Here is a 72089-nt window from a genome sequence, read left to right on the forward strand (position 1 = left end):
TTTGCCTTGTTTTTCGTTTTTACCGGATGCAGAGAATACCATTTTAAGGCAACTTACTGATCAATTCTCAAATCTTGAGGAAGCAGATTGGATCTTTATCAACACTTTCGACAAGCTGGAAAATGAGGTAACAAACATTAATCAAATACCATAATCAGGCTTCCTTTGATTTCTTACAAGCGTTGGTTGCCATGTTCGTTTCAGGTACTTAACTGGATGACAAGCCGGTGGCCGTTTAAGACTGTTGGACCGACTTTTTCATTAACATACCCGGGAAAGGAAATTGCCAACGAAAAAACTCATAAGATTAATCTATTTGAACAAAATTATGAAGAAAGCATGAAATGGCTAGATTCAAGAGAAACTGGTTCTGTTGTGTATGTCTCATTTGGAAGTGTCGCAAGCCTCAAAGAAGAACAAATGGAAGAACTATCACATGGCCTTATGATGAGCAACTGCTATTTCTTATGGGTAGTTCGAGCTTCAGAGGAGAATAAACTTCCAAAAAACTTCACTTCAATGGTATCCGAAAAAGGTCTAGTAGTGAATTGGTGTCCCCAAACAGAAGTCTTGTCTCATCGGGCCATAGCGTGCTTTATGACACACTGTGGATGGAATTCTACACTCGAGGCATTGACTTCTGGGGTTCCTTTTATAGCCATGGGACAGTGGGTTGATCAAACGACTAATGCGAAACTTATTGAGGACGAATTTAAAGTAGGGATACGCGTTAAACCCGATGAAAATGGGTTGGTTAGTAGAGAAGAAATTGAAATGTGTATAAAAGAAGTTATTCGAGGAGAACAAGGAAAGAAGCTCAAAGAAAGTGCCGACAAGTGGAAGGAATTGGCCAAAGAGGCCGTCGATAAAGGTGGGAGTTCTGCTACGAACGTTGAAGATTTTGTTTCGAAACTTTTCACTTGTTGAAGATTTTGTTTCGTAACTTTTTGACTTTGTTACTTATGCTTTTCAGATTACAGCTAGGATGGAAAATGATTTCAGAATTTAACGGTAAAATTGGAAATAAAGTGTTTTTGTCCCTCTTGACTTGTTAAAGTCAAATTTGCTGATGCCAACACAGGTCATTCATGACGTAATCTGTGGCACAGTTGGGAAGAAATCAGTCTATTTAACTTTGTAATCATCCATTAATTGATAAAACGTTACATTATATGTCTCTCTCTTGATATCTAATGGCTGTATTTATGTAATATTCCATTCCTACCGCAACCAATTATTTTCTTGGTTAAAATATTAAAGAAAGAGATCTAATGCTCTCACCAAGACTTTTCAATGTTCTAGAAATCAAATAAGACACGTGGTTCGATCAGAGAAATTGGCATCCAACTCAAGTCAGTAACGTTATCTAGAATTAGTGGTGTTTAACTCCAATCTAAACGATAACACTTATAATTGAATTTGAAAATTTAATTAATTACAATGATTTATGGCATATTTAATGGAATCTATGATTTATTTATTTATTATTATTATTTTTTTTTGTGACAGGGGAACTCGCAGCCACTATCCTTCGAGTGCGCACTGAGTAAACCCTCGTACTGACGCAATAGCCTGCAAACCACGTCGGCCAGATAAACCACATTAAACAAGCCTTTTGTGATTGGCTCGACCGAAAAAGTATTGGTAGAAGGAATTAAATTCGTGACCAAAGACCCAAATCTATAATATGTTGATACATTGACGGGTGTTTAACATTATTGGTGGTATATAGCATTAATCATAATAAATTCCATCAATAAAAATCAGGACCAAACAGCTCCAACCCAGAAACCGTCCAATTGAATTCTCCTATTTATTGTCAGGATTGACTTTCAAAACTATGTTAATTTTGAAGTACTGTAAATCTTGTAATCTCCCCATCCCTTATTGCCACCCTTCCTGTGTCATCATACCTGCACCCATTCAGTATATGTCGATTCTTAATATTAATAATAATTATTAATAATAATAATTATCCAAAGCTATGATATTTGGATTTGGGTACATGCACAGGTATTGTGTACGGATATGTATCTAAGTGTCGAATTTTTATTTTCTTAAATATAGGATACGGGAATATAACTAACAAGAGTCCAAATTTCGGACATAGGTATGTAGATATGTCGTTGAAACTTCAATTTTTTGCTTAGATAAATAATTAAGAGGCAAATTATTAAAAGACAAAACATGTTACTTAAAACCAACTAGAAATTTATATTAAAAGTCTAAAACACCAAAAAGGGCGTAACATGAAGCAACAAATTAAAATAAAAGTTAGAAATGACATAATTAATTACAATAGCAGAAACTGGTCCTTAAAATCCATTTAATCAACCAATTCCCCTCCAAATAAACTCATCATCATCATGAATAAACGTCTCTAGTTGTGGCTCATCAAGAGAAAAGTTCCGCCAGTTTAATGGTTGTTTGTTCATCCAAATTAGTATTATCTCCACCTACAAAATGAGAAAAGCATAAACAATTAATGCAAAAAACTAATCCATAACATTTCTTTAATTAAACCAGAATAAAGATGTTAAGCTTATGAAAAACGTATATAGATCCTAATATTTTGTCGGTTCTTCTTTTCACGCCTCTTCATTTTGAAACGTCAAACGAAGATTGACATAGACTGGACAAGATCTTCAGCCCTACTTCTTGTCAATTTATTTCTCTTGATGCTCTGAATGAATGAATAGGTATTCCAAATTCTCTCGCAACAAGATGAAGATGTCGATTGTGAAAGCAATTTAAAGGCCAGAGATTGCAACAGAGGTGTGGAGGTACCATGATTAGCCCACCATGAAATTGATTCTTCAAAAACTTTTGCCTCAATTACATACGGCTGATTAAAATAATTTGATCCACTACAAAACGTCAATTACATAGGGCTAATAAAATAATTTGATCCACTACAAAACATTTGAATTTGGAGACAACCTCTTGAAGCATTTGCTTCTATTCATGGAAACTTCTTGATCCTCATGTAGTGTAATTCTCGGCATTCCATTAGTTCCGTCTTTCAACCAAGCTTCACAATAAAATTTAGGAACTAAAGAATGTGCTGCAATGTGAGATAATGTTTTCTTATTCCATCTATTCTCAAATCTAGACCCCTTCATGCTTAGATGTGATTTTTTTTTTTTCACGTTTTCAATCATCATATCCTAAATATTATATATTGAACGAAAAACAAGAGAATCTATATTAGCAACTCGTAAAATATTAAGAATAGGCTCAGTAAAAGACAAAATCATCCAAATCATCCCACTGTATCAGTCACAATGCATTTTTTCACTTCTTGTACCTTACCATTGATGTTTGCATCCCTATAAACTTTCCGGTCTAAATTCATCACCATTTCTTCTAGTGTCAGCCTAACTTCCCTCAAGCGTTTAGTCATAAGTATCATCCACCCTCAACAAACTCAACTTAGAGTATTTACTGTCTATTACCAATGTCATACCATGATTGACAATAAAATTACTAATAATTTGGACATCACTACCAAATCAACAATCCAATTCCAATTCGCATATTGAGGTGAATTTTAAAATAGACCACAAATAAATTTCAAAGCCAAATTCTATCTATGTATGACAAAAGGAGTCCTGAAGATATGACGATACCTAGATAATGCTTAACTTAGCTGCTTTGCAGTTGCCTGCATTGTCTGTGAAGATTTGAACAATATTTTCTTCTTCAATTTCCTTGATTTAATTTAGAAACAATGTTGCAACATAATCACCATCTTTTATATTTCTACTTGTATCAATTAATTGAATAAACATTATTTCTCTAGCAGAAGCAGCCATAATATTTATGATAAGTCTCTTCTGCCTATCTGACCATCCATAGGAAACGATTGATACCCCTCTTTTCCTTCATGAGTCTCTAATGGAATGAAGTTTTCTGCTAATATTCTCCTTCTCTTGCTCAGGCAACGTAGTACGCAGTATGTTATATGAAGGAAGAGTGTAACTTGCCACGATGCTATTGGCCAATGTTTAGTACTATGCGAAGTAGGGAGATTTTTCAAAGTTGAATGGTAAAGTACTTGCATAAAACATACAGGCAACCTCTTTATCAACTACATCCCTTTGTGCCATGTCGAATGACTTTTCTAAAGGTCCATCTCCTCCCCATTTTTTAATTTCCTCTCTAACAAATTTGAACCATCGAGTAGTGAAATATATTCAGCCGTTTTTCCTTTCATTGTACTCATGTGATTTTTTTTTCTCTCAGCTTGCTTGTGTTCCCTCGTGATCTCTCGCAGTATGTCATTAGTCACAAGCTTACAGCATTGAACCCTACGATTGGAATGTTTTAGCAAATAAGCCTTCACTTTAGAACAGGACCAGATGACTTTCTTGCTGCAGTAGTTGCAATTTCAGGTGCCAATTTCCTCCTCCACCTACTTTCATACAGTGGCAAATCTAGGATTTTGAGTCAGCACGGGCGGTCGTTGATTGTTGACTGTCAGCCACAATAAAGTATTAAGAGTCCGTTTTTTTCAACAAAAAATACATTTTGAAATAATGATTTCATGGAGAAAGTGAGATCAAAAATAAGAAAAAAGTTTTGAATTTGCGTGTAATATTATTTTATTGAAGAATGTATGGTTAAAAATAAGATAGATAAAAATATATTTTGAAAAAAAAATGAAAATAAAACAAGGCCTTTTAAATATAACAATTATTTTGTTCATATTGAACATATATAATTATGTTATAAGAATAAATCATATATTTACCAAATGACATTGTTGCCAATATCGTCTAATTTAAAGGAAGAGCATGATTTTGAATCTTTATAATTTTATTAAACCTAATAAGCAATAGGTGTCACAGTGGTCGGGCTTTCAATGATTATAATGGATGTTCAAGGTTCGAATCTCATCGTACTCCTTTCTATTGCATTAATTTTGGTAATTGTTGTAAACTAAAAAAATTGCACAATGAATTGTTTGTGAAGAGAATCGAAACCGGGACCTGCAAAATGTGAAAACAAGCTCTAACCACTTCAACTACAAGGAGAATTTGGAAGAAAAAGAATTATCAGAAATATAACCTAAAATCTGAATCTATTGTCAACCAAAAAAAAAATGGCTTCCGGCGGATCCAGCTAGGGCGGCCGCCTAGCTCGCCACTAGCTAGGTCCACCACTGCTTTCGTACCCAGAATCTTGACATATTTCCACAATGGCTTATCATCAAAAAAATTTTTACGAATAGATGGTCTTACAAGTTTTTTTTTTTTTTTTTTGTGTTTCTAGATTCTCTTGCAAAGAGCTGGATGGTTTATTTTGAATGCTAAAATAGTCTAATGGAAGAAAACAATAATGGTGGAACCGTTGGAGTGAAGCTTGAAGAGGGAAATGGAGTTAGATTGTTTCTTCTTCCAATAAGATCAATTGATTCGGTGGCCCAGTTTATAAATGGTCCAACGAGATGATGGTTAAATTAAAATTAGTAATTATATAGTTCGAACTTAGAACGTCGATCACCATAGATATCTGCAAATATTATACCCTAAAATAAAATTAATATTTATATAGTATGTCCAACTTATGAATGTCAATCACCATAGACATCTACAAAATTATACACAGTAGACCATTCTTTTTGTTTGGAGACTAATTGAGTTCAATAGTGATTATCACCATAGATATCAGCAAATATTATACCCTAAAATAAAATTAATATTTATATAGTATGTCCAACTTACGAATGTCAATCACCATAGACATCTACAAAATTATACACAATAGACCATTCTTTTCGTTTGGAGACTAATTGAGTTCAATCGTGATATAGTGAGATCGAATCTCTTATAAGATCAACTACTACTGCAGATAGACAAGATGAATCGATGAATGAGCAGTCTTGTCGTCTGGAGTCTAGTTGAGTTCAATCGTGCTAACGTATGATCACATTTCAAATCATATAAGATCAACCATTATCGTAGATAGATCAAATTTGTTAATGTTTTCACGATCCTAAAAAGAAGTTCAAAATCGTTAATTTTTTTTTTTTTTTTTTTTTTGGTTGAAGCAAATTACACAAACCTCCCTCAGAGATTTATGACAATTTTGGCGACATTCCCTCTCGATACAAAAATTTCAGAAGCCTGTCCCCTTAACATAAATTCCACATTCTCTCTATGCTATACGACATATTTTGTTGACAAATCTAATCAAGTGATTATGCACTCTAGCACCACTTGTTAAAGAATAACGAGTTATATGATAAAATATGAATCACAATACAAGAAGAAAACAAAAAAAAATTGACAATGGAATGGATAATTTATTATAAATGAGAAAGAATTACAAAGATTGTAATGAAGTCTAACTTGTTCTAACTATAAAGAAGAGCCAACTATATATGGGGGTACATGTCAAACGCTAATAAAAGTCCTAAAAATGAAAATAACATCAAAAAAAGTGTCAAAATGCAAATGGATCAAGGGCAAGAATAGTGCAGCGTTTGAGCACTAGACTCGCTATAAACTAGTGGCAGGTGAGCCGTTCGAGCTCCAAGTGGGTGGTAGCTCTTTACTTACTATCCCGTCGCTCTAGCAGTAATGCGGCGTCTTTTCCTCCTGAGTCTGACCTTTTCAAAGCCCAATTCAATAAATTCACAAATACCCAATGGAATTTGGGTCAAATTTCAATAGATCTCCACCATGAGCCAAATTTTAATGCAATGAACAAATTTCAAAGCTCTCGACTTGGAGATAGATTTCCCTGCAAAGTAAAATACTAAACTCTTTAACAAGAACATTGGCTGAACTCTCTAACAAACAAAATTCTCCACATCTTCTACAAAATCCAACTAGGATAAATGAATACAAACACTGCTAAGCAGAATTAAATCAGGTGTCCAACAATCACCAAACATGGCAAAATCACACCCTGAAACAGAATCGACGCCACAAAATGCTTTCGTAGAAGGTTTTTCGCTCAACTCAACACCTTCAACTATACTTAAAATTTGCACAACTAAATCAGCTTCCAAGTACCTATGTGGAGGCCTAAATTTCTTCTGGGTCCATTTCTAACAATTGAATACGATGGCATCGCTAGTGGTAGTAGCAAAGTCGTATTATCTATAACCTCTAAACTCTGTTGAGATGTATTCCTCAACACGAACCTCAAACCAAACTCCAACAGTAATATACCAAATTGAATATCCATCAGAGTACTAAGTCTCTACTGATTGATCTTCAAATGTTCTACACAAATTTGCAAGACATACAATTGAGACCTTCACTGCCCCTCCAACACAACATGGGCATCTTTACAAACCTTCAAAACTCCAAATTCATCAATGAACTTGTACCCTTTCAAATTAAGAGTAGTCAATAAGATAAGATTTCTCTTCAAATGTGGAAAGTATCTTACTACATCAAGTGTTCTAACCATCCCATCCAAAATTAAGTCTGACCATTCCAACCCCAGCTAACTTTATAGGAAACATTGTTGCCCATAACTGCAACACCTTTTAAAACTTTTCTATATGCTGAAAATAAATCCCGACTAGGACACATAAGAAAAGCACAAGTTGTATCTAGAATCCAATTCTCCTTAGGTTTGGAGTCGCCATTAGAAATAACCAAAAGTTCTCCATCATTGTTCGATTAATTACCCGCAAGTGAACGGGATCATGAACCAGTAATATAATAGTGTGTAGATTGACTAAACAATATTAAATCTAGCAAAAATCTAGTAACTAAATTGAAAGCAGCGTAAAAATTTATCAAATTCATGAGAAGTATTGCTAAGATGTCGAATCCCTCCTACTACTCAGTTTTTAATTCAACAATTTAAATTGACAATTTGAAATCATGCTTGTTGGTCAACGTTCCTGTTTTATTTAAAAGCTTCTCTCGATAACAATTAAATATAATCCTACACGTGATTTTCCTATATCTCTATGAAAAATACGAATGTGTAAAAAAGTATTAACGAGCTAGAACATATTTAACAACCATGTGAAGCATAGAGGTATATCTCTATCCTCTATCGACTCTCACAATGTTTATTATTACGAGCTAACAATCTTATTTTCTCTCTCGATGACAATAATATCCACAAACTATTCAATTATTGGCCAAGTAATTGAAAAGCAAGTTAAACCATAATAAAAATCCAAGAATTCAAACAAATTTAACGTCAATTTAATTATTCAAACCAAAAATTTTATAATAATGGTTCATCACATCCTAGCCATGCATGATGTCAAAATGAAACGAATGAAAGTGGAAAGATATCACCCAAAAAAATCGACGAAACATGTTGAATTCCACGATGTTGTTGGCTGCCGATTTGTTTGCTGTGGTTTGTTCTATGAAATCAGTAAACTCTGCAATTGTCCCTCAATTCAGCCCTTTTATCTGCCTCTTACCGTGTATATATGTACAGATATCCAGCAATCTCCCTTTTAATTTCCAGCAGGCAGCTCGTTTGATTTCCAGCAGGCAGCTCATTTGCTCTTAGTCTTCAACTTTCTACAGCAACTCCTTGCTTTTTTGTTTCAAAAGTGCTTTAATAAATTTATAACTCACCTGCGACTTTTTACATGACATATATATATATATATATTAAAAGGGAGATGAATAAATCTCTTTCAAACAGCAGCATTCAACAACAGCAAGCCACACAATTGTGTCTGTATGTATTCAATTCCAACACCCAAGCGGCTTCCTCTTTTCTCCTGTGCGTGTTAAAATATAGTATTGCAGACTCCGACTAGAATTTTTGTCCCCCAAAGCTACCGACTATTTTCTCTCTATTTTCCGCACGGCCGCCGACTTCTCGAGAATGTACCCCCCCCCCCCCCCCCCCCCAAAAAAAAAAAAAAAAACTGCCGTCTTCTGTGTGTGTGTATATATTCATATTCCAATTTGGTAGCCCTATAATTTGATTCCAACTAAAAGTGTAATTAATGATTTAATTTGATTTCACTTAAAAGTCTAATTGAGCCCCAATTCATTTACTATCTTCTTCAAGTCATCCAATCTTCCAAGTTAATGCAATGTAGTCCTTAAACTCATCACTTGTGTAGACTTTGATCCCCAAAATTGCCGATTTCATTCAATTTAATCATTCTTACTTTTCAATTGCTTTAAACAAGTCCATCACTGAAACAAACAAAATTAACTCAAATTAAGTGTAAAATTCACTAATTTTTACGACATACAAGCTTAGTAACGTGACGTAATAAGTGCACAAAGTGCACTTATCAATCATTCAAACAATTCTCTACAACAATGGCTTCGCCTGAAATTTTTGATTGCCTTTCCTGTTTTGTTGCCAACTTTTCTTTATTCTTCAACTTGTAGCAATCCTTCTTAATATGATATTTCTTCTTGCTATGGTTTCAAATTAGACTACTGAAGTCAGACTTCGATCTACCTCTCTTATAAACACCATGAATAATAAAGCCTTCTCCTTGAGCCTCAATCCAACGAATGATTCATATTGTCCTTTGGAAGCAAAGCATCATATATTTCTTAGCTATGAAAGTATCATGACTATATAATATCGTGTCTCAAAATGATATACATGAAACGGGCAATGAACGTAATAAAATCAAACTCCTCTTCATCATACTTAACCTTCAAAGTTCCCAAATCAACGACAAATCCTTAAAGACAGCAATGTGATTTCCTAATGATGTATCTTCTGTCATATGATGAGAATACAAATATTGCTTCGTCCAAATCCATCTAAATGAGCACTCCTCGCATCTTCACCTACCATAATGGGAATCTAGGGCTCAAGCAAATCAAACCATAAGTTTTGAAACCAAATGTGGACAAATCTAACCAAATAGCTACATGCACTAACATCACTTACTAGAGAATAATGAAATATATGACAAAATATGAGTAGCAGTCACAACACAAGAAATTTGGTAGGGAAATGGAAAATTTATTATAAAAGGAGAAAGAATTATAAAGATTGTGTGTTCATCACAATTCTAATGAAATCTAACTTGTTTAAACTATGAAGAAGTGACAACTATATATAGGGGTACTTGTCAAATCCTAATAAGAGTCCTAAAATGAAAATAATATCAAAATATACGTCAAAATGTGAAAAGAATCACATGCCAAAAAATAGCGTGACGCTCAAGTGCTAGGCTAGCGGTAAGCAAGCAGAAAGTATATTGCTCGAGCGCTAAACTGACGGCAGCTCTCTGCTAAAAAATTCATCCCACCACTCGAGCGATAAACTAGCGGCAATGCGACATCTTTTCCCCTTGAGTTCATATTTTGATCTCTTCAAAGTCCAATTCAACAAATTCACACATATCCAATGGAATATGGATCAGACTTTAACATATTAGTTATCTTCTTTTTTTTCCTAAATTATAATTTAGAACAAAGGTAAACTGTTTTAGAATATATTAAAAAATCTTTTTTCTTTCAGCTTTTCGCATAAAAATTTTAAAAAAATGAAGAAACTAAAATTAATCGAAAATATTTAATATGAAAATGAACTAGAAAAGAAATCTAAGCTATAAGCTTTTGATGCCAACATTTTTGCATTTTTGTTGTTATGGTATTATTTGTTTAATTTTCAAAATGTCATGCAGTATAAATGTAATGAGTTTGAAAAAAATAAAAATTCCAAAAAATGCTATTAAAATAAAAAATTGTCATGTCCGTCCCATATCTCATAACCGTACCCGTGTTGTGCCGACAAGGGTATGCCGGCCAAAAAGAAGAGTCCGAGCATCAAAGATCATAAGCACATGTTCGGAAGAAATTATGCAATCTTGCTCAGTGAAAGACTATTTTAGCAGAAATACATGCAAGCAGAGTCCATTCATAGTGCCACCAGTCAAGGCAAGCATTCGGGCTTTTACGAGCCCTTCTTCAAACAGCTAAAATTATCATCTTTGATTTTTCCTAATATCTATTAAATATACAAATCTATTTACATAACAAGATCAGAAGTTAAAAAACAATCTAACAAATTCTCTAGTTTTGACATCTAAGGATCTTACATCTACAAGTATACGATTTTCCGATTTGATGGGCAATAAATGGCATCTGAATAGAACATTGCATGACAAAGTTCAATCAAATGATGCTACTAAAACCAGTACCAGATGCTGATTGGCGGAGCCTTCAGTTGGGGAGCCAAAATCTTATCCTCAGTACTTCGCTTAAGCTACAATGTCTCAATTTCAGAAGAATTTAGTAAGCACAATTACATATAGATGCATAAATGCGTGCACCAACTAAAATCATTTCGTTTCTGGTAAACTGATTCCCTGCCTATCATACTTGTCTACAAACAGGGAAAGAGAATAGAACTGATTGTAGTGCAGGTATATAAAGAAGATAGATAGGAGATTACTTCAATAGAGATTCTTGAATTCTCAGGTTTAAAATTACAGCATGTCTCGCAGACTCGCAAAAACTGCATCCTCATTGGCCTATAACAGAAAATATAAATTGCCTCCAAAGTTCATGATATAGAAATTCATATAATTACCAATTTTTGCAACACATACTCAACTAAATACATTCGTCATTCGGTATTACTTTGGATTTAGAAGTGCTTCAGCTTTTGACATAGATGCATGTATTCTTGTACATCTGGTTATGCACTTTTCCCCAGCATAAAAAATATCAGAAATGCATATTAAAGACGAAAGAACATCAAATTTATTGAGAAAAATCTAACCAAATATTGTATAGTTACATAATAGCATATGCATCATTGTTGAAAACATTAAACCAAGGCAGAAAACAAGCGAATATTATAGCATACATGAAACAAAGTAGAAAGAAATGTCAACGTTCTTCCAAATCCAAGAATGATAGATACACCCATCAGTAATGAGCACCTGGATTGAGATTATGTCATCACAAGAGAAAAGACTGGCATCACGTTCAAAAGAAATAATAAAAACTAGGAAACCTTAAATTGTTTAAGCGGTATAATAAGAAAAAATAGTACACGGGATCTGCTCAAATGATGCTACTAAAACCAGTACCAGATGCTGATTGGCGGAGCCTTCAGTTGGGGAGCCAAAATCTTATCCTCAGTACTTCGCTTAAGCTACAATGTCTCAATTTCAGAAGAATTTAGTAAGCACAATTACATATAGATGCATAAATGCGTGCACCAACTAAAATCATTTCGTTTCTGGTAAACTGATTCCCTGCCTATCATACTTGTCTACAAACAGGGAAAGAGAATAGAACTGATTGTAGTGCAGGTATATAAAGAAGATAGATAGGAGATTACTTCAATAGAGATTCTTGAATTCTCAGGTTTAAAATTACAGCATGTCTCGCAGACTCGCAAAAACTGCATCCTCATTGGCCTATAACAGAAAATATAAATTGCCTCCAAAGTTCATGATATAGAAATTCATATAATTACCAATTTTTGCAACACATACTCAACTAAATACATTCGTCATTCGGTATTACTTTGGATTTAGAAGTACTTCAGCTTTTGACATAGATGCATGTATTCTTGTACATCTGGTCATGCACTTTTCCCCAGCATAAAAAATATCAGAAATGCATATTAAAGACGAAAGAACATCAAATTTATTGAGAAAAATCTAACCAAATATTGTATAGTTACATAATAGCATATGCATCATTGTTGAAAACATTAAACCAAGGCAGAAAACAAGCGAATATTATAGCATACATGAAACAAAGTAGAAAGAAATGTCAACGTTCTTCCAAATCCAAGAATGATAGATACACCCATCAGTAATGAGCACCTGGATTGAGATTATGTCATCACAAGAGAAAAGACTGGCATCACGTTCAAAAGAAATAACAAAAACTAGGAAACCTTAAATTGTTTAAGCGGTATAATAAGAAAAAATAGTACACGGGATCTGCTTTAACTGATAATATCTGCAAAATTCTAGCAAATTCAACCTCAAAGCACATGAACATTATTTTTTTCCCAGTATATTCACTCAGAAATGAAGTGCGTACTAGTAACAACACAAACTAAAAGAATTTACTTCCTTCTCTTTAGTGGGCCAGTTTTCAACCACCCTTAGTAGGCTTCCCCCAGGGGGTAAGTGAGCCACGACTGTGACTCCCACTACTCTTACTCCTTCCTTCACAACCACCATGTGGATGATCAACGGGGTTCATAACCACACCTCTCACCACCGGTCTCCGCCCCAACCATCAGCTCTGTCCTGCTTTCTCAACTTCTTTTTCCCATGCTCCGGGCTCGATACCATCCAGCCCTACATCTCGTGTCTATAAGTTTCTTGGCTCCCGATGGTAGCTTTATCTCACAGTACCTAAACAAAATCAAATTTGTCAACTAAATAAATGAAAGCACCAATCAGTAGAAACACAATAATGAGAGGCATAATTGCAGAACGAATGTAGTATGCACATGGAACTTGAATGTTTTTCTCAATAGGATGCACCTCGTGATGCCCAATCAAATGAGAAAAACACTGATATTGCAACCTACAAACCAAAATTTTATTTCTCATCATCATCATAATTCCGAAAGGACATTAAAAAATGCACCTGTTCGACTTACCGCATTGTAAATTTTGCTTCATAAATTAAATCTCTGACGCACAAGGTGCATCGTCTCTTGTTCTACATTGCATTTCATTTCCCTGAGTATGCTACAATACGGGCATATCAAAGCCCATATTTAACTTCCTCAAGCGAGCCAAAATCATTGAAGCATTACATATAGCATCCATACTTCACATATATAACAGTTTTCATGTATTATCCATGCTACTTCTGAATTTGTAACACACTCTAATGCTTAGCATAGCCTATAAGAGACCTTGTTATTATTCTTCATTGCAAAAAAATCATCACAAAAGCCCGGACACACATTTCCTACAGCATTTCATTACTATTCACAAGCCTTGAATCATAATGCAAACTTTTATTACTCACTAGTTTTCAAAAGTTGTACCTTTACAAACCTTCCAGATTCCACCTTCACAAATGAACTTGTACTCTTTCGAATCAAGAGTAGTCAAGAAGATAAGATTTCTCTTCAAATTTGGAAAGTGTCTCACTATGTCAAGTGTTCTGACCCTTCCATCCAAAATTTTAAGTCTGACCAGTCCAATACTAGCTATCTTACAGGGAACATTGTTGCCCATAACTATAGTACCTTTCGAAACTTTTCTGTATGTTGAAAACAAATCCCGATTCGGACATATATGAAAAGTGCAAGTTGTATTTAGAAGCAATTCTCACCAAGTTTGGAGTCACCATTAGAAATAACCAAAAGTTCTCCATCACTCAAACAGTTCTCCGTAACATTGGCTTCGCTTGAAATTTTTGATTGCCTTCCCTTCTGATTTGCAACCAACTTTTCTTTATTCTTCAAGTTGTAGCAATCCTTCTTAATGTGATATTTCTTCTTGCAATAGTTTCAAATTTGATCACTAAAGTTAGACTTTGATCTAATTCTCTCATATCCACCATGAACAACAAAGCCTTCTTCTTGAGCCTCAGATCCAACGAGATGATTCATATTCTCATTTAAAAACAAAGCATCATATACTTCTTCAACTATGAGAATATCACGACTATATAATATCATGTCTCTAAACGATATATATGAAGCGGGCAACAAAAATAGTAAAATCAAACTCCTCTTCATCATACTTAACTTTAAAAGTTCCCAAATCAGCGACCAAGGTGATTTTCTAAGGATGTACCTTCTGTCATAAGATGAAAATATAAATATTCGTTCATGTGCAATTTGCTAGTTAGACTCTTAGTCATGCACAATTGCTCCAACTTCAATTATAACGCCGTTACAATTTTCTCCTTCAAAACATCTTGAAAAATATTATTCGAAAAATGAAAATGAAACTATGATACAGCCTTTTGATCCTTACGTTATTTATCTTCCATCGACCAATTTGAGGGCATCTTGTCAAATCCCAACAAGCATCGTCAAAATCCATCTAAGCGAGCACTGCCCGCATCTTCCCCTACCATATCGGGAATTAGGGCTCAAAAAAATTAAACCTTTAGGTTTGGAATAACTTGTTGACCAATCTAACCAAATAGCTATATACGCTAACATCACTTTGAGAATAATAAAGTATATGACAAAATTCGAGTTGCAATCACAACACATGAAATTTGGTAAAGAAATGGAGAATTTATTATAAACGAGAAAGAATTATGAAGATTATATCACAATTCTAATGAAGTCTTAACTTGTTTAAACTATGAAGAAGAGCCAACTATATACAAGGGTACTTGACAAATCCTAATAAGAGTCTTAAAGATGGAAATAATATCAAAAATACGTCAAAACGCGAAAATAATTATGGGCCGAAATAGCGCGGCACTCAGTGATAGGCTAATGATAAGCAAGCAGCAAGTGTACAGCCCAAGCGCTAAGCTGACAGCAGCTCTCTGCGAAAAATTTCATCCACCATTCGAGGGATAAACTAGTGGCAATGCGACATCTTTTCCTCTTATGTTCATATTTTGATCTCTTCAAAGCCCAATTCAACAAATTTACACATATCCAATAGAATTTGGATCAGACTTTAACATATTCGTTATATTTTTTTTCCCTAAATTATAATTCAGAACAAAAAAAAAACTATTTTACTAAAAATCTTTTTTCTTTTAGCTTTTCGTACAAAAATTTGAAAAAATGAAGAAGCTAAAATTAATCGAAAATATTTAATATGAAAAATGAACTTTAAAAGAAATCTATGCTATAAACTTTTGATGCCAACATTTTTTCTGCATTTTTGTTGTTATGATATTATTAGATGCATTTGATTGTCAATATTTTTCATGAAAAATGTGTTTTTTCCACTCAAATTCCTACTTTGTGTTGTTTGATAGCCATTTTTTCCTATGAAAAATATTTTCCTACTTTTGGTCACGTGACCATATTTTCCTCAAAATCAAGAAAAATATTTTATTTAAGAAGAGTAGGATTTTATTTTCCAGTGAATCCACTATCTCTTTCTCTATCTCATCTATCCACCAATAAAAAATAGACAGTTATAATATTTTTTAAGTTGAAAATTAAATCAATCAAACACATTTAATTGATAATTTTTATGCAAATAAATTCTAAACAATTGAATTACCTAAAATTTATTTTCTTTCCATGTAAATTCCATGTTTGTAATCAAATATACCCTTAGTTTAATTTTCAAAAATTTCATGTAGTATAAATGTAATGAGTTTGAAAAAATAAAAATTCCAAAAAATGCTATTAAATCAAGCAATAAAAAAATGCTATTATTTAATTACTTACTTCTACTTTTCAAGTTTTGAAAAAATATTAATTTCAGAAAATGCTATTAAATTGTTTTAAAACATTTATTTATGTTGATTTTAGTACAGTTATCAGTCAATCATTTCGACCCAAAAAAAAAAATCACATTAAAAATTTTCTTTAAAATTTTTGTAACAATATTTACCATGGTATTTTTTTATTTTTTTATTTTTTAACTAAAAGGAAAAGGCATGAGGCTGAAGAGCTAGTCATATTCACAGTACTTGTTTTGATACACACGGACCACTGATATTTGGAGGGGTATAAGGAAGCGGGTAAATTAGGCCCAATACCCTCTTAAACTAACTAAATTGAATAATACCCTTATAAACTAATTAAACCATTCGACTAGTAATTAATACGTTCAATCCAAACTTCATTCAATAAAAAACGCTCTCCTTCTCCCCAAAATCACTTTCTTTTTTCTTTCTTTTTCTTTTGAGGCCCATTTCGTTTTCTCTCTCAACAATTCCTAATTAATTTTCAAACCCCAGAAAGTATTTATCCCTTTTGATTGAGTAAAATCACAATCATTTAAAAAATGGAGAACCAGAGGTTGAAGCAGTAGCAACAAGCGTTGATTGAACAGGCTCCCCTTCAACAGCGATCTCTTTATCATCTGGCCTTTTAACTCCTGCTCGCCATGTTTAACTTTTTCTTTTTTCTTTTTTTTTATTTGAATATTTATCATTTTTTGTTAACTGCGTTTGCTGAGGTTCTCCACATATTACGAACTTTCAATAGTGATTTAAGAAAATAGAATTGTTTTGAAGCGATCAATTCTTGTGTTCTCGTGACTATCAATTATTTTATTGTGTTTTTGTTCTTTGCAATTGCAACATGTCTATGAATTTGAGATTGATGATTGTTAGTTGCTCTGCTGGGATTTCCCTTTTGTTTATCTTAATTTTGCATCAACTTCCTTTTTAAAAGCAACTTTTGTTTTCAAAATCTGCATTTTTTTATAGTTGAAATCGTTGTCTAATGGTCGGGCACAAAATTTTCGAATTCTTTTTTGAATTTATAGCTTGTGTTATAATTTTTTGAGAATATGTAGTTCAACTCCCATGTTGGTCCTTTTTCTGGGTTTTTCTTATGCCAATGTCTGTCTGGACATAGTAACGTTCTTTGTAATCTGTGACTTCAACCATTCATACACTTTCTTTATATTTTCCATACTTTGATATTCATTTTCATCTTGAATCTTGTAATGATATGTATTTATCTTTGACCCAACAAGCTTAATGTGTTTTTGGATTATCTTGTTATGTAGGTAAAATTTAGTTCTCACCAATATTAGTATATTTCCACCTAGCCAGACATTACGTAAACAATGGTTGATTATCAATCTGGTGAGAAATTAGAATTAGGAGTCATTGTGGACAGAATTCATGTATAGAAGCATAAGCATGGGAGTTCAAATAGCAGCTTGGCCAGTGCATTTAGATCAGCCTAGAAATGTCGTGCTAATAACAAAAGTACAGAAAATCACTGTGGAAGTCCAGGATTGGGTGCGTAGAGAAGTTTTGGTGTCACCAGTTGTGGTAGAGAAGGCTATAAAAAGATAGATGGATTCAACAGGAGAAGAAGAGATGCAAAAGATGGCAGCAGAATTAAGAGATGCAGTAAAGCAATTTGTGATGGAAGGTGTAGCTACTCGCAAGGAGATGGATTCCTTTATTGCTCATATAACTGGACCAGGGACGGATCTAGCAACTTGAGTGAGCTAGGGCGGAGCGTCGACCGGCCATTGAGCAATCGTCCAATATAGTAAGATTGTTTATTAATATTTAATTAATTTATATTAAAAGAATCTTCAATCAATATATAATGCACTAAAATATAAAAAATTATATACATGTGAAAATATAATCTATACAACCCAAAATAATAAGAAATAAAAATACATTTTTTGAATCATATACGTATGATCAAGTTTCAAATTTTATGAACTTAAGTGAGACAAGATGAAGTTTATATGTAAAGAGTGATCAAATGATAAATACAAGCTTTGAGTTTAGGTGAAACCTATCCAAAAATTTTAAAACAGTGAATTTTAGATATATTTTTTACCTCCAAAAAAGAAAAGTGTTTTTCTAACACTTCAAAAAATAAAGATTAGTATTTAAAATTGTTCAAATTTGAATTTTAAATTGATAAAATCTAACAATAAAAATATATTATAAAGCAATAATTTAAATCAATAAATTTTCAAAACAGTAATTTTTAGAGATATATTTTACCCCCAAAAAGAAAAATATTTTTCGAACTCTTAATAGAATAAAAATCAGTACTTAAATTGTCCAAATTTGAATTTTACAAAATAATTTGATAAAAAAATGACCTAATAAAATATATATTATGAAATAAAAATTTGAGTTGACAAATTTCATATAGAAATTATTTTAGAAAGAAAAACTAATAATATAGAATTATTTAGTTATCATTTATTGGATTAAAAATCAATAGAAGAAGTGGAGGTTAAGGGAATTGAGCATTTGAGCTCCATACCTCTCAAATACAAAGCTAACAATTTACCATATGAGCTATAGCATTTTTGTCCTGCATAGTAAACACTAATTTTATATAGTTATTTAATTATGTAAAAAATTTGAAAGATGAAAGGGGGTGAGAGGATTCGAACTCCATGCCTCTCATTTGCAAAACAAGGGGCTGCCATTTAAGACACAACCATTTTGCTATAAATGGAGTAAAGTTAAGCATATTTATTTTTTACACTTAATTTATATGTAAAATTTTCTTTTATCGCCGGAGCCAGCACAGGCGGCCGCGTTGGCTCGCCAGGTGTTGGCTACGTCCCTGAACTGGACACCCTCTTTCATCTGAAATCTAGAGATCTTTGATTATCATTGTTGCAAGGCATAATCTATCATTTTCAAGAATATTAAGTTATTTAAGAATTTTCCTTTTGTCGTTCTAAGTTACTTGAACTCCTTGCAAATTTTAGAATGTATACATTGCAATATTGTTAGTTCTTTTTAGATGATGCTATTTTGGTGTTTGTCATTTTTTTTTTTAAATTTTGTCACTTTTTGAGTGTTTGTGTCACTTTTTTATTTTAAAAAAAAATGTCACTTTTTTTTGTATGACTTTTTTTTAAAAAAGTGACAATTTATATAAGAAAGTAATACTGTGTAACTCTTTAATTTTACACATTATTTTTTTACTTTCAAAAAACTTTTTTGAGTTTGTAACCTTTTAAATTTTTGTCACTTTTTTTAATATTTGACAATTTTTTGTCTTCTTGCAAAAGTGACATGATATGTGATATTTGTCTAACATAATCAGCATGTGGATTATGTTAAGATCTGACATTACGCTCACGTGGATTGTCCTTAAGATGCTAAATATGTTAAGAACATGATTATCGGTGCTATACAAATGAATTGTGCTATTTTGGTACTTGTCACTTTTTTTAATTTATGTTACTTTTTTTGAATTTTATCAATTTTTGAGTGTTTGTCTCACTTTTTTTTAGTTTTGTCACTTTTTGAGTTTTGGTGTGACTTTTTTTTTTTATCACTTTTTTTAGTTTATGTTACTTTTCTTGAATTGTGAAAAAAGTGACACAATTTTTATAAAAAAATTGACATCATGTCACTTTTTAATTTTAAATAGTATTTTTTACTTAAAAAAAACTTTTCAAATGATTTTTCTCAATACTCCTAGTTTTAAGAGTATTTTTGTAAGTTGATAATTATTTTTTTTTTTAAAAGCCCAAAACCAAAGGACCAATTATTATTATTATTATTATTATTATTATTATTATTATTATTATTATTATTATATATTTATTAATTTATTTAAAAGGCCCAATCCAACGCTTCCCCCTCCCCCAACCCTTCAAGCTTGGCAACTTTCTTCACTCTACAACAATGGCGACAGCCAAGCTCCAACAAGTTCCACCCCTAGCCGTGTTTGGTTAAAATTGTCGTGTCCGTCCCATATCTCGTAACCGTACCCATGTTGTGTCAACAAGGGTATGCCAGCCAAAACGAAGAGTCCGAGCATCATAGATCATAAGCACAACGTGTTCGGAAGAAATGATGCAATCTGAAAGACTTTTTTAGCACAAATACATGCAAGCAGAGTCCATTCATAGTGCCACCAGTCAAGGCTAGCATACAAGCCCTTCTTTGAACAGCTAAAATTATCATCTTTGCTTTTTCCTAATATCTATTAAATACACAAATCTATTTACATAACAAGATCAAAGGAGGGCCAAAAAAAAAAATTAATATTAATAATAATAATAATCATCATCATCATCATCTAACCAATTCTCTAGTTTTGACATCTAAGGATCTTGCATCTACAAGTATACGATTTTCTGTTTTGATGGGCAATAAATGGGAGGAAATGGTGGCAGATAGCTGCCTGACTTTGCCATTTTTCCAAAATGACATTTGACCCAAAAAATATCATTAAAAAAAAAACAAACAAACAAACCAAAAAAAAACTGAAAATGTAAACAATACCCAGAGTTTGAAAATACCCTCAAATAAAGAGAAGAGGAGAAAGAAAGAGAAAACTAAGAAAAGAGAATTACCAATGCCACCTACGGACCGCTCAGACCGGACCCATTTTGACCATTTGTCGGAGATCGCCATTTTTCAAAGATTAGATTTGTTTCTTTGTAATTTACTCACTATTGATGTCTAACATATGTGGGAATTTGAATGTTCGAGTTTAATACATAAAAATTTGAATGTTCAATATTTGAATATGTTAAATTATGAGTTTAATACAAATTTTTATAGTTAAAACAGAAGGAAAAGTCGAATTTGAGTTTGAATTGTTAACAAAAGTGAAAAAAAATGAGATAGAGCTCGTAAAAAATGGAGCTTTCAGACGATTCAGGCGGCAACGACGTCACCATCTGGATTCAGACGACCGAGACGATTGGGCCATTTGGATCCTGACGACTTGAAATTAATTGTTCATAAATTATGTAAATTGTTTATTTAAGTAAAAATAATTAATTGTTTTTATTTCATTTTATTTAAAATATAAATAATTTAAGTAATGAAATAAATATAATAAACAATTGAATATTCAATAAACAATTAAAATAGATAAGAAATTAATATAAATAAATATGAAATAAACAATTAAATAGAGTAATTAAATATTAAACAAACAATATACATAACCAATTAAAATAATTAATGAAATATTTAAATAAAAATTAAATTAAATATTAAATAAATAATTTAATAAATCAATATTTAATTTAATTGTTTATTTAAATTTTTAAGTATACTTTAATCATTTATGTATATTATTTTTTAATATATAATTATTTATTTTATACTTTATTTGTTTATTTAAATATTTCATGAATTATGTTAATTATTTATGTATTTTTTTATTTAAGTAAATAATAAATAACTAATTGAAATAAATTCAATAAAGAAGTAAATTAAATACTAATTAAGCAATAAAAAGAATTACTTAACATAAATAACAAATAAATATAAGTTATAAAAAAATAAGTAATTTAAATAAGTAATTAAATATTAAATACACAATTGAAATAAATAATTAGCATTTAAATATTAAATAAATAATTTAAATGAACAATAAATATAAACAATAAAAAATAAGGAATTTAAAAAAGTAATTAAACAATTTCAATAAATAATTGACATAAATAATTAACATTTAAATAATAAAGAAACAATTTAAATGAACCATAAATATAAATAATAAAAATAAGTAATTAAATATTAAATAAACAATTGAAATAAATAATTAACAATTAAACATTCAATTAACAATTAAAATAAATATTAAATAAACAACTAAACAATTAAAATAAATAATTTTAATGAACAATTTAAATAAATAATTAACAATTAAATATTAGATAAACAATTTAATTAAGTAAGTAACAATGACACAGTTAGGAGGCATGTTTAGGGAATGCGACGATATGTTTGACAAGTCGAAGTTGGGAATGATGTTTATACTGTAGAGAGCATACTGGGGTGTCATCATAAGAAAACGTCAATCGATGTATTACATTTGGGGGTTGTTGATGACATTGATACATTCAACAACTATCCATGGGGACAGAGCTGACAGTTATCAGCCCTACTCGACGATCCTGATATACGTATATTCATTTGTGATTTTATGTTTACGTCATTTCGAAAACTCGATGTATGGGCATTAACTCAGTAAAATGTTAATATGTCCACTTAAAGTGCTCACTAAGCTGACATCGTTGATCGAGGGGGAGGGTCAGAGTCATATTCGAGGAGATACAATCGGCAAGCAATGGGGGTCCCAGACAGTGACAGAGAGGATGGCGGAAATGGTGACTGGAAGGGTAGCGGTGAAGGGGTGAGAATGTACTCAAATGTTTCATTAGAATCGTTATGGATGTCAGTAGGGATGAGAGAGGTGTTGGTGGAGGAGACGAAATAACTGTAATAACTATATTAATGAAATAATTATATATATTTTTTATTTATGAAATAGTTGTATATATTGTAAAATTTATTTAAATGAAGTAATGAAATATTACATACATAATATACACAACCAATTAAGATAATTTATAAATAAAATATTTAAATAAGAAATTAAATTAAATATTAATTTTTTATTTAATTAAGTGATTAAATAAATAATTAAACAAAGTAACTAAATATTAAATAAATAATATACACAACTATGCCGGAAATGACCCACAACTTGACGGATAATATCGTGAGTTTGGATAATGTGACAATTATGCCAGAGAAGACAATGGAAGTGACATCCTGTAAGAAATATATTATTGACGTGCTAAAGCAAATGGTTAGCAAGAGGACTAGATTGCTGTCACAACACAATGTTTCTCCGTACACAATCGATGCCCAACCTCTTCCATGAATTCGACCCGGGGCGATTGTGGAATCTTCGCATTGAAGTTAGGACTATAAATGGATCAGATATATGGACCGGATCTGCTCAATCTGATTCGATCCGTTAAGAATAATTATCCTATTCGATTCAATCCAATAATTCGACGGGTATTTGAATGTTAAATTCATATTCGATTAACTATGTTATCGGATATCCGATCCGATAATCCGATCCGAAATTGAAAAAATTAGAAAAATAAAGATTTTATTTATTTTTCATTGAAAATCATAGCCTCAACAAGATTTTAATTATTTATTTATTTTAAAAAATATTTGAACTATCTTGATGGTCTCACTTATTATATTAGAAGGCCCAAATCCTTTTTTTTTTTTTTTTTTTTTTTTTTTTTATCTAAGTGATTCTCCGTTAACTCGTTTCTAAAATAGACTCCTTTTGGAATGTTTTAGTGATAACGAATCGGATCGACCTATATCCATATTTGATTCATTTAGTTAACGAATTATTGGAATCGAATCTCGATCGGATTATCGGATTAAGACCCTAAATTCATCTCCCATTAATTTCGTCGGATTTGGATCGGATTCGAATCAAATTAAAGTATATTGAATTTAGCATCAGACGTGGTGTGGCGTAGAGCTGATAAACCAAACACACATTAAAATGTAAGCCTTCCTTTATGTACATTATGATCCGTAGTTGTAATAATTTAAAATGTAAGCATTTTTTTAAAACGTTTATAATCCTTTAGTTTTATGTAATTATATAATAAATAACTGATTACTCTTAATTACATATATAGCACACTATAAATAAAGAAAATTGAGGAATTCGGTGACATATTATAAATAGAGAGTACATACAATTTAAGTAGATATTACATATTCGTCGGGTCAATTTTCATGTAATCAATAACATACTGTAAATAGAGAAAATTGAGAAAATCAATAACAAACTATAAATAGAGAGTACATATGATTTAAATAAATATTAAACATCCGTTGGGTAGAGAGTAATATACTATAATCAAGAACTTCCTACTTGACTTCATTTGATAGAGGAAATATAGTTTCGACATTTTTAAATAATGTTCGATGTCTTGAAAATGTGACGTGTCTAATGTTTTTCGACATCTCTGTTAGATATTCTCATGCATCGTGTGATTTATGTTCTAATTAAATATTAAATAAATAATATACGTAACCAATTAAGATAATTAATTAATGAGATATTTAAAGAATAAATTAAATTAAGTATTAATTTTGTATTCGAATAAGTGATTAAATAAATAATTAAATAAAGTAATGAAATATTAAATAAACAATATAAATAACCAATTAAGATAATTAATTAATGAAATATTTAAAGAAGAAATTAAATTAAATATTAATTTTTTATTTGAATAAGTTTTGAAATACATAACCAATTAAGATAATTAATAAAGAAATATTTAAACGAGAAATCAAATTAAATATTGAAAATTCTACATGTACTAATTCATAAGGATGTCCATAATGTACATGTGAAATTTCATGAGTGAAGGATCGAAAAAACTGTTTTTCAACTCTCCAATAATATTACGCCACTTGTACATTAAGGTATAATGTTTTTATTTAAATAATCAATTAAAATAAATTAATTGAACATTAATGATAATAATATACATAACCAATTAAGTTAATTAATTATTGAAATATTTAAATAATTAATTAATATTTAAGAATTAATTTTTTATTCAAATAAATGATTAAAATAATAATTAAATAAGGTAATGGAATATTAAATATATAATATACACAACCAATTCAGACAATTTATAGATGAAATATCTAAATAAGAAATTAAATTAAATATTAATTTTTACTTAATTGATTGATTAAGTAAATAAATAAACAAAGTAATTAAATATTAAATAAAGAATATACATAATTAACTAAGATAATTAATTAATGAAATATTTAAATAAGAAATTAAAATAAATATTAATTCTTTTATTTAAATAAGTGATTAAATAAATAATTAAATAAAGTAATTAAATTTTAAATGCATAAAATACATAACCAATTAAGATAATTAATTAATGGAATATCTAAATAAGAAATTAAATTTAATATTAATTTTTTATTTAATTAAGTGATTAAATAAATAATTAAACAAAGTAATTAAAAATAAATAAATAACATGCATAACTAATTAAGACAATTAATTAAATAAATATTTAAATAAGAAATTAAAATAAATATTAATTTTTTATTTAAATAAGTGATTATTTAAATAAAGTAATTAAATATTAAATAAACCATATACATAACCAATTAAGGTAATTAATAGAGAAATATATAAATGAGAAACCAAATTAAATATTAATTTTTTTATTTGAGTAGGTGTTTAAAATAAATAATTAAATAAGGGCCAATTAAGATAATTAATTAATGAAATATTTAAAAGAGAAACCAAATTAAATATTAATTTTTTTATTTGAATAAGTGTTTAAAATAAATAATTAATTAATTAATTAATTAATTAATTATACATAATCAATTAAGATAATTAATTAATGAAATATTTAAATGAGAAATCAAATTAAATATTAATTTTTAATTTAAACAAGTGATTAAATAAATAATTAAATAAAGTAATTAAATATTAAATTAATAATATACATAACCGATTAAGATAATTAATTAATTATTTATTTAAATAAGAAAGTAAATTAAATATTAATTTTTTATTTGAGTAATTGTTTAAAATAAATAATTAAATATAAAGTGAAAAGTGTTTGGTTTTTTAATTTGTACTTAAAGGTAATTTTGCCTTTTAAAACAAAATTCTATCTTTATAATTGTATAAACTATTTAAGGTCATTTTTATCTTTTACTTAATAAAAGGCCATTTTGTTGATTGGCAAATTTAAAATTGCTACTTGACTTGCCCAAACTCAAAAGTAAATGGCATCTGAATAGAACATTGCATGACAAAGTTCAATCAAATGATGCTACTAAAACCAGTACCAGATACTGATTGGCGGAGCCTTCGGCTAGGGATCCAAAATCTTATCCTCTCTACTTCACTTAAGCCATAATGTCTCAATTTCAGAAGAAATTAATAAGCACAATTACATATAGATGCATAAATGCGTGCACCCACTAAAAGTTTTTCCTTCCTGGTAAACTGATTCCCTGCCTATCATACTTGTCTATAAACAGGGGAAGAGAATATATAACTGATTGTAGTGCAGGTATATAAAGAAGTTAGATAGGAGCTTACTTCAATAGAGATTCTTGAATTCTCAGGTTTAAAATTACTGCATGTCTGGCACTAACTGCATCCTCCTTGGCCTATAACAGAAAATATAAAAATTAAAATTAAAATGCCTCCAAAGTTCAAGATCTAGAAATTCATATAATTACAATTTTTTGCACACATACTTAACTAATACATTCGTCATTCGATATTAATTCGGATCTAGAAGTTATTCGGCTTTTGATATAGATGCATGTATTCTTGTACCAGGTTATGCACTTTTCCCCAGCATAAAAATGATCAAAAATGCATATTAAAGACAAAAGAACATCAAATTCAATCACCTATTGAGAAAAATCTAACCAAATATTGTATGGTTACATAATAACGTATGGATCATTGTTGACAACATTAAACCAAGGCAGAAAACAAGCGAATGTTATAGCATACATGATACAAAGTAGAAAGAAATGTCAACGTTCTTCCAAATCCAAGAATGATCGATACAGCCATCATTAATGAGCACCTGGATTCAGATTATGTTATGACATAAGAAAAGACCGGCATCACGTTCAAAAGAAACAACTAAACTAAGAAACCTCAAAATGTATAATAAGAAAAAATAGTACACGGGATCTTCTTTAACTGAAAATGTCTGCAAAATTCTAGCAACTTCAACCCCAAAGCACATGTACATTATTTTGTTCCAGTACATTCACTCAGAAGTGAAGTACGTTCTAGTTAACACCACAAACTAAAAGAAGTTTGTAAAAGCAATCCCTCCTCATTAGATAGTGTCTTTACTTGCGTGTCTTAAATGGGCCAGTTTTGTAACCACCCTTAGCAGGCTTCCCCCAGGGGGTACATGAGCCACGACCTTGACTATCACTACTCTTACTCCTTCCTCAACCACCACCATGTGGATGATCAACGGGGTTCATACTTCCACAGCCATACCACTCACCGCCGATCTCCGTCCCAACCATCGGCTCTGTCCTGCCTTTCTCAACTTCTTTTTTCTATGCTCCGGGGTTCGATAATATTTCTACTGTTGCCTTGCATCTCGTGTCTATAAGTTTCTTGGCTCCCGATGGCAGTTTTATCTCACAGTGCCTAAACAAAATCAAATTCGTCGACTAAATAAATGAAAGCACCAATCAGTAGAAACACAATAATAAGAGGCATAATTACAGAAGGAATGTAGTATGCACATGAAACTTGAATGTTTTTCTCAATAGGCCGCACCTTGTTATGCCCAATCAAACGAGAAAAACACTGATATTGCAACCTGTGAACCAAAATTTTAATTCTCATCATCATCATAATTCCAAAAGGACATCCTTGCAAAGAGCAAGGTTAAAAAATGCACCTTTTCCACTTACTGCATTGTAAATTTCGCTTCACAAGTCAAATCTCTGATGCGCAAGATGCATCATCTCCTGTTCTACATCGCATTTCATTTTCTTGAGTATGTTACAATATGGGCATAATTTAACTTCCTCAAACGAGCCAAAATCGTTGAAGCATTACATACAGCATCCAGACTGATAAGGAAGAATTACCAACAGATTAATTCTATCCTTGACTGTAACTAATCCTATTGTTGTCAATACTGTTATTTCATCTTTATTCATTCCTGTTTTATAGGTTCACAAGGTTGTACATATTGTATGTATAATGAGAATTATTCCCCTCAATGATTATTAAGGATTGATTCATCTATCATTATATATGGCATGAACAAAGATAAAGTGACAGGCGCATATTAAACTGAATTGATTCATCATTAAAGTACACCAATAACCGGGGAGCAAGCCCCGAGAGGTCATCTGCCCCTAATAGCCATATCTTTGTTTCTTAAACCTGTTTATGGTATCAGAGCTCCAGAAGGCTCTTTTATTTTTTTTTTATTTTTTTTTATTTTTTTGATCCTATGGTTGCTATGTCTTCCTCATCAACACTCCGCTTAACACCATGGTGCACGTGCTCACCATTAAATTGACCTCCAACAATTATTTGCTCTGGAGAAATGAGTTTGTGTCTCTCTTAACCAGTTTAGACCTGTTTGGCTATCTGGACGGCAGCATTGTTGCTCCCTCTCCCATGGTCGACTTCTGATGGCACCAAGAGCCCCAATGCTGAATACACTTCCTGGTAACGCACCGATCAGATGCTACTGAGTTTGATCTACTCATCTCTCACTGAGGAATCTATGAGTGAAGTTCTTGGTACGGATCACTCTCATGAAGCCTGGGTTGTCCTTGAAGCTTCATTCTCTCACTGATCCAAGACTCAGGAACTTCAACTCAAGGATGAGCTCCAGCTTATGCAGCATGAATCTCAAACTGTTGCTAAATTTTCTCAAAAGTTCAAGGGTCTTTGTGACCAGCTGGCTGCCATTGGTCGTACTCTTGACGTCATGGATAAAGTTCATTGGTTTTTAAGAGCGTTGGGTCCCGACTTCAAGATCTTTTCTACCACTATGCTCTCACAGCTTCCGTTACCTTTCTTTGCAGATTTAGTTCAAAAAGCCTTGAGTCATGAGATATTTGAAAGGTCGGTTTCTCCCCAATCCTTGAACTTTGCCTTTTATGTGCAGAACTCTTCCAAATCAAAGGCACACAGGAAGACCAAGCCTAAACCTTCCTCTTCTACTGCTTCTAAGTCCTCCTCATCTCCAGTTGTTTGTCAAATATGCGACATGGAAGGGCATTTGGCCAAACGTTGCTGGACATTTTTGAATCTGAAAAAGAAGCAATCGGTCAGTCTTGCTAAAGCCTTCACTGCTTGTTCAATTCAGGACTCCACTGACTCTGAATAGTTTCCTGGTTCCGACGCTACTTCTCATATGACAAGTGATGTCGACGGTGTGGATATGCCTGTTGCCTACTCTAGTAATGATTGGGTTATGGTTGGAAATGGTCAGTCATTATCAATCACGGATACTGGTTTTGTTAAATCTCTTCTCCCCAATTGTCCTCTTATTTTGCCCAATGTCTTGGTCGTTCCCGGAACTAAGAAAAATCTTCTTTCTATCAGTCAACTCACCAAAGATAATAATTGACATGACCCGTCCCGATCACCCTAATGGATCCGACACGTGTCGTGCGCCGATAGTAGATACCAACGAAGAGCCGGACCTACCACCAAGGCAAACTTGACATGCTTTGACTGTTGTAATTTTATAAAAAAAATTTAGAGTTCCCTCTGAAAAATTGACTAAAACCACCTGAAAATAAAATCAAATATCTCAAACCTGTACATAGAGTTTGAAATAGGGTACACCGACCCCTCAAAATATCAATTATTCAAATACAACACTGGCAATTCGACTTTTGCAAAATTTCTAAGCCACAGTATCCAAAATGCATAATATATATACAAAACATAGCAAGCCTAACACATGGAACTAATTTATGACCAAAGGAGGTGTCTATCCCAAAATATGAACTATTAAACTGAAAAGATAATTCATACAATGCTTGACAATCTATGGCTCAACTTGATAGATCAACTAGCCCAATAGTGCTCAACTCAGCTACTATTGGATAAGAGAAATAATGATAAAAATGTGAGCCTATAACTCAGTGAGTGGTTATTAGTAAAAATAGAAATTTCCATTCAAAAAATCTTTCTGAAAACCGACATATAGCATAAAATTTCTTTTCACAGACATATAAACTAAAATATATATTCTTTAAATTGAATAAACTGAACTCTGTAGTTTAAAATCTGATGATACTATCAAAACTAAAATATACTAGAATCATAAACATCTTTATTCTGTATACTACATTTTTAAAATTTGATAAGTTATGTAATACTGAAACATCACATCAAAAATGTACCCGAAATAACCATACTCGTGAACCGATTAATCTCGATATACATAGCAAGGTTATTCAATTCTGAAATTCTGTAATTCTGGTCGTACGCGCGCAGAGCTATAAAATGGTCATACACTATGGAAACACATTCACAATAGTGCAGAGCGGGTAAAATCACTATACTGATCATACGTTGTGGAAACAAATTCACACCAGCGCAGATTGGGTAAAATAACCACATGAAGTCATACACTGTGGAAACACATTCACACCAGTGCAGACGAGGGTAAAATCACTTGGGGTACTTTCTGGTGGTTTTAAAATAACTTTGAATATACTGAAATATTTAATACTAAAATAACATGCTAACAAAATGATTTACTAAATTGAATTTAACTTTTAAAAACAATTGATTATAAATCAACTTTATTTTGAAAATCGTATTGTCAAATCAACTGTATGAATTAATAAATTTTCTGAGTTAATATGAATCAAATAATACTAATTTTTGAAAAATAAGCTTATTCACTCACATAATACAAGCTGAACCTAAGATAGTCGATAATATATAACAAGATGACTAATCAACCACTATTAAATTAAGAAACTTTAAGAACTACTTGTATAATACTTAACTAAAATTGGTCGATGCTCGAATGAATTTCCCAAATATTCTTTTGATCAATTGGAGCTAATCCCACTTTCTAATCCATTTTCTAATAATTAATTCATCAATAAAACCTTCTTCCCAAGTTTAAAACTAATTTTAGTCTCCAATCTAGTGAAACTAGTAACCACAATTCCACCCATTTAATATACATTTGTTCCATAAAATCAACTCCCAAGTGAAATATTCCATTTATATAATCATTTCCACAATTAATTAATCAAAAATCCCAAAATCGAATTCTAGGGTTTCCCCCAAAAAAATTGACATCTCCTTACCTTAATGTAGATAAAAATTCAAGAATCAATAACTTGAGCTCCAAGTAGCATTCATCTCAAAAAAATTTGAAAATTTCGAGCCAAAATAAAACCCTAGAATTTTAACATAATTCATACTTTATCACTTGAAACAAATGGAAAAATTCAACCCAAGCTTGAAAAAATTAGCCTTACCTCTTTTCTTATTCTTCCCATTTCTTCTTTCCTTCCTTCTTTCCCTTTTTTCTTCCCTTTTCCCCCCTAATTGTTTTCTCACTTTTTCGGTTCAGCTTGTTGCCCGTTTCTCATTGTGTGTGTGTGTGTGTGTGTGATTTTGAGTGAAAAATTGGTCAAATGTTGAATATAAATTCCACTTACTCAAAAATTGCAAGGAAAGTCCTCCAACTCCATTTTTATATCACATTTAATCCTAAACTTCCAAAAATATATAAGTAAATTCCAAACTTTGAAATATATCCAATTTAACCTTCATATTTTGTCAATTGCAAAATAAACCCAAATAAAATAATTTGGTCAATTAAGTCCCAATAAAAATGATTTATTTCATACAAGTCCTCATTTGACTTGATTTTGAAAATTCCACTATTGACTTTGACTAGATAAAATGTGGGTTGTAACAATAACTGTTGTGTTAACATTTCTTCTTCTGGTTTTATCATACAGGATCGAGTCACCAAGGCAACATTGGGAGTCGAAAGATGTGAACATGGCCTGTATGTGTTAGGTCGAGTTTACCGTACTTTCTTCTCGGTCGTTTCTTCTAATAAACCACGTGCTTCAACTCAGCTATGGCATGCTCGTCTTGGTCACCCTAACTTTCGTATTGTTTCTTCTCTTTCCAGATTAGGATCTATTTCTTGTAGTAATAAATTGGAAGACATTGATTCCAAATTATATATTGGCTGCAACCTTGGCAAAAGTCATCGTTTACCATTTTCTCTTAATGACAATTGTTGTGATTTACCTTTTGAACGCTTGCATTGTGATTTATGGGGTCCCTCGCCTATCCCTTCAACTACTGGATATAGATATTATGTTGTGTTTATTGATGATTGCACTCGATTTGGTTGGATTTTTCTTTTAAAGTACAAATCTGATTTTTTCCAAACATTAATCAATTTTCAGTGCTACATTGAAACCCAATTTTCTGTTAAGATAAAGTCTTTTCAATGTGATGGAGGTACTGAATTTACCAACAATCGATTCCATACACATCTCGCTTCTAGTGGTATTCTTCTTCGTCTTTCGTGCCCTTATACTCCTAATCAGAACAGTATTGCTAAACGGAAACACTGACATGTGACTGAAACTGGTCTCGCCCTTATGTTTCATGCGCATGTGCCTGTGTCTTTCGATTGAGGCGTTCTCTACTGCCATGTTTCTCAACTGACTACCATCGCCAAATCTTGGTGGCAAGACTCCTTATGAGCTTCTCTTTGGTAAGCAACCTGTTTACTCTATGCTCCGTACAGTTGGTTATCTTTGCTTTCCTTATTTTCGTGATTATGCCCCCACATAAATTATCCCCTAAATATACTCCATTTGTCTTCCTAGGTTATAGCACCCTTCACAAAGGTTTTCATTGTTTAGATCGAAAGACACATCGAGTTTATATTTCTCGTCATGTGTGATTTCATGAAACCTGTTTTCCTTATGTTGGTGCTAATAGATAATGCACTCCTAACTCAGATTCTTGTACTCAATTTTGTGATAGTCCAGATTGTGGCTCTCCTTTGTCTAGCTGTTTTTCAGATTTGTTATCGTCTCCTTCTACTTCGGACCTTATCTAAGCCTTCTCCATCTCATCAGACGGAGATAGACATTTCTGCACCTGATCCGGTGCCCATTGATTGCCCTCCTCTTCCGTCCATTCTTTCTCTCTCAATACCGGTACCTATTCCAACTGGACACTCGATGCTTACAAGAGGAAAAGTAGGTATTTTCAAATCTAAGGCATACATGCTCAAACACTTGGGCCTTCCTCTCGATTTTTTCAGGCTCTCCTTATCGTTCATGAGCCTCAAGGTTTCAAGTCTGCTATAAAATATCCTGAATGGCTCTAGGCAATGGATGATGAAATACAAGCTTTAAAGATAAATGACACTTGGGATATTGTTCCTCATCCTGCTAATCACAAAGTTGTTGGGTGTAAATGGATTTTTAAAACCAAACTTCATGCTGATGGGCCCATTGAACGACATAAGGCTCGCCTTGTTGCTCAAGGATTTTCTCAGGTACATGGACTTGATTTTGAAGACACCTTTAGTCCCATAGTACATCCTGCTACGGTTCGAATTATTCTCATCCTTGCAACTTTTTCTAGATGGTGTCTTCACCAATTAGATGTGAAAAATGTCTTTCTTCATGGACATCTCTCTGAAGAGGTCTACATAGAACAAACCCTAGCTATATTGATTCACAACTTCCTTGGCATGTTTGTCGTTTGAAGCGAGCTTTGTATGGTCTGAAACAAGCCCCACGTGCTTGGTTTCAGTGTTTCAGCTCCTTTTTGTTACAGCTTGGTTTTCATCTGAGTCAGGCGAACTCATCTTTGTTCATATATCAATCTTCGACTGCCATAATTTATTTATTACTATATGTTGATGATATGGTCATCACTGGCAATAATCCCTCTTTGGTACAGTCCCTCATTACACGATTTTCTCAAGAATTCTCCATGAAAGATTTAGGCACCCTTCACTATTTTCTTGGAGTTGAAGTTCTATCCAATGATCAGGGTATGTTTCTCGGTCAAACAAAATATGCACTTGTTCTTCTACAGCGGGTAGACATGGCTGATGCTAAGCCTATCTCCACTCCATTTGTGGTTGGTCAACATTTGTCTACTGAAGGGAAGCTATTCTCAAATCTAACCCCTTTTCACTCACTTGCCGTGCTCTTCAATATTTGACTATAACTTACCCGATCTATCATTTTCTATGAATTTTATTTGCCAATTCATGCATGCTCTAACTAAAGATCATTTTCGAGCTCTCAAACATATTTTACATTAAGGGCACGATTCACTATGGACTTCAATTAGAACGCAGCCCCTCTCCCGCGTTGCTTGGTTATTTAGATGCGAATTGGGTAGGTGCCCAGACAACCAGTTATGTCATATTTTTTGGATCCAACATAATCTCATGGTGTTCCAAGAAACAAGTCACTGTGTCCCGTTCTAGTGCCGAGGCAAAATATTGAACCCTAGTCATAGCTGCTGTCGAAGTTTCTTGGATTGTTCAGCTACTTCGAGATCTTTGGGTCCAATTGCCTTCAAAACCAAAGATTCTCTGTGACAATCAAAGTGCCATTTTTATGGCTCTCAGTCCGGTTACTCGGCCTCGTTCCAAACATATTGATATTGTTTATCATTTTGTTCGAGAATTAGTTGCAAATGGCAAATTGGATCTTGGTTTCATTCCCTCCGACCTTTAACTGGCGGATTCTCTCACCAAAGGTGTCTCCAAAGCACAATTTCTACTTTTTCGGAACAAGCTTCGCGTTATCCATTCTCACACGCTCATCTTGACGGCGGGGTTATAAGGAAGAATTACCAACAGATTAATTCTATCCTTGACTATAACTAATCCTATTGTTATCAATACTGTCATTTCATCTTTATTCATTCATGTTTTATAGGTTCACACGGCTGTACACATTGTATATATAATGAAAATTATTCCCCACAGTGATTATTGAGGATTCAGCCATATCTTTGTTTCTTAAAGCAGTTTACATACATCATGTATGTAATAGTATTCATGCGCAATCCATGCTACTTCTGAATTTGTAATACACTCTAATGGTTAGCACAACCTATAAGAGACCTTGTTATTATTCTTCATTGCAAAAAATCATTACAAAAGCCCGGACAAACATTTCCTACAGCATTTCTTTGCTATTCACAAGCCTTGAATCATAATGCAAAATTTTACCACTCACTAGTTTTCAAAAGTTGTACCTCTACAATTTCCTTTGTACCTTTTATCTATTTTTTTCTTCATAAATAAAAAAATGAATGCATTTTGACTCATGAAATGCCCCTTTTTTCATTCACACTATTCACATGTTTATGCACATAGTGCACCAAAAATTGCACAAATGCTGCTGCACACTTAGGCTGATATGTCAATAGAAAATTTAAATATGCAAATTGTAACCACGGCAAAACATTAAACATCTTGAAAACCCAAAATCAAGTACTTCATTTCAAAACAATCTAATTTGCGTAAATAAAATAGGGAAATGGAAATTAATAAATTGACAAAATAGTAATCACTTAAAAAAAATTACTGCTTTACAGCTAGAATTAAAAGTCTAAAAGAAAATGACAAAATTTATCAACTGTTTAAAAATTTTGTTTACTTATCTTTAAAAGGATACAAAAACTTCAGAAAATCGATGAAAAATAGAAAACTAAAAATTAAAAGGAGAGATTGAGTTGCAAGTCCCCCATCCTTGGTTGTGTACTGCCAATACATTGCCACTTTACAATGGGAGATCGCACTCTGCTGTCAGAATAAGAGAGCTAGGCACAAGGCCCCCCAGGGCACATCCCAACTGGCAAAGATGAGGGCGCTTCAAGGTTAGCAGATCAAAGGTCGTGAGTTCGATTCCTGGAAGGCTCTTGGAAGGCAGATATTCTTCTGAAAGGCAGGAGCTCTACTGGAAGGCAAGGTGCAAAGATAGGAAACGACTTGCTTGGTACTTTGGCAGATCAGTTGGGGGGCTCTTGAGTACTAATCAGTTTGGGGCACAACTTATGGTTTAATCTGTCTGCAGCTTGAGGGGCCAAGGTGTAAACTCCAGAATTTAATCACTGTAAGGTGGATATCTGGATATCAAAAAAAAAAAAAAATGAGAGAGAGCTAGGCACAAGACTTCATCAATTGTTCTATTCTCAAATATCTAATTCTTTTCAAATTTAGTTTTTGGAATATGACTGTCTTTGAAGAACCACAAACAATACACATTCTAGGCTACATAAATATCGACCCAAAAAGCTTTAGATTGGTAAAGGGAAAGTCCAGAGGGCAAGAATGAGGAATGCATGCTTCTGCCACCTTGAGGTTTATACTCTTAGGTGTGCATATGAGTAAGTTAAGGCATAAGGAAGGAGGAAGGTCACTAAAAGTGTAAGATTTGAGTCTCCTAAAGATCTACAAGCTATAATTATATAAACCTCAGACCCTTTTCAAAACTGCCTGTTTATGCTTCACTCTCCATATTATATTACCTTAGTTGTAACCAATGTCTCTGCTCTAGCACATTCATAATTTCCCTTATTTTCTCCCTTCACTAATAACAGGATTCATCTACGTTCTTCATAAAATTCACCTTTCACTACCCGTTCAACCTGATAGTATCAGTAAGTGTTTTTGCACCTTTACCGATTCCATTACTTTTCTTCAGGTGCAGACGCAGGAATTTTTAGTTAGGGGTGCACAATCAAACTCTGTACAAATCAAATATTTTTTCCTTGATTTTTGAATGATTTATACTCAACACAAGAAAATGCAAATTTACATTTAAAAAATATTTCTTCATTAATATTTTGCTCATCATTTTCATCCATTTGATTTCAAACAATCATCTTATTAATATTTTGCTCATTACAAGAAACTACATATTTATGCTTAAAAATTTTATAGTGTATTTAATATAAACAATTAATTCAAGTGATCGAAAGGAAAAATATATAACCAATATTCAATCAAATAAATACAATTTGTTAAATATAAGTCAAATTGGATATAATCAGTTCAGATACATTCTATGTACAAGAATAAGATAAGAGAAAATGCCAATTTAGGTTCTAATTAATTGAAAATTTGATTGGAAAGTGAAAATTTGTAGTAGATGTAATAATTTGTAGAAAATTATAGACAAATTTTAAAAAAATAGAAGGGTTAAAGTTTTGATAAAAGGTGCAAGGGAGAGTGTAAGATAGAATAAGAGAAAAAAATTCAAATTTATTGTAATTTTGCCCCTATTTGATGGAGGTTAAAATCATATTTTTAGAATATTTTGATAAAAATTATAAAGTTAAGGATTCCATGAAATATATTATTAAAATTAATTGTTGATTTTAATTTAGGTTTCAATCGATACTAAATAAGACTTATTCACAAAAAAATAAAAATAAAATTGGAGGCCATGTGACTCCCCTTGGGTCCACCATGCTTTTCTTCCATCACCAAATTATTCAACTATTCCTATCTCTACATTTTCTCCACAAAATAAAAGAAATTATAACTACATTTTCCACAAATAAATTATCTCCATTATCTCGTCAACCTATTGGGCTTAGTCCGAATCTTCGCAGAGGTCCCCGCAGCTCGCACTAATTTCCCTCCCCATCAGGGACGGATCTTGATATTATGGATCTAGGTTCAGATTCGCATCATACCCAGCAGCATGCAACTCCCAATTTGCGAGCTAGGGTCCATCGTGAACATCTGATTCATCATTGATGAAGAACCTCCCAAAGCCGTTGCTTTGGATACCGCTAAATCAATTGAAACTGCAAGAGAGTCCACCATATCACATGACATTTGACAATGAAAAATTAAAGGAAAAAGCGTTAAGTACCGAGAATATCTTACCGAACTCGTACAGATGCTGACGTGGCGGAACCTGATTTACCTTTTGTTGTGTTTTTTCCATCTTCCAATAATTTCACGCCATATGTTGTTTATTAAAATTTTTTGTACTTGTAGCATAATTGAAAATTAAAGAACTTTATTAACACAATTCGTACACACAGTACTAGGGGTCAACACGATTTGGTTTGGATGGTTTGTTATATTTTTAACCCAAATTATTTCATGTAATGTGGAATTTCTTCAAACCAAACTAAATCATTTTATTTTTCAAACCAAACCATTATTTACGGTTTGATTCGGTTTTAATCTGCAATTTTTCTATCGACATTATAGTAATATGTTTAAAACAAGTTAACATATAAATTTAAACGAGAATCGTTAATGTTAAATGTTAAACTACATTCATATTTATCGAAAATTCAATATATAAACAAAAAGGCAAAAAAATGGTATTAAGTTAGTATCTAGCAACAAGCACTCCACTCAAACTTTTACAATCAATGATATAATAATAAGTACAAGAGTACTAACATCTTATTTGATAAAAATTGGATCAATATACCCTGTTGTAACATATGATTCGACTTCTGTATAATATGAAAATATGAAAATATTTATCAGTCCTTATTAATTATATTAACAAGCAGCTAACAAATAATATGCATAAAAATATCAAAATTGATAATAGAAAACAAATATCACCTTCTATAGTTCCTCCGAGTCATCCAATGCCCCTACCTCGTCCAAATATTGACGAACCACTATAGGTTCATTGTTGCTATGCAACTAATTCTTCGTACATATTAAGGCCTCAACTATCTTTACACTCGATGAACTCCAAAAAGGAGTCAAGAATCCGACCCCTCGTGGAAAATGCCGACTCTAGACGGATCCTGGATATTTGAATTGCTAATACATCTTAGACAATTATGGAGACAATTTATACTTGTGCTCATTCAATTTCCACCATGCTAATATGTCAAATTTGGGATTAGTCAAATCTTCACAATGATCAGACAAATAATTAACGAAATCATTCTTTTCAGATTATCTGTTTTACATAAGTTTAGCTTTGAAAATAGAAGGAATCTGTTTAGAAAGATCGAAACTAGGTTGTGAAGGATTTGGACTACTATTTTGGGTAGTCTTCTTTGATGAAGTTGATGGTGGACTGATCGGAGTTACCATTTCTTCAACTCTTTTTAACAACATTTTTTGCAATTACTACATCGTAAATTAGTTCAAACCCGACTTTAAGAAGTTCCATCTTGCACTTTGGATCACGAACTGTTGCAATGAATAACAATTGATTCAACTTTTCAATATTGCCCCAATACTTATCATATTTTTTTCTGCATACTTATTGTCAAGGATCCCATCAACTTTTTAGCTAATTCATTTAACTCTTCACGAATTTCATATATTTCTTGAAAGAAAGAAATAGAAGTTACATACTTCAAGCTACTAAATCTTGAAGTCATTTTATAGAAAGTCCTCAAGAACCTAACATATACTTCTGCTCGATCCTAATAGACATTTGTTGGTAGTCCATTTATATTTTTTCCGTCGGATCTGTCTTCATTAAAATAATTTGTATAGTTTTCATTGCTTTCCAAACCAACAAATGATTTTTTAAACTTCATAACAACTTGCAACATCAAGTATGTGGAATTTCATCTAGTTGTGACATCCAAACGAAATAAAGTTCAAGACTTGATATTTGGATCCATATCTGAAACATATGATGTAAATATAATTAGTATTTTCAAATGGATATTTAGTAAATATTTAATTTAAAAATATTAACAATGTTTTATTGAAATTAAACTATTAAATGAAATAATATAAGATACTAAAGCATAAAGATCATTGAGAGCGTGAATTGATGGGTGAAATATCAATTGACTATGATTCGGAAACATTATGTGGTCCAAAATTGTTATTTGTTTTCGAAGCCAAAGAAACCAGGGTCCAATTTGGGTCCCCTCACATACAGTATATTCAGAATCCATATAGACCGTCAGATCAAAATCAAACGGGTCGAATTCGCTCTCCTCGCTCACTGCCATTTCCAACTCGATCTTCATGCCATCAAAAGATGGCGTCTTTGGCCCTCACCTCCTCCCTGAACTATTGTTTCCGGCCAATCTCCTCCGCCAGACCTCACATTCCTACTCCGAAATATGTCCCTTTTGTTAAATCTGTCGTTAGAAATAGCAGTAATGACTCTAGGGTCCAAATGTATGTAAATCTCTGGCACAATTAATTAGCTGGTTGGAGTCCATATTCCTTTTCAGGTTAACTACATTAATGCTCATGCTGATAATTGATAAGAATAGCAACATCAGAGGAAGCACCCCGTACATCAGGGGAAATGTACTTACGAATAGCAAAGAAGCAGAGAAAAAGAATAATTCACACATAGCAAAGAAATAGTAAAAAAAATAATTCGGCGACGACAAAGAAACAGAGCATATACATACATTATTCACACATAACATATCCATATAAATTTGAAAAAATAAATAAATAAATAAGGAAGAAGAAGGCTGGCGGAGGGCGGAGGTTGAAAATTGGTCAGCAGGCGTAGGGCAACAGCAAGCACAGCAGGTCACCTTTCCAACTTAGCACTCGAGGTCTGGCAACGCATAAAATAGGGTTTCGTTTGCAATCGTTTGCTAACAGTGTGTGGTTGTGTGCTAGCAGTCGCCAATCAGTGCTTAAGTCTTAATGGGCAGTTCACAAAAGTTTTACCGACCCTCACTGTAGAGGTTGATCCCACGTGAAGAAAAAAAATAATAATAAAGAGATATACGTTGGGGCCCGCACATATGAGTGTTCTGGCAAGGGCTGTTACCTGCAGCAGAGCTCTAATGGGCATGGCTATATGGGCTATTGGATATTTTTAATAGGCCAATTTAATTACAGAGCATATACATACATTATTCACACATAACATATCCATATAAATTTGAAAAAATAAATAAATAAATAAGGAAGAAGAAGGCTGGCGGAGGGCGGAGGTTGAAAATTGGTCAGCAGGCGTAGGGCAACAGCAAGCACAGCAGGTCACCTTTCCAACTTAGCACTCGAGGTCTGGCAACGCATAAAATAGGGTTTCGTTTGCAATCGTTTGCTAACAGTGTGTGGTTGTGTGCTAGCAGTCGCCAATCAGTGCTTAAGTCTTAATGGGCAGTTCACAAAAGTTTTACCGACCCTCACTGTAGAGGTTGATCCCACGTGAAGAAAAAAAATAATAATAAAGAGATATACGTTGGGGCCCGCACATATGAGTGTTCTGGCAAGGGCTGTTACCTGCAGCAGAGCTCTAATGGGCATGGCTATATGGGCTATTGGATATTTTTAATAGGCCAATTTAATTAAAAAAAAAAAGTCCAAAGCAAAAAAAAAAAAAATTTAATTCTAAAAAACTATACTTTAATAAAATTTATATATGAGAATTCATAATTTCATAAAAATATTTTTTTAATTAAAAAAGTGTTGTTCAATTTTTAAAAATTGAAACCTAAATCAAACCATTTTGACACTGTTTGGTTCGGTTTGAGAAAAAAATCGCGGTACACGTGGACCCAAACCAACGAATTTGGTTCGGTTTGCAGTTTCACAAATTTTTTGTGCAATTCTAACACACACATATATGTGCGTAGAGAGAAGAGAGAGGGGGCGGGGGTGTAGAAAGAAATTGGGAATGCGGGTGCAAGAGGGATCGGAGCAGTGTAGAAGAAACTAGACGAGCTCTGCAAAGAGCCATTTTTCTCAATTTTTCTTTGTTAGCGTTAGGGTTTTAGAATCCTTGGATTAATTTAGGTCAATGAAGTTTATAAATTTTTTTCAAATATTCGTCTTTAAAATATTTTTCTTATCCTTTTGCTAGCTAAAATTAAGAATATTAACCAGGATAAGTGAGTAGTGAATTTGGCTCGTCAGGTTCGCCTCGCATAAAGCTCATGGAAATCGTGCTAGTCAACTCGTCGTAATAAGAGAAAATTACAATTTAAAATAAAATCTAAAATTTGCAAGATGAGCCACACTTCGATAAAATGAACCGACTCATGTAGTTGACCGAATCGAGTCCAAGGTTGAATTGAGCTACTCCACTCGACTTATTTAAAAACACCTCCAATGGTAGTGTAAAATTCATTGTAAATTGATATTTTTAAAATCACTTTTGCACCTTCATTTAGATCTCGATGAATCTAAATCCAAATTTTACCTTTGTTGAAAAATATAATTTATATCTCCTTTGTATCTCTCGATTGAAGAGATTTTCGACTACTTTAACGATCTAAATCTTTATTTTTCAGCATCTTAGAGATGCTCTAACAACAGGACTAAAACTGACCAATTCGAATTAGTGATATTCACAAGAAATCAAAAGAGCAGTAATTTTGTAAAGCCTAATAGACATAATAGTGTAAGAATTTTGGAGCCCATTATTCAATGCTTATGGGCTTTACGCAAAATTGCTCCAATCCCAAACAAAAATTCATATGGCTTTAAGCCCACTACTTTGACACATCTACAACAGCTCATCGTCTGGTCTTTACCACACGTCTAAAAAGTAGCAAAAGAATTATGAATCAATGAGCACAGCTTTTGTTTTGTATTGAAAGATGTGTGGTTAAAAATGAATTTTAGAAAATCTGTAGCAAATAGGGACTAACAAAGACTTGTCACACCAGACCTCACGAAAAGGCTCGAACATAACAACTTCTGCAAATTGAAGAAGAAACAATACCAAAACAGCCCTCTAACATTTACACCTAAATATTCCAATCTAACTCGAATATCTAGAGTCGAATCAGCCATCCCACCACTCTTTGTGCCCGATTAGATTAATCAACTCTCTTATCCAAGTTCAATTTCATAATTGAGCACCAATACTAAGTTGAATATTTCGTAGGAGATAGAACACCAACAATATACAATGTTGGCTGGTTATTATAGGATAAGACTTCAAAAATCAAACATTATATAGGAAGTGCTTATGAATATTTTGAAATGTGAATAAAAAATGATTTGAGTGTTTATAAACACGAGTCAAACCTCAAAATTTATAAACAAAAGATAGTAAGGAGGTTGTGGAAACATTGCTCGTTAGCATGGAAGTAAATTATGAGAACTTTATATTAGATAAATTTGTGATCATTTTATAGTTAATTAATTCATAATCATTCTTAAAGATAATGGCGAGACAAATTATAAGCAAGATTCATTCATGTAAGTAACTCCCCTTTTTGTACTTGTATCTCACATGCATGTTGGCAAATTAATTGCACTTTACTCCATAATTATTTCGCGTGAGATCTATTCTAAAATAGGGTTCTCTAATTATCCAACAAAGAAATAAATGAATTTACAATTTATCTGAAAATCTCATTGTTAGTTACATTGCTGATTTCCACAATTCAAGAGCCAAACTTTGCTAAATTTCTTCACTTCTAATTTGGTAAATTTTGAGTACAAAAATTTTTCACCACTATAGCAAGGTCATATGCTGCCTATGTCCAAGGTCGACATTGTTGATCATCACAAGCTAGTTCAAACTGTAGGATAATTTATTACTTTAAATCACCTAATCTTCATGTTGGATCATCAAGAAATACATGAATTATAGCTGAAGCGTACCTGAATCAGACATAGTTAATGCAATGATTGAATTTGGCGATTTTGTCTTCCAAATCTACACACAGTCTCCTTTTTCTCTCTGTGATGGGATGCAGAGGAGAATGAATAATACATACGTGTGATTTGGGAATCATAACCGTATTTATATACCGACGCCCTTTGACCTAATTTGACCCATCATGGAATTAGGGACCTAGGCCCGGTTTCTACACATTTATAAACTCATACTTTAATTGGATGCATAACGGCCCAAAATCGAATCCTTATTGGATCACTTTTAACTGGGCTTAACTGAATTTGATAGTCTTTAATTTAACACACAATTATTCACATATATAAGCCCATCTATTGATTAAAAATCCTTACAGTCTCCCACTTGGACTATATGTGTCACTTTATAATTGTGCATTAAACATAACCTTATAAGTATTCAGAATTTTGCTATCATTATTGAATGCATCCCCAAACAATCCCATCCATCAATCATATCAACATAGGATCAAAGTGTCTTTCACTACTTTCATGTAACTAAACCCATCAATGGTCACGTATATAGATATAACCGAATAACATGGATCAAGCATAGAAATTACATGTGATGTAATCTGTAACATGCATATTTCCAACTGGTCCATCTTAATACCTTAGTGAGATCATTTTAAACAAATTCAGAGATAATAAACCAAATAACTTTATAACCGAAAATAACTTTAACCTTAAACTGTATTCAAAATAACAGTACATGTGCTCAATATGAAAAGCAAAAAATACAAACTCTCATAGAAACTAAATATTCTCAAGAGGCAATATACCTATATGAGCAGTGTGCTCATGAAAGACTTTGGGTATCAATCCCTTAGTAAGTGGATCCGCAATCATGGAATTTGTTCCAATGTGCTCTATTAACACATGTCCACTCTGAACTCTTTTTTTAACAGTCAGGAACTTGATCTCTATATATTTTGACTTTGTCGAGCTCCTGTTGTTATTGGAATATAGTACTGCTGATTTATTGTTACAAAATATATTAAGCGGTCTTTCTATATTGTCCACAATGCACAGCCCAGTAACAAAGTTACACAGCCATATTCCATGATTGAAGCATCATAACACGCTATAAACTCTGCTGCCATAGTGGAAGTAGCTATGAGTGTCTGCTTAGTACTCTTCCAAGAAATAGCACCTCTAGCAAGAACGTAAATATAGCTTGAAGTGGATTTCTTACTATCTTGTCATCCCGTGAAATCGGAATCGAAATAACCGACGATCTCTAGCTGATCCGATCTCCTGTATGTGAGCATGTAGTCTTTTGTCCTTTGTAAGTACCATATGACCCGTTTGGCTACTTTCCAATTATCCATTCCCGGCTTACTTAAATATCTCTCTAGCATCCCAACAATGTACGCTATATTCAGACGCGTGCAAACCTGAGTATACATCAGACTCCCTATAGCTGAGGAATAAGTAATCTTCTGAATTTGTCATTTTTAGGGCACTGACTTAATCTGAACTTGTCTCCTTTAGCTACAGAGGGTCACCTGGTTTACAATCTTGCATGTCATATCTTTTAAGAACCTTTTCAATATAGCTCTTTTGTGATAATCCAAGAATACTCAGAGAAAGATCTTGGTGTATCTGAATTCCTAATACAAAAGAGGCGTCACCAAGATCTTTCATCTTAAAGTTCTTTGCTAGAAATCTCTTGGTTTCGTGCAATAAGCATATATCGACATATAAAACCAGAAAAATATACTTGCTCCCACTGAACTTATGGTATATACAATCATCGACCAAATTCATCTCAAAACCAAATGAGATGATCACTTGATGAAACTTGTAATACCATTGACAAACCATTTGCTTTGCATCATCTGATACAAAGTTTTCTGGTTGTATGATATAAATTGTTTCATCAATGTCACCATTGACAAACGCTGTCTTAACATCCATCTGATGTAACTCAAGATCGAAATGCGTTACCAATGCTATTATAGTCCTAAAAGAGTTTTCAAAGAAACCGGAGAGGAAGACTCTTTATAATCGATGCCTTCTTTCTGTGTAAAACCCTTTACGACAAGACGAGCCTTGTACCTCTGTACATCGTCTTTCGAATCCCTCTTGGTCTTAAATATCCTTTTGCAACCAATGGGTTTTGCGCCTTCAGGCAATGAAACGAGGTCCTATACGTCTTTGTCCTTCATCGACTTTATCACTTCATTCATGGCATCGAGCCACTTTTGAGAGTTAGAACTTTACATGGCTTGACGAAAGTTGATTGGATCATTTTCCACCATTCCAATGTCAATTTCATGTTCTTGGAGAAATACAATGCAATCATCCGAAACCGCACTTCTCCTCTCTTTAGTGGATCTTCTTAATGGCATTGGTTCTTGAGGCTGAAGAGTTTATTCTTCTAGAACAATTTGTTGATATTGAGAAAGAGGTATGACATTGTCTTGATCCATAGTTACTTCTTGAACAATATCAGGTCTAGAAACCTGATCATTGTCAATGGAAATTAGAGGAATTTCAACATATTCCTCCTCAAAGACAAAGCATGTAATCCTTTCTCCTCTCGCAAACTCAACATTCTCAAAGAACCAAGCATTTTCTGTCTCGAAAATTGCTTTAGTTGTGGGATCATAAAACTTGTAACCCTCGGATCTTTCAGAATATCCAATAAAATAGCAACTGATTGTCCTTGCATTCAGTTTCTTTTCATTTGGCTTATAGGGCCTTGCCTCAGCTGGACACCCCCAAATGTGTATATGCTTCAAACTAGGCTTCTTGCCTTTCCAAAGCTCATATGGGGTTTTATCAGTGGCCTTAGTTGGAACTCTATTGAGTATATAAGCTGCGGTCTTTAATGCTTCACCCCAGAGAGATTCTAGTAAGGTAAAATGATTAATCATACTCCTCACCACGTCCATAAGCGTTCTGTTGTTTCGTCTCTCAGCAACACCATTCACAGTGGGCAAACCCGGTATAGTATACTATGGGATGATACCGCATTCCTCTAGAAATTCAGCAAATAGTTCTGGACGCTGTTCACCTGAACCGTCATATCCGCCACAATATTCACCCCCACTGTCAGATTTGACACTTTTAATCCTTTTGTCGAGTTGGTTCTCAACTTCGACTTTATAGTTTGTGAACACATCCAGTGACTATGATTTTTCATGAATGAAATATATGTAGCCATATCTTGAAAATTCGTCTATGAATGTTATAAAATATTGTTAACCATTCCAAGAACCCGTGGGGAATGGTCCACAAATATCCGTATGTATAAGTTCTAAGACATCCGAAGTCCTATTGGCTTGAAATCTCCTTTTATTGATTTGTTTTCCCTTTATATAGTTAACACACAAATCATAATATGTAAATTCAAGAGGGTTGAGAATCCCGTCAGACACAAGTCTCTCAATTCTCCTTTTGAAGATGTGACCTAATCTCTTGTGTCACAACGAGGCACAATTCTCACCGATTAATTTTCGCTTTACACCTGGAGTACTCACATGCAAGGATTCATTATAAGAACCAATTGTATCAATTGAATAAAAATTATCATAACTGATAAAGAACCGGAACTAACCAATTTTGAATCATGAAACAGACTAAATTTTTCATTTCCAAATGAACAAGTATAACCAAATTTGTCCAAAACAAAAATAGAAATCAAATTCCGTCTAAAAGATGGGACAATAAATGTCTCAACAAGATCCAAATAAAATCCAATCTTTAACAATAATCTAAATTTTCTTATTGCCTCTACTTCTACCTTCTTGTCGTCGCCAGTATAGATGTATCTTTCACCATCACTTGGTTTACGGCAACTCAGGCAACCCTACATAGACATACTAATGTAAGTTGCTGCACCATAATCTATCCACATATAGTAATGGCAATTTACCCTGCCCCGCCCTGGTGGGGCCCAGTCTCGATAGGTTGGCGAGACGGGGCATCCCCGTCCCGTGATTTTTTTTTTATGAAAAGGTTAGGGTTCAACTTGCTTCAAATAGAAGGATGTGACCTATTTTCTAGTATCCTCAATTGTACAAGTCTTATCAAACTTAACTAATTTATATATACCATTCTGCTACTTTGTCAAATTGATATTATATGATAAAAACAAATATAAAAAGATATAATATGTTCAACTGAACAAATTTTAAACTCTATATATTGTAATAAATTAAAGTGTGTAGAGTTACAACTTTTGTGACAATATCAAAGGAAAAAACACAAAAAATCTTGTTCATCTTAATAATCAATGTCGTGTACCAATAGTGACCATTATATTTAAGATTTGTAGTGTTTATTTTGGATATTAACTTTGTCAACTTGAATATTATTTATATTTTATTGAATTCGACATTTGGAAAAAAAAGGTGGGGCAGGAAACGGGACAAGCCCCCTACCGATGGGGCACGGGTGGGAAAAACTGGACGGGGCGTCCCAACCCGCCCCGTTGCCATCACTAACCATGTATGTCTAGGTACCGAAGTTTGATTAACCTCAGAACAAACCAAATGAAGAAGAATATTTTTTCTTTACACGTCATGCGTGATAATTGATGCAATTCTTCTTCTTATGACCTGCATGTCCACAGAAGAAACTACCACCTTTAGTTGGTTTCGTATGCTGTTTCTTTTGTGGTGCTGTACCCGCAGTTTCCTTATTAATCTTCTTTTTTTTGTTCCTTTTGTCATTAGAGGTGATGGCTAAATGAGCATTTTCTGTCTTCTCATGCTTCAATCTTTCCTCTTCTGGGATACGGTGTGAGATAAGCTTATTGAGGGACCATGAGTCCTTTTGACAGTTGTAGCTCACCTTGAATTGACTAAAATGTGTCGGAAGGGATATCAGAACCAAGTGCACCAACAAGTCTTCGGATAAATTCAACTTGAGTGCCTTTAGTTTTGAAGCAATGTGAAACATTTTCATAATGTACTCCCGAATATTTCATTTCCCTTTATACCTTATTGAGACAAGATTTGCCAAAAGTGTACTTGTTTCAGCCTTTTCTTTTTTGGTAAATTTCTTCTCAAGATCCTCAAGGAAACTATTAGCCGTAGTCACCTTATCGGACATAGTGCCCCGGAATGCTTTTGGAATAACATGCTTCATGACCATTAAGCTTATGCGATTTGATCGTTCCCACTTTTCCATCTCCCTCGAGGTACTCTTATAAGTAAGTACAGTAGGTTGATCGACCCGTAAAGCAAGGTCCAGGTCCATGACTCCGAGAACAATCATCACGTTCTCTTGCCATGTCCTAAAATTTGTGCCATTAAGCATTGGAATTGAATTGATACTAGTAGAAATATTAGCAGCAGAACCTAAAATTGAATTAGAGAACGATTATTACGAATAGTTTACATGAATATCTTAATATGAAAATAATAATAATCTCAAATAGTGGTAAGGCACATTACAAGGTACCCAACACAACTTCAATATTTAGTCTTTTGACAGAAATATTGACTTGTAAGTGGTACTCTTGGCGTAGTGATCAAACATTGACAATAAAACAAAGTGTCAATCAATAAACATTTTCTTGGACCGACTTATTGATCACACATTAAACCAAATAATCGTCACATGTTTATCACCACAGGTACATGTGTATTCAGCTAAATATTGACCTTCCTTTGGGCCGATCAATATTTCCATGAATAACACATGCACAAACACATTTTTAGTATTCTAAGTTAATTAATTTCCACAAGAAAGGTTGTTCTGGTAACATATTGCTTCAATTAACTAATTTTTGAACATTATATCTATTAAAAGAGTCATTAGTACCAAAATTTGAGAAAGAGAATCACCAATTTTGCATATTTTGTTTAGTTTTAAACTTTAGGGGCCTTAGGATTAATAATTCAAAACTTTAGGAATTGAAATTAATAAATTTGAAACTTTAGGGACCAAGATTTATTAATTCAAAACTTTAAAGGATTAATTAGAACAAATTTAAAATTTTACAGGCCAAAAAATTGACCAATTAAAAACTTTAAGGATTAAATTTTGAAAATTTGAAACTTTGGGGTCAATTTGAATTAATTATAAACTTTGGGGGACAATTTGAATTAATAATTAAAGTTTGAAGGCTTTAATTATAAAATTCAGAACTTTAATGGTCCGAATTAATTAATTTTTAAACCTTAGGGACTGAATTATGAAATTAAAACTTAAAAGCCCAAATTGGATGTACTTCAAAATGTTACGGACTGAAACCTTAAATTTATAACCCTAACCCTAATTGTAACCAAGGGCCTCAAATTATCTAATTTACAGAAGAAGCCCCTGTCCCCAAATCTCCAAAAATTGGAACCCTAAAAAAAATAAAAAATAAAAAATAAAAAAAAATCTTTCTCATTTGGTGGCCCATGCCAGCGTCGCATGATTTAGTGGTGCTGGCCTTTGCAGCACACCGACTCCATATGCAATGCACCGGGCGCTACATGGCTACGCTGCTGGCCCACGCAGCTACAGCAGCGCCACTGCCCGCTGCTGGAAAAAAAAATCCTATTTTTTTATTTTAACGAAATCTGTAATCCAAATATATATTAACCTGAAATTCCTCAAACCAATTCTAATCCAAAACTATGAAAAAATAACCAAGAAAAACATACAGAATAATTTTCAACAGAACTAGATCCAAAATTGTCAAATCTGAAAATTTCAAAATATTGCAAGAACCAAATTAAAACATTTAATTCTCAATGATTCAACATGAAAATGCTCTGATACCACTTGTAGGATAATTTATTACTTTAAATCACGGGATCTTCATGTTGGATCATCAAGAAATACCTGAATCATAGCGGAAGCGTATCTGAATCAGACATGATTAATGCAATGATTGAATTTCATGATTTTGTCTTCCAAAACTACACACAGTCTCCTTTTTCTCTCTGTGATGGGATGTAGAAGAGAATGAATAATATGTACGTGTGATCTGGGGACCATAACCGTATTTATATAACAATGTCCTTTGACCTAATTCGGCCCATCATGGAATTAGGGACTTGGGCCCAGTCTGTGCACATTTATAAACCTACACTTTAATTGGATGCATAACGATCCAAAATCGAATCCTTATTAGATCACTTTTAACTGGCTTGATAGCCTTTAATTCAACACACAATTATTCACACATAGAAGCTCATCTATTGATTAAAAATCCTTGCACAAACAACAACATAAGCATGTCAAACATCCAACTAGGTGCATGATAACATGTATCATGACTTGAGCACAGAAAATTTAGTATCTGATTTTTATTTATAGCATTTTCTATTGTAAAATGAGGAACAAGACAAACAATAAAGTAAACAGCAACCTAAAATTGGCCAAAATAAAGGTTTGGATACAATTATAGAATTGCTGTCTTCAAATGATATTTGTCGCCACCTGAATGAGTGCTTGAAAACTTCAATGGCAAATAGTTTGCATGAGTAAACAAATCTAGAATCTATGTTCAAATCAAGAAATGTGAACTTGAATAAAAATTTGAAGTACGCAAAAGGGCTTGAAAATGCATATTAAAATTGGAAAAAAAAATTAAAAAAAAAAAAAAAAAAATATATATATATATTCATTTGTCGCGACGGTGTCGGAATGGGCCAATCTTTCGAATATAAAATTTATTATCATATCTTGTGTTTAGAAATAAACACTATTTTATATTTATAGTCTTCCACGAATACACCGCATAAAGTATCTAAATACTGATGAAAATTTTGGAACTTTCCATGAGAAGGCACTAAAATTCAAACTAAAAAAACCAGCCGTTTAACGGCTTGTTTTCTTAACCATGTGCATGCATGGGAACCATACATGCGCATGGTTCAAGCCATGCATGGCTCGCACACACATGAATTTTAAGCCATGCGTGGACATAAGCAAAATGTTTTGTCCATCCGCCCTTTCATCTCATTTGATTTCTCTTCAATATATGTCAAATTAGCTTATACATGTAGTTTTGAATAAATATACAATAATGCCCCACTTGATCAAAATTATGTGATAAAAAATTCAAACTAATAATATATGGGCATAAGATAAATAGAGAAGAATTATTCATACAATGAAAAGGTTGAATGACTATCAAATATTAAATCCCTAAACCACTCGGCCTCTGTTTTGGTTTCAGGCAATGCTACGAATTCAAATTTCATAGTTGAGTGTGAAATGCACATTTGTTCTTGGATTTCCAAGAATGCGCACCTCCTCCAAGATTAAACACCTAATTTGGGATTATTCTCACTTATGCTAGATATCCAACCATCATCTGTAAATTCTTCTTTAAATAACCAAGAACCTTTCTAATAGCATTTCAATAATCTTCACTTGGATTGCTAGTAAACCTACTAAGAGAATATCTAAGACACTCTTTAAATAGTTGATCCTTAAAATCATACTCCAAGACACTCTTTAAATTAATATTTTATTTAGAGAGTGGGTACTCACTCTCTTTAATTAAATGTATTCAAAGTGTTTCAATTTTTAATATAGAAAAAATAATAAAATAACATAGAGGAAAGCTAGTTAAAATAAAAGATGGAGAAAAATAATAAATATTTTTTTGAAGTTGTATAATTGAGTGTTAAATATAAAAAGTTTGTTAGAGTACTTCAAAATTTTAACTCTCTAAATTTATAGATACTCTCCAAATGATAGAATATGCTATTCACTCTAAACTTACTAATTGCAAATGCTATGTTGGGTCTTATGTATTGTACCGTATATATAAGACTTCGTATAATACTTACATACTCAAGTTGTGCTATTGCTCTTCTATTACTCTTTATAAGTTTCAATTTGGATCTAAATAAGTATTTGCCTCTTTAATGTTCAAATGATTGAACTTATTGATCACATTTTCAACGTAATGTGATTCACATTCTCAAAATAATGTAATTTTGAGACTTTGATAACCCCCACCAGTCTTGTAAACTTTGATACCTAGTATGATACCCACTTGATCGAGGACTTTCAATTTAAATTTAGAAAATAGAACTTTTGTTTCTTTTATACCTTGCATTGGATTACTTAAAATCAACTTGCCATCCATGTATAATCAAATAAGCACAACATAATTCCCATAAAATTTTGAATATAAACATTTATCAATACTATTATGTATAAATCCAAGAGAAATTATTGTTAAGTCAAATTTATCGTGTCATTTCTTTGGTGGTTGTTTTAATCCATATATTGATTTTACTAATTTACATACTTTATCTTCATTTTTGGGTAGAATAGAACATTTCAATTATTTGAAATAAACCTTCTCTTTGAGATCTCCTTCTAAGAATGTTGTCTGAACATCATTCATGTATATGCAAATCATAACTAGAAGCTAAAGCGAATAAAATTCTAATTGATGTTATTCGTGCAGTGTGTCAAAGTAATCCATTTCTTCATTTTGTCTATACTCTTTAGTCACTTACCTTGCATTAAAGGTATTGAGAGTATCTTCTGCTTTGTACTTCCTCCTAAATACTCGTTACAACCTATAGGTTTCGATTCAATTGGTAAAGCATCTAGTTCCCAAGTATTGTTGGACATGATTGAGTCAATTCCATCATTTATAGCATATTTTCAAAAAATACTCTCTCTAGATGACATTACTTCTCGATAAATTTTATGATTAATTTTCACTTGAAGAACATATGTAGTAATTGTTGTAACACTCTTCTTGTTTTGGTTAACCAAACAGAAGAAAATAAGTTGAAAATCAAATTCGTCCAGTCTCAACACTTTCCTTTTTCAAGCTCTTTTGCTTCCATAAAGTTTATTTATTTCAACATCCTTGGAAGATGTTTCTACTTGTGATCTTGCAGAACTAAGAATCTTCAATTGAGGTTCCTTTAGAGAATTATTATGCAAAGATAACAAGTTCTCAAAGAACTCTACATCTCGGGGTTTCAATTATAACATTGATTTTCAAGTTTAATAAACGACATGCCTTGCAGTTTTGAGCATATCCTACAAAAGTGAATTTGATCCCTTTAAGACACGAATTAATTCTTTTAGAATCCGTGTTCTTGCAATAATTAAGACGCCTCACACTTTTGAGATAATCAATGTTTGATTTTCTTCCTTTCCACAATTTGTAAGGAGAAACTTTGAATCTTTTAGAGGAAACCAAAACTTCCCCCCATAAATTAAGCCCCCGTTTGGTCGCAATTTTTCAACCAAAAAAAAAATTGACCATTATTTCCCTATTTCAGTCTACATTTTTTACTTCTTCACTCATAAGTAGGACCCACTTCTCTCTCTAACAGTCAAAAAATCAATTTTTATAATCATTAACAAACATGCCCTAAATGGCAACTTATCACTTAAAAACGTAGCATTTATCATCTCAATCATTGACCTATTATTTCTCTTAGCCAAAACATTTTGGTCAGTGCACTACATTAATGTATTTGCCATGTTCAAAAAAAAAAAAAAAAAAAAACATCATTAGAAAAAATATTTACCTTCTCTATCACTTCTAAAAATTTTTTCTTTTTATTTAGTTAGTTTTTTACTTTGATTTTGTATATCTTAAACACACTAATTTTATCAGGTAGATGTAACAAAACCTAGAAGATCGTCTATGAATGTTATGAAATATTTATTACCTCCTCTAGTTAACATTATACTTAATTTGCATAATATTACAGTTAACCGATTTAAAAAATTGGAGGTCCTTCCAACACTATGAAAATAATTTTTGATCATTTTAAGACTTGACACATAATTCACATTTATTATGTTCTATGTTTCGTATAAAATCGTTTCGATTTTTATCATTCTTTTTAAAGTAGAATAACCAATATGTCCTAGTCTATCATTTCATATGGAAATAAACTCAACAACATAATTCAAATTTGTAGTTTAATTAATATCATCGTTAACAAAAAAATGGTTTGACCTTTCCATAACTAAAATAGCATTTGCCAACAAATATACCATTTCGGGAAAGTACAAGTTTGCTCGACTCGTATGTGAACTTAATTCCTGATTTTTTCTACAACTTCTCATTTACAAGATTTCTATTCATATTCAATAGATGTAAAATATTTATCAATGTGAGCTTCTTGACGAATGTGAATCTACACTTCTTTTGCTAACAACATTGGACTGAACTTCATTACCTATTTGTGTGTGTTCATTATCCACCTCTTGATAGGCTTTGAAGAGAGACCTATCATGGCAAATAAGCATAGTAGCACAAGTATCATATTATCATCCTTGAACTTTTCCTTTAACCATACTATCAATACTCACAATAGCAGTAATGTTATCAATGGAGTTCGCTTTGTCTTCCTTTTTTTTTTTTTTTTTTTTTATGCATACGCTCTTGAGCATAATGTTCGGGTATGTCACACATAGAGACCTTGAATTTTCTTCTTATTCATAAAATCTTTGTTAAAGTTTGAGGATTTTCTCTTCTTAGAATCCTTATTGGATTTGTTGGCTTGATCCACGGCATGGACTTTGAAAGTGCCCTGATGAGAATGTTCATTCACATCTCATACCGTTGACACTTTCTCAATGCGAAGATATTTTTGAATGACATCCAAAGAATAATTATTGAAATTGTGAAGGACTTTCTTCTCATGACCATCCATGAAGATGGCAACTTTATAATGATTGCATTGAAAGGTTTTGAGGAAGATCAATCTTCACGGCCTTCATCTTGTTGAAAAAGACTTACAATTCATGTACTTACTCTAATAATGGCAAATTACCTAATAATTTGAAATTTGTTGTAAAAGGAAAGTTTATTAGGGTTTAGAGGTGAATAACAATTACACTCCTGCAGCCCTAGAAATAATTACTCTTATATCTTTGATTATGTCCTATAAATACAAGACTTTGGTTCATAATAAAAGATACACAAGTCTATTGACTTCTCTCTATTCTCTTCTCTTTTCTTCACTTTTATAACTCGTTATCAACACTATAGCTTAATTTTTCAAAATTTAGTGAATGTAATAAATTTTATAGGCATGAATATTTATCACGTGTACCAAAATTAATTTGGTAGCATGTGAAATATTTCAATATACATATGCATCATAACAAGGTTACTTGTTCTTCTCTACTTTTCATTAGCATGCATATTAATTCTAATTCACTTTTGTATGTGTAATCTGTACACGTATTAATTCATTTTTTTATTCATACACGTTAAGTTTTTCCACATATTATTTTGTATTAATTTTGTCTTTTAAATCTTTTACATATTATTTATATCTTTAATTTCTATATATGTGAAATTCATATGCATATTTAGTATCTTTTGCATGTTGGTAAAATATTTAGCCAATAAATGATTTAGCCAATTTTGTTAACTTCTATGTATGAAGATTCTTTTTCTTAATGCATGTTTGGTAATTAATTTTTCTATGTAAGTTCATATCATGTCTATATGGTAATTAAATATTTTTAGTTATTATTCTATGATCTTCAAATAAAGAATTTATCATCTTATTGTTTCAAAAGTAGCACAACATTATAATTAATATTTCGGAAGAATATTAATTGTATATCTATCTATTATAAATATTTCGTTGTTGCTCCTGAAGTAGCATAATATTATTAATATTCCATAAGAATATTACTTACTTATAAAGAGCATGATATTACAAGTTCAAAATTCCAAAAGAATATTGACTCTATGCTCTTGAAGAAGCATAATTTAAATTATAGTTATTTTAAATGAATATAATGTTGATGTTCTCGAAGAAATGCAACACACATTATATAAATATTTACGAAGAGTATTTCATTGTTACTCATGTAGGGCATAAATTTTATTATTTAGCTGGAAATGTAGAATTAATCGTTAATGTCAATATACCAAAAGAATATTGTATTTATACTCTTAAAGATTATATGTCTCATTGTGTTTCTAAAGATAGCACATTTTATATATATATAAAATAATATTAAAAAAAGGTTGTGTTAGTGTTCCTGAAGAAACACAATGTTATTAATATTTTAAAAAAAAAAGAATATTAATTGTCTCAAAAGAATATGATATTATAATTTTAATATTCCCGAAGAATATTGATAGATTATATGTAAAATCACGAATTAAATTACTCTATTTATTTGTGTGTCTATTTTTCTGCATACGTATTTAAATATTGATATTCTGGTTAGATTTTATTGCTCTTAAAAAGCACAATGATATAAGATCTAACATGAAATTATGTTTTTACTTCTGAAGAGTAAATCTTTACATAATTATTAATGTAAACAATAATATGTTATTGCTCCTGAAAAGCATGACATTAAAATTTTTCATATTCCAGAAGAATATTGATATGTTTCTTTTGAATGAGCAATAATAATAATGATAAAATATAACATGCTTTTAATGCAGCACATATTTCAAAAAATATATTATTTTGAATTCATGTTTATCCCTGAAAGAAAACAGATAACTAATATCATTAGAAAATTGATTAGTTTGACTACTTGAATGATATATGATTATATAATATTTAATCATATTCTTCAAAATTAAAAAATTGAATTATATATTATATTGAACCAGAAGTTCAATTTGATTTTGTTATTTGGTATGACCAATTGTACTATCACTGGATCAATAATGATGCAAAATTAAAATTCTTTAATGGATATTAAATGAAGAATGAGAATATTTTTCAATCCAATGAATTGCTATATATTATTTTTTCTCTTTATCGACAATTGATCATTTAACATCGCCAGCTAAAATAGGAATTGAATTCCCTATATTTATGAAAATTAATTAGGGTAATATATAGGGCCCCATCACTCACCATGTTAACCATCTAAATATTATTTGCATCTACTAGATTTGTCGTAAATATTAGATGATTTCATGGTATTCGCAACCTAAAGTTTGCAAAATTATTACTCAAGTTATGAGCATAATTTCCAGATTATATAATCAAGACTATGGGCTTGATTCTAGTGAGCATAAATCTCAACATTTTAATAAGGGTTAGTTGAGATGTGGGTAAATGGTTTAACACTACTGTTTGTTAAATGTCTCCAATTAATTTAATTGAGAATAAATTATTTCCCATTTTTTTTAGGAAATTCTATTACGCATCATGCCAAAATCACAATTCTCCTTATTATAATCAGCTTATGGTCAAATCATAATTTTTCCATCTAATTATTTTTTATGGTGTAGTATATGTAAAAATTGAATAACACAATACATTGAGATGAAAAATAAAAAATGCTGAGAATAAGTACATAGTTTAACCTATTATTTCAAGTTGGGGATATTTTTAAACACTGAAAAAATGATTGTCAATTTGATTGGACAATTCTCTCAGCATCAGGAGAGGAATTAAGAAGTTGAAAATAATATATAAATGCATCATCATCTAAATCATCGCTAAATATCATTCGAATCAGAAGTTCGAAAGATAATTTATTTAGATACATTTATTGATCAAAGAGATCAACAATATCTCACACACCAATTTTTAATACTCCAATACGAATTGATGTCTTAGGGGACAATTTGTTAGCATTCTATTTGATATATTTATGGCACGCCTGAAGCGTGATGGTTTCGATTCCAATACAAAAATCTTCAAATGAAAATAGAGCAATTAGCAAAGATGGTTTCATTTAGGAGGCATATACTCTTAATAAGTATTTAGACATAACAAATTATAAAATCTCAGAAGAGGTTCAGGTACCTGATATGTTGAAAATTAAGATATCTAAATAAGTTATTCACTATGGGAAAAAAATTAAATCGAACGAGAAAAGAAAAAGTTGTCGACAACAACTTTGTACATGATATACAATATCATATGTAAATTGCGAGGAATCGACATATATGCATCGAAATATATCGATCGAAATAATATTTGGCCAAATAAAAGGAGACGCAATCTTAAATTGAATTTACTAGATAAATACGAGATTTTTGAACCTATAGTCCAAAAATCTAAAAATATATACTTATATGAAAAGGAAATAAGAAAAATGAAGTCGTATTGTGTAATGCACGACTTTCAACACAGTGAGTTTTGCAAAGATCGTCATGGATGAAATCACGAATCTATATCATGTTATCTTGACGATACATGAAATTTGAAATACGTGATAATCAACTGATCTGGCATGATTATTAATGTTATCATTGAAAGATTTAATATGCTTGAAGCATAACTAAAAAAATATATGCCCGAGAATCATGTTTTTAGATCATTATATTGATTAAAACAATTTGGACGCATATGGTATAATCGCTTTAACAAATATTTGTTGAATGAATGCTATGAAAATGACCATGTCCGCCATATATTTTCATAAAGAAAACAGATATTGGATTTGCAATTATGACAATTTATGTTGATGATTTAAATTTCATTGGAACTCCGAGAGAGCTCAAGAAAACTGCTGATTATTTAAAAAATGAATTTGAGATAAAGGATTTGGGAAAAATTAAATTTTACCTCGGATTACAGATTGAACATTACGCAGATGGATTATTTGTTCACCAATCTACGTATACAGAAAAAGTTTTAAAACGTTTTTATATGGATAATGCACATCCATTGGCATCACCTATGGTTGTTCGATCACTTGATGTGAAAAATGATCTATTTCGTCCACTTGAAGATGGAGAAAAGGTTCTTGGTCATGAAGTACCATATCTTAGTGCAATTGGAGCATTAACTTATCTTGCGAATTGCACTCGACCCGACATACATTTTTCTGTAAATCTCTTTGCAAGATATAGCTCTATACCAACTCAAAGACATTGGAATGGTATTAAACATATTTTTCATTGCCTAAAGTGTACTATTGATTTGTGATTATTTTATTCTCAAAAATCGAAATCTGCGTTAGTAAGATATGCAGATGCAAGTTATCTATCTGACCCATATAAAGTTAAATCACAAACAGATTATGTGTTTACACATGGAGGAACGGCTATATCATGAAGATCTGTGAAGTAATCCTTGATAGAAACATTTTCAAATCATTCTAAAATTATTGTAAGCCATGAAGTAGGCCGATAATAGTACGGTTGAGAAACATGACCCATCATATCCAAGCATCATGTGGGGTTAACTTCAACAAATGATAATCCAACAATTTTGTATGAAGACAATGCAGCTTGTATTGCACAACTCAGAGGAGGTTATATCAAAAGTGATAGGACGAAATACACACAAACTTCAAAAGAATGGGACATCGATATCCAACAAATTCGCTTAAGTGACAATGTGACTAATTTATTCACAAAAGCACTGTCAACATCTACATTCAAGAAATTAATTCATGAGATTGGAATGCGTCGACTCAAAGATTTTCAATGACAGAGACGAATTTGGGGGCTGGGCTATAGCCCCCGCCCCCAGGCCCAATAACATTTTTTAAGGTTTTTTTTATTTTTATTTTTTGGTAAAAAACCAATTTTTTATGTGTAAAATTTTTTTCCCGCGTAATAGCTCGGTTTGAAATTTTGTCGCCCGGTCTTGGATCCAATCAAGGAGAGTAGCTGTACTCTTTTTCTTTCGCTTAGGTTTTGTCTCACTGAGTTTTCCTAGTTAGGTTTTAATGAGGCAGCATTATTTTTAGTACTCCAAAATAAATGTACTATTTTTTTTTCGTTTTGATTTTTTTTCCATTGGATTTTTATCAAACAAGATTTTAACGAGGCAGATATTTTGTAATAAGACATTCAAGGAGGAGTATTGTATAAAGAAAGTTTATTAGGGTTTAGAGGTGAATGACAATTACACCCCTAAAAATAATTATTGTTATATCCTTGATTCCGTCCTATAAATACAATCCTTGATTCCGTCCTATAAATACAAGGCTTTGGTTCATAATAAAAGATACACAAGTCTATTGACTTCTCTCTGCTCTCTTCTCTTTTCTTCACTTTTATAACAAATTTAAAATATTTAGAAATCAAGGACTTTTTGGTACGTTACTCATCGACCTTGTATTTTCTTTTCAATGATTCTTAAATCTCCCTTATCGAGGTACTATTTCTATAGAGATTATAAAGGAAAAAGAGGGAGAGCATTCAAGATATGTCCTCTACACATCAACTCATCTTCTTGTCTCTTCCTTTCTGCCATTATTGTATTAGTGCCATTTGAGGTTGGTTCTAACAATGGTGTCAAGTTTGGATCCAAAATATAGGAGATCTTCAATAGTGTAAGAAGAAACTTCAACTTGTCCTTCTATCTAGTAAAATAAGTTTCATCAAATCTACCAAGCCTCACAAGGTCTTAATTCATCATATTGATAGTAATCATAGTTATCTCTTTCTCCATGTCAAGATATCGTTTGAGATTGTTGTACAAAGATGAGGAATAAGACAAACAACCACCTAAAATCTACGAAAAGAAAGGTTTGAGCACGATATAAAATTATTGTCTTAAATGAAGAGACAAGAAAATGAGTTGTCTTCAATGGCATTATAGTTTGCAAGAGTAAAGAAACGTAGAATCCAAGTTCAAAATGTCAACTTGAATAAGAACTTAAAGAATACTAAAGGGTTTGCAAATATGTATGAGAAATGGGGAAAAAAACTCTTTCAAGTATGAAATTAATTATGTATCTTTCGTTTAGAAACAAATAAACTATCACCTATTTATAGATTTCCATTAATACATTACGAAAAGGCTCTAAACAGTCATGAAATGTTGGGAACTTTCCACGAAAAGACATCAGAATTCAAACTAAAATATCAACCACGTGTTGTCATACTTGGCCAACCTACTTGGGCCTGTGGCCCACTCAATCCGAACCACATGGCACTCTAGCCGAGGTGGAATGTATGGCCAAGGCCCTTCATACCGAGGCCCATATGCTGAGGCCTGTGAAGATAGCCGAAGCCCTAAAGCGGAAGTACTACGTGAGTGACAGAAGCCTTCGAACCATGGAGGAACATCTTCCATGATCACTTCTCCCAAGAGATCTTCTACATAAAGATCTTGTTAGAATGATTGATGGAACGTTTGTCATAAGTGTACATGTCAAGTCTTGTCATTAATATGGGGGTTTTGCAAGCTAGCAAGTCAAGGATGATGCCTAGGATTGGATGTTTAGATTAAAGAGATGAGGCCACGTGCCACCTCATCTAAGGGCTGCCATTTCACATGTACCACTATAAATACTTCCCTTGTGTAAGATTGAAAGGCTAATACAAGAATTAATACAAGAAACCACACTTTACTCTCTCTTTCATATTGCCTTACAACACCATACGGATTCATACATATTTACATGCACATTCATGAGTACCAATTGGTAATTATTGTACAATCGGATTACGAACATCCCGCTGGATTCTGAACGTTCTCGTCCCGCGTCGTTGAGCTACTCCCACGTCCCTGATCCGTTCATTCTAGACCATCCACGTGTCTTAAGCGTGTAGGACCTTCGCTCACGTGTGAGCGGGTGGGTCCGGCATCTGTGGGCAACATTTTTTGGGGTCAACAAATTGGCGCCGTCTGTGAAAAACCATACCATAACCATGAACAACCTTGTGGTGAAATCTTATTGAAGAGCATTTGGGCATCCTCCTTGAAAAAGGATTTGTTCTTGAAAACGAACAAGAAGAAACCCCACAACTTAGCAAAATCTGAAGACTCAAACGAAAAGAAAATGAGTTCAAACGAAGACACACTCCCTAGGAGGGCAAGAGAAAACGTAAACGTGCCTCTTCCACCCGCTGCCCCAGCAGCTCGGCAAAGACTCCACCACAACCAAAGAAGAGGTGGAATGAGGGCAACAGCATGGCTGTCAAGAGAAATGGCTGCCATGGCGTCCAACGTGAGGGATATTGCTAGCCAGAACTTGGCTATAAAGGAGCTCATGGCCAAATGCAGGGCCAGGGAGGCTTCCCCATTCCTCCATATGCCCCTCAAGGGCACTACCAGCAAGAAGATGAAATTCAAAGTCATAGAGCTGCCTCGCCGGACTATAGCGAGGTGGAAGCCCATTTGAAAGGGAAGTGGAAATTGATGTTTCCTCCAACTACGCTTCTGGCCGACCCATCGAGGTCCCATTGAACCATGATAACTTCCCACCTCCGTATGAGCAAGAGTCGAGACATAGAAGGGTAAGCAGTTATTTGATAGAATTAGCCCCGCTGAACCGAGGCTTAGGCAACAGCAGACTCACCAGCCTTGGACAAGGCCACCGCCTCCACCTCCAATGCCCCAGCAGCCGGAAGAAAGGCATTGCTCCACCTAGAAATAGGCGCCAGAGAAGGAAGGAAGAGGCTAGGAACTGTCCCGGAACCTCTAACCACTAACCACGGCATGAGCCGATGAGTACGATTTAAATGAGCAGCAGAGATCCTGTGACTTGGATGATGACGATGAGAACTTACCGTTCTCAAGGGAACTAAGGAGTGCCCAGGTTCCAAGCCACTATGTAATGCCAAAGATACCAAAGTATGACGGAAGAGGCGACCCAAAAAAGCACCTGAATGCTTATAAAACTCACATGAGCCTAAGGGGCGCCACTCCAGTTGTGAAGTGCAGAGCTTTCCATTTAACACTTAATGGAGCTGCTGAAATTTGGTATAGTAGGTTACCACTTGGGAGCATAAGAAGTTGACCCGAGTTCAAGACAATATTCTTGAAGATGTTCAAGATAAGCAAAGAAGGAGAAGCCCCCATCCAGCGTCTCCAAGACATGAGACAAGCACATGGGGAGTCCCTAAAGAGCTTCCTATCACGCTTTACCGATGAGATGACGTATTGTGTGCAAGTCACCGATCGTGAGGCACTATCTGCACTAAGGGGAGGTCTGAGCATGAATAACCTATTCTGGACGGGATTACAAAATCAAGATCCCACTACCTATGATGCTCTACTCGAGATGATGAGGCAGGAAATCATCAATGAAGAATTGATTGAATGTAGGAACAGGGCAAGTAGAGGCCTACCACCTCCTCAAAGACAGCGTGCTAGAGGGCCGACCTCCCACCTGATAGACTACCAAATGAACCAGGCTGGAAATGAAAGTTCTGGCCAAGCACTTGCCACCAGCACTTTGATCGCGGTTCCTACCTTGGCATATGAGGATATCAACCAAATTATTGACACCCAGTAGACGGAAACTCCACAAGGATCCCATAGGGAGAGAGGCCGAGGCCGGGGTTCGGGACCTAGAAATAGGTCAAATCAGAACCCACTGGGATACTGTGTACACCACCGGTCCTATAGATATGACACAGCGGATTGCCGAGACTATGCGTACCGCTCCCCGCTGAAACCCCCTAGGGACAGAAATGAATCGCCCCAGGCGAACAGGCCCCCGCCCATGCACGACAACTGACGTGGGTGTGAGAAGGCTGCTCCCCGTCAAAGGGTTGTTTCCCCACAACGAAGGGAGCGTGATACGGAGAGGTCCAGGGAAGGACGTAGGCACCGAAGAAACCGACAAGCCCAGGATGAGGCCCCTATCCAGATACCATATTTGAAGGCCCATATGTCGGTGGTGATACACGAAACGCCAAAAGAAATTACACTTGGGAGGCTAAACACCTCCCTTTGGCAAGCTACATTGTAGACAGCAGCTCCGAGAGGAACCAAATTCCACCCAATGTCTTCACCCAGGAGGACGCCAAAGGAGTTCACTACCCCCACTGCGATGCACTTGTTGTGAGAGCTGTCATAGCCCGAAATGGGCTCAAGCGAATGTTAGTTGACATCGGTAGCTCTGTCAACATTCTATTCGGATCCACCTTTGATAAGATGATATTGGATCATCAGTTGACACTCACCACAACTCCTCTGTACGGATTCACCGAAGATAGCATCACTCTAAGGGGAAAGATAACACTTGCGATGGAGATGAGAGAGTCTCCCCAAACTACGATGAACTTCATGGAGTTCCTCATTGTCGACAGTCGATCGACCTACCATGGAGCATTAGGTAGGCCAGCCCTAAAAGAATTGAGAGCAGTTACCTCCATCTACCACCTATGCATAAAATTCCCAACGAAAAATGGGGTTGCAACGATGAGAAGTGACCAAAGGAGATCAAGAGTGTTATCTAAGCTCCATCAAAAAGGTAGAGCCCCGGGACGTCCATGTAATCATAGACGATATAATCAGGGCTGATGTCCCAGGTGATGCTCCCACTGAACCAGGAGATATTGATATGATTGATGCACCACCCAATCCGGAGGTATTGGTCATTGATGAGATCGATCCCCGCATAATTGAACACAAACCTCAGACATTCCCAGTTGAGGAACTTGAGAGCTTCTCGGTAGACCCCCGAGATCCATCCAGGGTGCTGAAAGTAGGCAAGGGCTTATCCAACATTTTGAAGGAAAAGATTAAGGATTTCCTAAGTAGGAACCTTGATGTCTTTGCTTGGAGGCATGAGGACATGGTAGGCATAGACCCCAAGGTTAGTTGCCACCACCTTAAAGTCGATCCAAATGTTGTCCCGCACAGATAAAAAAGGAAAGCCTCAATCTTGAAAGGTACGAGGCTCTGAAGGAAGAGGTTTAGAAGCTCATCCAAAACGGCTTCATCAGGGAGGCTACTTATCCGAGCTTGGTCTCCAACCCGATTTTAGTGAAGAAACACAATGGCAAGTGGAGGGTGTGCATCGACTTCACTAACCTCAACAGAGCTTGTTCGAAAGACAGCTTTCCTCTCCCAAGGATTGACCAACCAGTGGACTCCACGGTTGGGACAAGTCGTTGAGTTTTACGGACGCATACTCCGGTTACAACAAAATACCCATGCACCCGGCCGATGAGGAGCACACCTCTTTCGTCACAGACCGAGGCCTTTATTGTTATAGGATAATGCCCTTCGGGTTGAAAAATGCCAGAGCAACTTACCAAAAGCTCGTCAACAAAATGTTTACAGACCTCATCGGCAAGACAATGGAGGTATACGTAGATGACATGTTGGTGTAAAGTTTGGAGGCTGAGGATCACATAACGCACCTCAACAACACCTTCCAAATCTTGAGAAGATATAGGATGAGGCTCAACCCCCTCAAGTGCGCCTTCGGAGTGGCCTCCGACAAATTTTTAGGATACATGGTCAATCAATGTGGAATTGAAGCCAACCCTGAAAAGATTGAGACCCTATACAAGATGAGGTCCCCCCAAAAGCCAAAGGAGGTGCAAAGTTTGACTGGGCGAGTGGCCGCACTTAGCCGTTTCGTCTCCAAATCTACAGATAAATGCCTCCCATCTTTTAAAGTGCTGAAAGCTGGGAAGAAATTTCAATAGAACGAGGAATGTGAAGAGGCCAAGGCTTGAAAAGGCACCTGAGGCAGGCCCCCTACTTTCCAAATCGAAACCCGATAAGATCCTACAGCTATATCTGGCCGTCTCCAATGAGGCCATCAGTTCGGTTCTAACCCGAGAAGAAGGGACCACCTAACTTCCCGTTTACTATAAAAGTAAAGCATTCCTATCGCCGAAAACCCATTACCCCGATATGGAGAAGCTCGCTTTGGCCTTGATTACGGCCTCCAGGAAATTGAGACCATACTTCCAAGCTCATACCATCCATGTGCTGACAAACTTTCCCCTAAGGCAAGTGTTCCAAAAGCCCGATGCCTCAGCAAGATTATTCAAGTGGGCAGTGAAGCTAAGTGAATTTGACCTCATGTTAAAGGCTAGGGCAGCCATCAAAGGTCAAGGCTTAGTTGACTTTGTGGCAGAATTCGCCAATTTACCCGAGGTAGATGAAATCATGGAACCCGCCGAGCCCCCTACATGGAACTTATTCGTTGATGGGTCGGTCGGGGATGCCGGCTCAGGTGCTGGAGTTATCCTCATCAGTCGTGAAGGTCACAAGCTAAACTCAGCGGTGAGGTTCAAGTTGAAAGCCACTAACAATGTATCAGAATATGTGGCATTTCTTACAAGCCTCGACTGGCCAAGGAAATGCAAGTAAAGAGGCTACTCATCAGCAGTAACTCCCAGCTGGTTATTAGCTAAGTGAATGGTAACTTCTCAGCCAAGGACAAAACGATGGTTTTCTACTTGAAAATGGTGATGAACCTCATCCCATCCTTTGAAAAGTTTGAACTAACCCAGATCCCTCGCATCGAAAACTCTCATGCGGATGCACTCTCCAAACTTAGTAGTAGCAAGGATTCAGAACTACTCACAGTAGTACCTATAGAACACTTCCTCCTGCCGTCAACCGAGGCCCCCAATGTAATGTGGGTCGTTGGAACTCCGACTTGGATGCAACCAATCATAGAATACCTCAAAGACCAGGTACTTCCCACTAACAAGCATGGGGCCTACAAGCTAAGGAGGAGGTCAGCCCACTTCCTCTTCGTTGATGATGTTCTCTATAAGAGGAGCTTCTCTTCCCCACTCTTACGATGCGTTGGAGGAGAAGAGTCTACTTAAATATTAAGAGAAGTCCATGAGGGCGTGTGCGGCAATCACTCCGGAGGTCTATCTTTGGCATAAAAGATATTGAGGCAGGGGTACTACTGGCCTACCCTGAAAAGGGATGCCCTCGAGTTTGTACGAAAGTGTGACAAATGCCAACGATTCTCTTCGGTACAAAGACAACCATTGCAGGATTTGACCGTGGTCTCCAGCCCTTGGCTTTTCTCGAAATGGGGTATAGACCTCATAGGTCCTCTACCGAAAGGTAGAGGATGTGCAAGCTTTGCAATTGTGGCCATTGATTACTTTACGAAATGGGTCGAGGCTGAACTACTGAAAAAATCACAGAAGCCAATACTTCCAAGTTCTTGTGGAAGAATATTATATGTCGGTTCGGGATTCCCTACTCAATCGTCTCAGACAATGGTAGACAATTCGACAACAAGAAGGTCAGAGCACTATGCAAAGAACTCGGCATCAAGAAGCATTTCTCCAAGCCTCACCACCCACAAGCAAATGGCCAAGTTGAGGCCATGAACAAAACAATCAAACACATCCTGAAAAGGAAGCTTGATGTGTCAAAAGGGGCCTGGGTGGACGAGCTGCCACAAGTTCTTTGGGCAATCCGAACCACCACGAGGACCCCAACCGGGGAAACACATTTTCTCATAGCGTATGATACTGAGGCGATGAGCCCCGTTGAGGTCGGACTTCCGTCTCCAAGATGTCTGCATTTTAGTGAAATAACAAACGATGAGCTTCGAAGGTGCGACCTTGACTTCATCGAAGAGAGAAGAGATGACTCCCAGTTGAAGCTCGGCACATACCAAAGGAAGATGACAAAGTACTTCAACTCAAAAGTAAAGAAGAGATCATTACAAGTCAACAATTTGGTCCTTAGGAAAATCTTCCTCTCCTCAAAAGAACCTGGTTCCGGTTCCCTGGGTCTGAACTGGGAAAGACCATATAAATTCAGAGAAGAAATCCAATCTGGGACTTACTGGATTGAAGACATGAACGATAAGGTCCAACCCCGTCCATAGAACATCGAGCACCTCAGAATCTATTACCAATGAATGTACTACCTCGCTGGACGATCTTTCCCAGCTCTTGTAACATTTCTATAGTTCAATAAAATTTGATGATTAAATTAACGTGTTGTATTACTTCCTCACCTCAGAGGAGAGGCCAACGTCCCATCTCTGGGCCACCTCGCTTGAACTTCGAGATGCATGCACATGCCTCCCTTTGGCGAGGATGAATGTCAAGGAAAAAAGCCTCAACATGGCTGCACCATCCACCATGTTGGGAAGTGTCATCATTTCAGAGAAGAGGCCAGCATCCCATCTCTGGGCCACCTCGCTAGAACTCTAAGGCGCATGCACATGCCTCCCTTTGGCAAGGATGATGCCAAGGAAAGAAGTCTCAATATGGCTGCACCATCCAACATGTTGGGAAGCGTCGTCACCTCGGAGGAGAGGCCAGTGTCCCATCTCTGGGCTACCTCACTTGAACTCCAAGGCGCATGCACATACCTCCCTTTGGCGAGGCTGAACACCAAAGGAAGAAGCCTCAACATGGTTGCACCATCCACCATGTTGGGAAGTGTCGTCACCTCGGAGAAGAGGTCAGCGTCGCATCTCTGGGCCACCTCGCTTGAACTCCAAGGCGCATGCACATGCCTCCCTTTGCCGAGGCTGAACGCCAAGGAAAGAAGCCTCAACATGGCTGCACCATCCACCATGTTGGGAAGAGAGGCCAGCGTCCATCTCTGGGCCACCTCGCCTGAACTCCGAGGCTCATACACTTGGATCAGAATAATATTACCAATTCGGCTGCAACGATTTATTATTAAGATCTCTTCAGGTTACAGTTATTAAGCTTAAGTACAATTCATTTGCTTAAGTCCAATATTGGTCATAGCTCGTGAGGCTTGCATACAATTCATCTGTTCAAGTGATTGGAGTTAGGATCCTAGTTAAAGTTATTTAGTCCTCCAATCAACATTACGTTCAATTACTTAACGAGGCCAACACACTTAAGAGAAAGAAACAATATTGAATGAAAAACACATTATATTGATTTTCAACTGATATTACAAAAGGGGGGCTTGAGGCCAGTACATCATGGGTAACTGAAAAGAAAACTATCCTAAGCTTGGGAAGATGATGGAGGTGCCTCAGCAACTGGGACTTCCGTAGATTGAGCATCAGAATTTGCTTCTTCTGCCTCTGCTACTACTTCATCTCCCACCACTTTATCAGCTGGGGTTTGAGGCACTTTCTCCACAAACTCCAACCTGAGTTGCGACAGATCCTGATTAGGATATTACTCCTCAGCCCGTTCCATCACTTCGGCATAAGCAAGGTTCCTCCAATAAGTGCTGAAGCTCTGGTACCTTGCGATATTGTGGAAGTTGGCGATGTAGTCTTTCACTGCCTCCTCCCTTACATTTTGGGCTTCCTCCCTAGCGTAGGTTGCGTCATCGATGTACCGCTTAATTTGGCTCTCAATATACTTGTATAAATCTTGGCCCCCTACCAACTCCCTGTTAGTCTTCTCCAAGGCTTTGGCTTCACCTTCTGGTAGTCATTGGAAACCTCCACCTTCTTAGTCAAAGAGGTAACCTCACACTAGGACTCATGTACCTCCCTCTTCAATGCCTCTATCTAAGCCAAGGCAAACTCCAGCTTGGCCGATTCTTCAAGTTTTTGGGCCCTAGCTTCTTCAGCCTCGGCCCTAGCTGCCTTCAGCTCCTCTACAAGGGAGGCAGCCTTCCTCTCAGAGGACTGCGTCCTCGTCTGAAAGTTGGTGAGGGCCTCCCTGCACTCCAGTGCGAGGTCAAAGGTCCTAACACTTTGGCTCACAAGAGCCCTCATCAAGTCCGTTGCATCATAGGTAGAGGCGTGCAGCTGCCACCGATCTATCCAGAATTTATAAAAATTTTAGTAGCGCTTCGGATCTCAAGTGGCAGGGCCTCCACCAAAGCTGGGGCCAGAGGCTCCTCCCTGCCGAAAAAGAAGCTCGAAGACTTCCTTTATACTCGAGCAGGCTTCTGTTTGGCAGCCTCCTCCTCGGCCACCTCAGCCTGCCTCCTTGCAGCCTCCTCCCTCGCCTCTTTAGCTTCAACACGCCTAACCATTTCAATAATAACCGCTTTCAAGGCGGCTTCCAGTAGCTTCAGCTTCCTGACTTTCTTGCCTTGGGACACAGAACTCCCAAATTTGTCGAACGAGCTAAAGACGTGCACAAGCTTCCTCTTCTTAGGCTCCTCAGGGACTTTCTCCTTTTCCCGAGGCTCCTTGGACTTTTCTGGCCTCTAGGGGGTTCCCTCTTCAGAAGCCCGCGATGTGCTGTCCTTGGAGAGATGCTCCACTCTGCCTCGGACCTCCTTAGCGCTAGTTGACCCCGGCTTCAGGGGCCTCGCCTTCACAATAGAGGTTGTCTTAAGTATGGACGCCATGTCAGGAGCTGGGTACTCCTTCCTCTCAAACTTGTCTGCAGAACACAGCTTGTCAGAATCAAAATGAAAACACAAAAATATATAAGTGTGGGAGCTTCATACCCATGGAGGCCATTAGCTCAAAGTCGGGGAAATAACGACTTCTGTCGATGAGGTAGTTGAAGTGGCGAAGCTTCAGAGGTCTCTTATAAATGTCCTCTATCACCTCAAACTCCTCCTTGCTCAGCTCAAAGCTCGTACTACTATCTGCAAAGGACGCTTTAACGGTTAGAAAAATAAAATTTTTGATACAGATTACAAACTTGGGCTGGGAGACTCATGAGTTTCGTAGTACTAGGTCAGTACTGTGCAAGCCAGGGCTTTGTCCCCCTCTACTGCCTACCACCTGCCTCGCACCCAGAACCACGACTCCTTTCATCCCTTGATGGAAGAAGGAAGTGCCACCGCAAATGATGCATGAGCCCCCCCAAGGACTTAGGTAATACCACCCCTTCGACTCCTTCCTATTATCCTAGGCTGGAATAGGGTCATGAAGACACGGAGAGGCATGTCCTCCCCAAGTGATACTTCCTTTCACAGGAAGTACGAGCCGACCAACTGGCTCCACCCGTTTGGTAGAAACTTGGTCGATGACAGCATGAAGTTTCTCAGTACCACCCTAAAGAAGGGTTGCAGAGGAAGATGCATACCTGCCTTAAACAGGTATTCACTCACTGCCACACAGCCCGGCCTTGGATAACAGGCCCGCTCATGGGCTTTGAGAACTAACATTTCCATATAGTGAGGCACACAGTACCTCTCCCTAATCTCCCCTAGCCTCCTCCTTGTCATATTTGAAGGCACCTTAGACGCCCCCCACTCTTCACTATAGTCTACTGGCTCCTCAGTCATGGCATACCTATCCACCTAGGAATCCTCCCTATGACTGACCCCATGGCCTAATGACGCTACAGTGACCAACTCACTACCTGAAGTGGACTCCATCTCAGAAATGATTAAGAACGCGGTTAAAGGAGGATTTTCTGTGAAAAATACCTACTGAAAAACTACGCGAACAGAGTATGCTGGAAAAGCAGTGAAGGAACTTACCTCAACACCGGAATATTTAAGTTCTAAGAAAAGAAATCAGATTGCAAGTGCTGGAAAATCCAGAAAAAGGAAGTTCTCTCGCCTTTTAAAAAGGGCTAGGACGAACCCCCACTATCAGATCGAATCTCATTCAATCTGAACCCTTCATTTTAAAGCAAATCTGAGGTGTAGAATTCAAACGGTTTTTCAAACCTACGCCTCAGATTTAAGCGTGTCTCCCATGCACCTCAGCCAATGCGTCTACTTCTAGAAGCTCCAGCTGTTCTAATAATTACGATTTTAATTCGAAGGCAGCAGGCGCCTTGGAAGTTGCAACGGTTCAGCCACCTTTCCTCGAAAACATGCGCAAAATATCAAATCATTGGCACAACTGCCAAAGAACAATTATTGTCAATGAACCTCGGCTTCACCTTCAATATTCAGCCATCAAGCCTCACAGGTTCGGTTCCCCAACCACCTCAACTTCACCTTCAACATTCAGCCATCAAGCCTCGCAAGTTCGATTCCCCAACTACCTTGGCTTCACCTTCAACATTCAGGCAGGTTCGATTCCCCAACCACCTCGACTTCACCTTCAACATTCAGCCATTAAGCCTCGTAGGTTCGATTTCCCAACCACCTCGGCTTCACCTTCAACATTCTGCCATCAAGCCTCGCTGGTTCGATTTCCCAAC

At 34.5% G+C, this 72089-nt stretch overlaps 1 protein-coding gene and 1 pseudogene across 2 annotated transcripts in view; one reads left to right on the plus strand and one right to left on the minus strand.

Annotated features, from left to right (window-relative positions):
* LOC111396726 (UDP-glycosyltransferase 74E1-like) overlaps positions 1 to 1179 on the plus strand; it is a 2069-nt gene extending 890 nt beyond the window's left edge. The window contains exons 1-3 of one of the 2 annotated variants that reach the window (XM_023023206.1): positions 1 to 127; positions 205 to 871; positions 974 to 1179. The exon at positions 1 to 127 is cut by the window's left edge and continues 890 nt beyond it. In XM_023023206.1, the coding sequence (XP_022878974.1) occupies positions 1 to 127; positions 205 to 871; positions 974 to 984 (805 nt within the window). In that variant the 3' untranslated portion in view covers positions 985 to 1179. Of the gene's footprint in view, positions 128 to 204 lie in introns of both variants that reach the window. The other variant, XM_023023205.1, reaches the window with a different exon arrangement.
* Positions 1180 to 27011: 25832 nt separating this feature from the next.
* LOC111396727 lies at positions 27012 to 37687 on the minus strand (annotated as a pseudogene).
* Between the last annotated feature and the right edge of the window lie 34402 nt (positions 37688 to 72089).

Source organism: Olea europaea, chromosome 7, assembly GCF_002742605.1.
Source record: "Olea europaea var. sylvestris chromosome 7, O_europaea_v1, whole genome shotgun sequence".
Classification (NCBI taxonomy): domain Eukaryota; kingdom Viridiplantae; phylum Streptophyta; class Magnoliopsida; order Lamiales; family Oleaceae; genus Olea; species Olea europaea.